Here is a 72,089-nt window from a genome sequence, read left to right on the forward strand (position 1 = left end):
GATGACCTGTGAGATTTATATCAAGCTGTGCAGTTACTGACTAGTTGTTCATGTGACAATGAACAATTAAACGTACATGAGTTATTGTAATGAGTGGAATTTTATCAAATAATAAATTAATTAATGAAATATGCCATCACATTTCTTGTTGGCTTAGATTTGTTTATTTAAAATATAGTTAGGCTCTATTATTGGATTGTAATTATGTCTCTAAAAAGTCTGCAAACACATCTTTTACAAGAACTTTATTAAATTTAGTTCTGATTTGTTATATCTGCTCTGTACAAATCTGAACTGATCTCATCATTTGGTACATATAGCACAGTAAATACAAAAAGAATTGCATTTCTCCAAATAATATTATTCCAAATAATTATTTTAAACACGGTACTAAAAAAAAATGATGCAACCGTTACTGGAACCATTATGGAACTGGAATCGTTTAGAGGAATTGGAACTGTTAAATTCCTTACGATTCCCATCCCTAGTTCCTGGTATATTTCAAAGTTAAAGAGCCTTTTAAAGTTCCACGCTATCAATCAAATCTGTCCCCCCACCAACCATGAAGTGCATCTGGAATTTAATTCCATTTGAACTCCTGTAGCTTCTGTCTGGCCCTCCCCATCACAGGAAGGAAAGACCAGGAACATTTAATATAGGCTACCAATTTAAACAACTATTGGAAGATCAATTGCCTTTCTTTCAACACATTGTCGTAACAGCAAAATCCAATATCGGTTGACCTCTAATTTGTATTTATTTATGTAATGGTACATAAACCAATTTTAATGTGATATATTTATGTGGAAAACATGTCTCGAGTATTTTACATTTGCATGTATCCTGCCCTGTTTTACTGATAAGCAATGTTAAAGGCATGTTCAATGTGTGCCCCTGCCTGTTTAAGTAAGCGTCTGTGATACATTATGTATTTTGAGATTGTAAGGTTTTGTTCTGGAATGGGGATACAGTATTAATTTGATTTGTTCAGGTCTTGGAAAAGGTCTTAAAAAGAAACACTGGTTTAAATGACTGAATCCATGATTGTCTCACCCAAATCTTCTGGTTTGAACTTTAAGAACATTCAATTTAATCGTTTATCTGCGAGCTGAAAGAATGGGTGGAATGTTGGAGCAAAACTTTCAGGGTTTACTGGAATATACAATGTGGGATCAAAACATCACCCTAAACAATGCGACTGTGAAATGGAAGTTCTTTGATTCTGTGGAATTCAAGATCTTGTTTTGGAGACCAAAGGAACAGCTGTGTAATCTGCCCCCATGATCTACAATCTTCCCTTTGAGAAAAATATTTTGGGCAGTGGTGGCTCAGTGGTTGAGGCTCAGGGTTACTGACCAGAAGGTCGGGGGTTCAAGCACCAGCACCACCAAGATGCCACTGTTGGGCCCTTGAGCAAGGCACTAAACTCCAGGTTGCTCTGGGGGGGATTGTCACTTTGGATAAAAGCATCTGCCAAATGCATAAATGTAAATATTAAATTATTAAAAAGTATTATAAGTAGTTGGGTCTTGCTAGAGTTACAGAACTGGTGATATAAGACAAACATGTAATTTTCAAATACAGAAACATTTTAATGATAAAAGGCTGTATATACACAATACAGATATGTACAAAGATAACCTCAAAACATTATTTACAGCTGCACAAATATGTTTGTATAAAATTATGTAATGTAACAATATATAAACTCTGAATACTCCAAAGTGTCAGTAAGATATGAAATACTTCCCTACTCGTCTTTTAAAGATTATAGCTCTTCATCACATTCATTTCTTTGATTGGCATGTAGGAAGAAAAATATATATACATCCCTAATCATCTTTACAGGCTCATCTAAAATGTGAATTTTATACGCCACATACTTGACTGCAACAGATATTTCACAAAGGATAATTTTTCCACACCAAAAATATTTATGCAGTCATATATTTATGTTGAAACTATACGAGAGAATGGCATAAATGCAGTACATTTGTGTGTTTAAATAATTAAGAGCTTTTGGTCTCTGATAGAGATGGATGAATGATACCCCTTTAGAAATAACATTTCTAAATCTAGAAATACATTCTTTCGCTTGGTCAATGTGTTTGGATAAGAACTGATTGTCAATGAGTTCATGTTCAGTCCAAGGTCAAGTAAGTGCAACATTTTTGGCTTTTCATTAAGAGTCTAGAGAGAGGTCTGCTACTGTATCTGAAAACAGATTCATTCAGCTGTCTTTTTCAAAATATCCAGCAGATGTAGCTACATTTTCACATTTCAAAGAAGAATAAAAACATAACACCTTAAAGGGAAAGTTCTCTCATCATTTACTCAAACTCATACCAACCCAGATGTGTATGACTTTCTTCTGCTGAACACAAACAATGATTTTTACAATAATAGCTCAGCTCTGTAGGTCCTCGCAATGCAAGTGAATGGAGACCAAAACACTTAAGCTCCAAAAAGCATATAAAGGAAACATAAAAATAATCCATATGACTTCAGTGTTTTAATCCATGTCTTCTGAAGCTATATTATATGCTTGTGTGAGAAACAGAACAATATTTAATTCCTTTTTACTCTAAACCTCTACTTTCACATTGTAAGTAATAGTGAAGTAAAAGTAAAAGTGAAGATTTATAGTGAAAAGGAAGTAAATATTGATTTTTAATACCCACACCTATCATTTCACTTCTGAAGACATAGATTAAAACACTGGAGTCATATGGATTACTTTTACACTTCCTTTTTTACAATCTGCTTTTAAGAGCTTCAAAATTCTTGTCACCATTCACATGCATTGTGTAGACCTACAGAGCTGTAGGTCACAAATCTTAATTTGTGTTCAGCAGAAGAAAGTAAGTCTTCTACTGAAACAAATGTGGGATGTACTATAGAAAATGAGTGACACTATGACCAATCAAGATGCACTAGTCCAGTCTGATCACTTCATCTGGATATGGAAATTACACTGGGTTCTGTTTAGTGTCGTTTCCCAGATAATGCATGTAACAATGCCAGTTCAGCTGGTCTGTATGAGTGAAATCCTGTGCAGACCCACCTCTACTCTTTTGTGTGGTATGATAATGACCCATATAGGTCATAAAGTTTGTGTGCGTCTCCCTGCCTCTAATTCTCGTGTCTCTTTGGCCCCGTGTCAGGTTTGGTAAACAAACTCACTCCCTCACCTTCTCCTGTCCACACACGGTTGCCAGTGATCTGACATGAATGAATTTGAATGTTTTACAAATTGAAGACAAAAGGTTGCCATAGAATTCTCTTCTTTGTCTTGCGTGCCATTATTTAGCTGCCATAATTTAGTGTACCCTTAATCAAAGGTTAACTGATGGTGAATCTAAAGAGAGCACCTAGACAGGTTCCTTCAGTGAAGGCGACGTAACATGGATAACAATTAATATGGCACAATGTTTTCCCTCACGAATGGCTGACATTTCATAAATCTACACATAGTTAAATAAATAGTTTAGCCTAAAATGGAAATTGTGTCATTATTTACCCTCATATCGTCATTTCTGCGGATTACAAAAGGGGGTATTTCAAAAACGTAACGATCAGCGATTTCTATACAATAGCAGTTGATAGTGACTAACTTTAACGCTTAAAAATGCACCCAGAGGTGTCATAAAAGCAGTTCATATTCCAAGTCCTCTGAAAGCATTTGGTCACTTTGTATGATGAACAGAACAAAATGTAAGTTGTTAGTCACTTTCTAATCAATTCAAATCATTGGTCAACTCATGGATACAGAGCACAAATAAAATATGGCAACATGCAAGTAACATCAAACCTCATGTCACGAGATGCTCAAGAACAAATTAGAGTCAATGTTATTGGCATGAAGTGAAATCTGATTACAAAGTAATTAGTTACTGTAATCTAGTTTTAAATCAAAAGTAGTGTGACGCATTACATTTTAAATTCTTGTAATCAGATTACAGTTACAGAATTTCAATTAAGGTCAATTCTTTTAAGTACGTTATTTGAGTTGCACATATTTCTAATATAATATGTACAATACATTTAAAATATGATTCATATGTACGTCTGTTTGCATTTCTCTGACAGCTGAAGGGTGTGCGACAATGTATAAAGAGGGAATATAACCATCGAAACATTTCTGTGACGTGTTTTAAAAAGCAACTTCAAATAATTAGTAATGCGATTACTTTTCAATTACATAATCATTCATAATGTGATTACAATTTAATAGAAATAATTAGTAATTTGTATAATAACGCAACACTGTATATAACATGTCGCCATATTTGATTTGGGTGCTGCATAGATGACTCGCTCTGTTAAAATCAGCTGCTATTTTACTGAAATCACTGATCGCAACAATCTTTAAACTATCTCCTATTGTGTTCCGCAGAAGACAAAGTCATATGTGTTTGGAGCGACATTAGGAGTAGTAAATAATAAAAGAATCTTCCTTTTTGTGTAAACCGTTCCTTTAAGCAATTCTAAAACTAGTGTGTTTCTGGGCAACATAAACAGTGAAGGCACATTAATGTACAGAATATATAATCCTTCCTTCCCAGGATAATTAAACCAGGATAATTCTATAAAACAACATTCTAACATTTCTAAATAATATAGATAATGTTTTAAAGACTGCTTCATAATATGAAAATCAGAAGGTCAAAACTGCCTAAATACATCGCTGAAAAATGTCCTAGTGTCTCTACATTCTTTTTCTGCCTTGAAAGAGATGTTGGTAATAATATACTGCCGCACACACGCCTGCATTTATAGTCGCACGCGAGAAAAGCTGATGCTAAGCTATCAGTGGTTGCTGTCTGTTTAGATTGTGGTTTGGGCACAGTGGACAGCTCCTGATACAATGATCCTCGTATGTTCACCACAGTCTAACCCAGAAAACACAGAACGTTCCCCTAACTTTAGCATATGGTTCCTGTTTGGCTATTTTTTGTGAACCAGTTCCTATTGTTTTTTTTATAACCAAAAACAAATGTTCCCAGGACATGGCAGGGAGCACAATCAATCAACAAAGCCAGTTTTCAGTGTCTGCGCGCTGTGCCTCGGTGCTAGTGGTCCCTCAAGTTTCACATATATTTTCAGAACATTTTGATGCTCCACAATCTCCTTTCCTTTGTGTCCTCACTCCCAGTGTAACTGTAGATCAGATGAGTCCAAGAAATCGGAGGAGAAGTCTGGAGCTGGAGAGGAGATACCAGCAGGTCCGGGCATCGTCAGGTTTAACCACTCCATGTTGTCCAGGGTTGTGTCTTGCAGATGGATTGCATAGGTTGGCGTGTCAGTGAAGGTCAGGTCTGAAGTGTCCATTGGGGAGTTTGGCTCCAGCATTTGGTTCTTCAGCTCCTCTATTAGTCGTAGGGTTTGTGGCTCAGCATCTTCCAGCAGGGCCTCCAACTGGTTATCTGAGGCCAGGGCCACCATGCTAGGTGGAGGCAGGTGGGATTGGTTGGGCGTGCGGGCAACATGTATCTGTGGGGGAGGACGTGACAGCACTGTGTTGATGGGCAGGGTGGTGACGCTAGCAGTCACTGGAAGATGTCTGTCCGGTAAGTGATCCTGCCTGGTCAGTGGAGAAATTTCTATGCAAGCAGAAGATGGTTTTGTTACAGTTTACATATACAAATACATTGAAGCTGAAAACACAGATGTATTCTGTGGAAAAGGAGAACTCAATATAGCTTCTGTTTACTGTCCTCACCTCCACTCTCGATCAAAACATCAAACAAATCGTCCATGTGCTGACTGGTAGCAGTGGGTACCTTTATGGAGGAAAACAAAGTGTTTAAAAGGATTGTCTTGATTCACTCACCCACTTTCTGTCTGCCATGAAAAGGAAGTAGTACAGATTTGAACAACATCAAAGTGAGTAAATGATGACAGAATTTTCATTTTGGGGTGACTATCCCTTCAAGTTTCAAGAGGATTTGAAGTGTCAATTTATGGTGAAATATTTGCACATGTGAGTTGTAGACCTTGCCGTGCACAACATATGTTTATATTACCTGCATTGTGGCTTGCTGGCTGCGGGCCTGTTTGACGGCTTCCTCATAGCGGGGCGGGTCTTTACTCTTTGGGCTATGGTGATTGGGGAACGTGGATGGCTGGAGGATATAGTTGAGCTGACACGGTGAGGGAGGCTGATCAAAACACATACAATTTACGTATATACATAAATCAATGGTAACACTTTGCAGTAAGGTTCCATTTGTTAACATAGGTTAATGCATTAGGTATCACAAACAAACAATTAACAATATATTGTTTGCAGCATTTATTAAAAGGAACAGTTCACCCAAAAATGAAAATTATCTCATAATTTACTCACTCTCCTGGCATCTCAGATGTATATGACTTTCTTTCTTCTGCATAACACAAATTAAGGTTTTTAGAAAAATATTTCAGCTCTGTAGGTCCATACACTGCAAGTGAATGGTGACCAGACCTTTGAAGCTCCAAAAAGCACATAAAGGGAGCATAAAAGTAATTCATATGACTCCAGTGGTTAAATCTATGTGTTCAGACACAATATGATAGGTGTCGGTGAGAAACAGATCAATATACAAGTCCCTTTTTTACCATAGATTCTTCTCCCTGCCCAGTATGGGGCGATATGCATGAAGAATGTGAATCACCAAAAACACAAGGAGAATGTGAAAGCTAAAGTGGAGACTGACTGAGAATGGAAAATTTTTAGTAAAAAAGGACTTAAAAATGTATCTATTTCTCACTCACACCTATCATATCACTTTGGATTAAATGGATTTAACCTCCAGAGTCATCTGCAGTACTTTTATGTGGATTTTGGAGCTTCAAAATGTTGTCACTTGCATTGTATGGACCTACAGAGCTGAAAAATACTTCAAAAAATCTTCATTTACTTTCAGCAGTAGAAAGAATGTCAATAATTTTCATTTTTAGGTGAACTATTCCTTTAATCTTTGTTAATAATAGTTAATGAAAATACAATTGTTAGTTCATGTTAGTTCATAGTGAATGTTAACAAATACAACTTTTGATAAAAAAAAAAAATAGTAATGTTGAAATTAACATTAAGTAAGGAATAATTGACGATGGCCCGTTGAATTGGGGGTGGTAGTGTGGTGGTTTACACTACAGCTATGTGATCTGATTAGGGCGAAACATATTGAAACATTAAAAGTTATTTCGGAAAATAGAAATTGTTGTATTGATCAAGTCGCGGGGGTGCGGCTCTATTTTTGGGTTGTGACGCGAGTCTCTCTGTGTGCGTGCGCGTGTGTGTATAAGTGCGGGGGAGACAAGGGAGCGCGAGGTGATAGAGTTCCCTTTAATCAATTGATGTCAATTTGTATTGAAAATTCAGTTTGAAGCGATCCGTTTGTGCCGAGTTATGAATTGTGTTCTGACATAATATCGAGCTTGCGTTCCTAAAATGTTTTGCAAAGTATACTCTCGTAGAGAATGTTTTCGGCCATACAGAACAGAGTTTGGCTTATTATGTTACTATGGGCAACGCCTGTACACACATGCAGCATGAGGCAGTATTAGGCCACTTCATAGTGTTTCTAAGAATATGTGTGTGGGGTGCCTGTGTAACTCAGTTAGTATAGATGCTGATTACCACCCCTGGAGTCTCGAGTTCGAATCCAGGACGTACTGAGTGACTCCAGCCAGGTCTCATAAGCAACCAAACTGGCCCGGTTGCTAGAGAGGGTAGAGTCACATCGGGTAACCTCCTTGTGGTTGCTATAATGTGGTTCTCGCTCTCGGTGGGGTGCGTGGATGCTGTGGAGAATACCGTGAAGCCACCACATGCGCGGTCTCCGTGGTAACGCGGTCAACAAGCCATGTGATAAGATGACGGATTGACGGTCTCAAGACGTGGAGGCAACTGAGATTCGTCACCCGGGTTGAGGCGAGTCATTATGCCAACCCAAGGACTTGGAGCGCTTTCCAAATTGGTGGTGGTGGCTTAGTGGGTTAAAGCACAGAACTGGTAAGCAGAAGGTTGACAGTTCGATCCCCACAGCCACCAGCATAAACCTTTTTCCACAGACTGTGATTGCACCCGGATTACAGCTGCCAAGAGACTGACAGTAAATTTGTCATCTTCTCACATTTTACTGTCTTAAACCATCGCTCTCTATTTTTTCCCCTCTTCTGGAAAGTCATTCAAATGTAATAGTGAATTTTTTTCTTTTGGTCTTTGAGCAAATGGGTAAGTGAAAATAATAATTGCTGTGGTTTCCCATTCACTCCCCTTCACCGCAGTTGAAGTTTACCCTGCAATTTTTTACTTCCGCGTTCCACAACCCATAGTGTGAAAAAGTTATATGTGTCCTTGAGTAAGGCACTTAACTCCAGGTTGCTCCAGGGGGATTGTCCCTGTAATAAGTGCACTGTAAGTCACTTTGAAAAAAGCGTCTGCCAAATGAAAAAATTTAAATGTAAAATGTAAACGTATGCGTGTAAACAGCGGTCTCTTGTTCTTGGCCCAGGTTTCTTCCTTATTGATGTGATCTTTCTGTTTGTCTCTCTCCCTCTCTACTTTAGTCACATATTTATTCAGATCTGCGTTTGATGTTGTTAAGGGGGTAATGTATCACCTGAACTCAACTGCTATTGCCTTGGCAACATCAGAGATCAGTACAGAACACACTGCAGGCCTTAGAGAGTTTTTCCATTTCAGCCTACTTGCCAAATCAGAGAAAAATGCATCTGGGCCTTGTCATCACAATAGTAAGCCGAATTAAATTTATTAAGTGCGGGTGGGAACACTGAGAGCGAGAGGAAAGGTTAAGATAAGATCTACTATATAAGCAACCTAGATACCTTACAATAAAGCATAATGCATATCCAAGAGACTTGAAATGTTTACTGTGCAAAATCACATGGAAGATTACCCTTAAAAATCAGTTGAGATTAGTGTTGCTATGCAGTTGTCAAGACATTCTGAGTGGTTGTTACCAATTTGTTGTGCAGTTGCTAAGGTGTTTTTGTGGAACACCTAGCAGTTGCTAGGGTGTTCCTACTGAACCAAAGTCAAAAGAGCCTAGCCACAAATTTCTATGGTATTCTGGTGCCATATGGCTTGAGGCCCTGCTTTAATGTAAGACTAAAAATGTAGAACAGTATAGTTTGGCCTGTGCTTTTAAGGAAGCATTTTGCTCACTTGATTTGCAGACTGTGACTGGTTTGAATGTTGTTCTGATGGATTGTCGGATGTCTGCATTTGCAGCAATGGTGTTTGGATGAGGCTTTGAGTCAGATTGGGAACTGTTGCTTGGAGAATGGTCTGCGCCTAAAAGTATACAGACAAACTCCAAATAAGATTTCTCAAATGTATATTCTGTGTTCAATACAAGTTAAGCTCAATCGACAGCATTTGTGGAATTAATATTGATTACAACAAAAATGTATTTTGACTCGCCCCTCCTTTTCTTTACAAAAAAGCAAATATCTGGGTTACAGTGAGGCACTTACAATGGAAGTAAATGGGGCCAATTTTTGTAATGTTAAAATACTCGCTATTTCAAGACATAATATGTGTGTAAACATGATTTTGGTGTGATAAAATCACTTACAAACCTTTTCTGTGTGAAGATATTTTATAACTTTGCTGCCATAGCAATGCAATATCAGCAAGCCCTAAAACCCTAAAATGACAATTTAAGCAACTTTACAGCTCAAATAATACACAAGCTTTAACAGAAGAATTAATGTAAATGCTTTTTATAAAATTATAAAGCTTTTCATTCCTGCCTTTAAACTCTCCAAAAATTGCCCATTCGCTTCCATTGCAAGTGCTTCCCTGTAACCTCGAAGATTTCTTTTTTTTATTTTTTAAGAAAAGGAGGAACGAGTCGAAATAATGTTTTGTGGTAATCGACATTTTGCCACAAATGGTGTCGATTGAGCTTAACTTGTATTGAACTCATAATATTCCTTTAAGGTGACACTGTAAACAATCTAGATGTATACAGAGACCTGTGTGGTGATGGAGTTGCTGGGCAGGCTGATGTTGGCGGGTAGTGAGATGGGCAGCAGGATCTGTGTGGCAGTTTGGGTGTTGATCAGGTCCGGCTTCTGGGGAACTTGGTGGGTGTTGATATAGAATTGCTGGACCGGGACGTGATGCATCTGAGCATATGGGTTTTCCTGTTTCACACCTGTAGTTTGTGGCAAGGGACTCTGCTCAGAGCCGCAGCTGTGGGCAGCACTGTTCTCCTCTTTGATTTGCACCGGAAATATGGGTTCTGGCTGCTGCCCTCCGCCCTGCTGGCTCCTCTTTTCCACCTCCAACTGCATTTTCAGCTCCTCCACCAGTTGCTGCTCCTGTTCCAGTTTACGCATCAACTCCTCAATCTGACGCTCCTTCTCATGGAGGCGTTGGTCTTTCTCTGACACCTTGATCTCCATGGCCACGTCTTCAGGTTTGGGTTTGATGGGCGAGGAGCCGGTGGGTGGGTGGGTTGGAGATTTAGTGGTTCTGTCCCTGCTTTCCTCCATACTGACACAAGAGACCTCCAGCCTCTCTGGTGACATGGGAGGAGTTATGTTCATGCTGTCAGGTTGCAGAGAAGATTTGGAGATGTTGGTGTCCATGGCTTTAGCATGTTGAAGGCTCTCCTGATAGGCTTTAAGCCTTTCTATGAGGTCTGTTTTTGTGCCCGACACAGGAAGTCCACGCAGCTTCAACTCCATCTTGAGTTCAGCCACCTAGAGGGAAAAGGAACAGCTCTACTTATGCTACTTACTGTAAATATTCCACAAGTCGGATATGAAAGTGAATCTCATGAAACCTGTCAAGAAATGTCCAGGTCACGTTTTATCCCAAAACCAAAAGACAAATATAAGAACTCATATTTTGCATAAATAAAATGTAGTCTATGGGGCGGTTCACAAAGACGATTCAGATTTTTTAATTGTTTTCCAATGTAAAGATATTCTAGACATACGTGTTTAACCTTAGCGCCACATCTAGCTGTTTTTTCAGCATTTTTCACCATGTTTTTTAGATGCCATGTCAGGTTAAAAAGAACTTAAAAAACAACAACAGCAAATGCATTCTGTTGTATTTGTTGTGTTGCATCCTGCTTTTTTTGTAAGAACACGTTCGGTCTGAATAGCTCCTTTTTACATTTTATTTTTTAACATTCTTATCAGGAAAATTAAGCACATTTTATTCCCCTATTCTAATTTCTGTAATGTGTCTAATATTGTCTTTCTCATTATTTTAAAAGGGATCATGACATGAGGAATCAAATTTTCCTTGATCTTTTGACACTAAAGAGGTCGTTGTACAATAAAATCATACTGTTAAGTTTCAAAACTCAAAACCTCCTTCTCACTGCAAAAATAGCATTAATTGAAATCAAGCTGCCACAACGACTCTTTTTTTACTTCCTCAACATTGTGATGTAACACTGTGATAGACATTTGTATCTTACCACCTCCACAACACATCAACACATGCTTTACCTTGTCATTTCTGTAGCCCCGCACAGTAGCGGTGAGCAGTGAGACTGCAAGGAGATAGCAGGTCAGTCAAGAGCAGGAGCCAATCACAACAGTGGGCATTTACTGTCAAGTCTTAAAGGAAAAGCAGCACCAAGTGTTTCTGACAGAAGGTCAGAATAAGGGTGGAAAATGATCATGTTTTACAAATACATGTGTTCTGTTGTTTGTGGAAAAGAAAAAAAAAAACTTCAAGGAGCATATAAAAAAAATAAAAAATGCATGTCATGACCCATTTAATGATGGTTACTGTATTAAAATAAAAAGAAATTATTGCGTTAACAGTTTGAATGAAGTATAATTACATGCGCAGTGCCAGCGCTCAAAGAAAAACAAAATGTTCTCTACAGCACTTTTATGTTGAGTTCAAAGTAAATGCAACTTTGCGATTGATGTAGCAAAGTGGATCGCCATGATTAATATTGTGGAGGATGATGGTTTAAGAGATTTAATGCCCATTGCAATGATTACTCGACTTTTGAGAACTAGTCTTTCAATTTGTCAACATCTTATTGTGGAAAAAGTTTATTGTTACTTAAAGTGGTGCTATTTTAGTGCAATTCTCTCTTTATACTGAGGAATACTATGTTTGGAAAATGTTAATAAAACATTGTTACATATTGTTTTGTTTTCTTTCCTAAGAAGGAACTAATTGGATTTTAAGATCAGGCATTATATATAGAGTAAAATTTCAGCACTTTCAGAATCTGCATTTAATCACAATTACCTATGAAAAATCACGCAATAAATATTTGAATCAGCTGACGGCACTAAAATGAATGTTTAATTAATTCAAGGTGGTACACATTTTTTTACAATGATGTATAAATACTTGTATATACATTTAAATAAATGTTTTAATCTTTTTTCATGTTACAGTAATGAGAATAAAGTTTGATTAAATGTCCTGAAAACACTGAGCTTGTTTACTTGGACACTAAGCCATTTATTGAGAGTAAGTTGCTTAAGACACAAAAGTATCATTTACATGCAGCTCGGATAGTAAGCCGCTTTCTCCACGTCATGCAATTTCCCAAGATGCTTGTGTAAATTACGATCATGGCATCTAATGATGACAACATCACTGTTTTTTGTCACTTTGGTTTATTTCAAATTTTTCCACAGTTGCTGCTGTGCTTTTTCGTCGCACCTACAGCCGCATCGCACTGCAATAGTGGGGTTTCCACCTTGTCATTATTCAGGTTTCCCACAGAACAGTTTAGTGCAAATGCAGATGCGAGGGACAGTAGTTGACATTTTAAACTGGTGTGTTTTAGTTGATTGTGTGTGTGTGTGTATATACATGTGTGGAATTTCACCTTTCCCACTGTACTCCCCAGAATTTGTGCCATCTGACTTGTTGATGTGATGCAGTAAATTTACATGACGCAAGCCGTTAATTTCTTTGGATTTGCTATCTGTGAGCCAATTGGCTCACTCACATGCAATGTGCTAAGCCAATCGCTCGCATGGCGTAAGCTGAAAGATCCCCAGACCTGAAATCTGTTAGCCAATCAACCTGAATTCTCTTATCGTCTAAAATTTTAATTTCTCTGATTTTGTTAATAAGCTGTTTTCACTGCAGCGGGCTCCAAGAGTGTTTACTCTGAAAGCCACCTCCACCCCAGTTCCACATGGTAAAATGTGACCTGGATACCTCTTTGTGAGATTTACACATATATTACACACCTTCATCTCATCTAGGTTAGCAGGTAGAGCTCCTGGTTTACGACTGGTCAAGGTGTGGTTGGGACGTGAAGGGGCTGCGCTGGGCACAGACACCACAATTGAAGTCGGGCTGTTGTTTAGGGTGATGTTAGGGTAGCTGTTCTGACTCTCAGCCACAGGCCTGCACAAGAGAATTTAGGATTTTAAATGCAATGAGAACTTCCTGTTCCCTCATCATTCACAATCAACATCCCTTTCAAACAATAGAAGCAGAGGTATATTTTGCAGCCGCAGGAGCCAAAATGGAAAAGAATTTGAGGAACTGCCATTCTACGACTTGGGTGATGACAGGTCTGTTAGACAAGATTAATAGGTGAAACCATGGTATTGAAAGGCTATCATTCTTAGGCCACAGTGCCTGCATTCCTCTTTGAGTTGCGTACCTATCTTGAAAAGCAATCAGGCTGATAGCAAATACTCCAAATGTCAGTTGACACTGATATATTCAAATCAAATGCAACTACTTCAATAGGTCTGTAAAACACTGAATGACTCTGCTGAAAAGACCCGCATTTCTGTTGTTTTGAATGTCGGTTTCCACATGAGATGCTGGTGTTTTCCCCTGGCCTTTAAACTAGCTTTACCAGCAAGATCAAGCAGGTTGGCCTGCTTTTTTCAGGTGAAAACTTACCAAACCAGCATCTAAATTAATGTTGGTCTGAGCTGGTCTCTTCAGCAGGAGATTCTGAACTAGTTTCTGAACTTAATCTGCTTAAAACCAGCCAGAGCCATCATGGAAATTCATGCTGGTCTAAGTAGTAATATTTCAGCAAGGGATTGTGAACTAGTTGAGGAACCAATCTAATATTATATGAGGCAGGATGTGTTTTGCATGCATCCCTAAATGTAGCAAACTTTATTGGAAACAGGACATACTTGAGGGGTACCGGCAGTATTGTCTGGTAATTGAAGTGCTGTTGACTAAGGATCTGGAGCTGCAGGAACTGCTGCTGTTGTTGAAGCAGCCGGGCATATGAAGAGTCCATTGGGGCTTCATTGGGTTCCTGCTTCTGGTCAGGTGGTACATACTGGTGATATTTCAGCTTCTTAACCCGTGGTTTGGGTTCTTTACTCTTCTTGCTGCGGCTCTTGTCACTGGGCTGTTTGGACTGGCTCTGCTGCATGAAAAGAGGAAACAGGGACAAGAATTGAGCTGTTGAAGATTATTACAGGCATCATCTGGAATCTCACAGCAAGCTTTCTGACCAAAGCCACCCTGTTGGTGCCAATGCTGCATTGTATTAATATATAACCAGTCTGTTTGCTTTGTGATCTCAGGTAGCCCACATTATCTTCCCAATTAGCTTATTCTCTTGGTAAAGGATGTGCAAGCACTCTTACAAAACCACAAGGTGAGAGAATTGTGGGCCAAACTGCAAGTTTTAACTGCTGTGAATAGGTGGGACATGCACAAGGATCGACCTAAAATGACAGGAAGAGGAAACAGGATGCATGGAGGGTACATGACCTTTATTGTTTTAAATTATTAAGTCACAGGATACATGTTGAAAATGGTTTTGCTTCTGTGGAAGGGAGTTGAAAGCCATCAGGATGTAATAACACCATTACAATCCGGCTTATGTGCACAGACTCCCAAAGTTCGTGCTCCTTTGCACAAGCGCCACTGGGAGACAGGGTCAGAAGTGACCCTCTGTCATGAAGTAAATATCTGGAGAATGCATTGAAGGCATGGATTATGATAAATGCACAAGCTATTGCATGATTCTTGTTTCTTTGTCCCCAGCTTTAGTTTTTTCTTCTCCACATTATGAGTGTGAATATTTCATCTGACCCTTCAATTGAAGACAGAAGTCAGCTGTTGGTGCTTCTATCTCTACATCTGCAGCTCTTTTAAAACTTTTGGCCTAAGATACCCGGACAAGTCATTTTAAACAGGCTGTTTACGAAAACAAACCACAGCTTTAGGGCTCTCCTATCTTTGCACTGTGGCATGTAAGCAGTACTATAGAGAGAATGGATCAAAAGCAAAGAGGCTTATGTTTTGGCTTCTGCAATTAATTGGAGGTCGACCGATAGTGGATTTTGCTGATCCTGATAACAAAGGCAGTGGAAAAGGCAGATAACTGATTAATCAGCCAATAGTTTTTTTTGTAATCTATTTACAGTATATACAGTAATAATACAAAATGTCTTTGACTTTTCTTATTGTGAAGGACACAGACACTGAAGCTACAAGAATCTAAAATGAATACAATTCCAAAAGCAGTTTATTGTGCAACCAAAATCACTATAATAACCAGATCTAATGGTGCATAATGCTTTTAACTATATATATATATATATATATATATATATATATATATATATATATATATATATATATATATATATATATATAAAAACTTGAAATACAACAGAGTCTCTTATTTTAAAATGGAGACTTGGCTGTTACAGTGCAAAATAAAAAATCCATATAGTAAATATAAACATATACACATATACACATATATATATATATATATATATATATATATATATATATATATACACACATATATACACACACATATACACACACATACACCACAGTTAGTTCCGGTCCTTGAATCTGATTGGACGAGAGGCATTCCATGAGCACTGCTGGTCTGACACCATCAGCACTCGGACGATTCACTGTGTGTATCACTCAGATTGTGTTCGTCATCCTAAACTAAAGTGTAAGAGCAGTGCATATGTGTTATCATCAATATTTATTGCTATAAAAGCTCCATGATATTGACAATATGCTTTTGAGTAATTTTCGATATTTAGCCTGCGTTCTACATCTAGACATGCGTGTTGCTAAAAACGTTAGCAGTTTGGCTTTCTTATCATATGTTTCCACTGGCGCGTAGTGAGCGAGCACTTTCAATTCCTTCCTATGAAAGCCCATGAGGTGGATTGTAAAATTGACAGCAGGGAGGGGCAAGCGGTTCCCTAGCGGCTTTGTGTGGATTTCTTACGCGTCAGTGGAAATGAAGGCTCAGACTGTATGAAGTTGCTATTGCCCCCGCTACACAGGTCACCGCGTTCCGGATCCCAGATTGATTCCATCTTGACTGCAAGACAACATGACGACTGTTACGCCCTCTCATCGTCGCTAGTAAGCAGCGGGACAAAACAACAAATATGGTTACATAATATCTGATCTTTCTGCGCTGTGTTCTTGAATACTTTTCTCTAGCACTGAAACAGGCTTCACTGATGCCCTGTCCCGGGCCGCACCCGCATCCTCTTTTCCCCACATGTGTGTAAACATGAGGTGCGTGTTTCCAGAGCGCCTTTAGACCATAACGTTTTTTCTTTCTAAATTGAGTTTTACAGGTGAAACTCGAAAAATTAGAATATCGTGCAAAAGTTCATTAATTTCAGTAATTCAACTTAAAAGGTGAAACTAATATATTATATAGACTCATTACAAGCAAAGTAAGATATTTCAAGCCTTTATTTGATATAATTTTGATGATTATGGCTTACAGCTTATGAAAACCCCAAATTCAGAATCTCAGAAAATTAGAATATTGTGAAAAGGTTCAGTATTGTAGGCTCAAAGTGTCACACTCTAATCAGCTAAACACCTGCAAAGGGTTCCTGAGCCTTTAAATGGTCTCTCAGTCTGGTTCAGTTGAATTCACAATCATGGGGAAGACTGCTGACCTGACAGTTGTGCAGAAAACCATCATTGACACCTTCCACAAGGAGGGAAAGCCTCAAAAGGTAATTGCAAAAGAAGTTGGATGTTCTCAAAGTGCTGTATCAAAGCACATTAATAGAAAGTTAAGTGGAAGGGAAAAGTGTGGAAGAAAAAGGTGCACAAGCAGCAGAGATGACCGTAGCCTGGAGAGGATTGTCAGGAAAAGGCCATTCAAATGTGTGGGGGAGCTTCACAAGGAGTGGACTGAGGCTGGAGTTACTGCATCAAGAGCCACCACACACAGACGGGTCCTGGACATGGGCTTCAAATGTCAAACGTCTTACCTGGGTTAAAGAAAAAAAGAACTGGTCTGTTGCTCAGTGGTCCAAAGTCCTCTTTTCTGATGAGAGCAAATTTTGCATCTCATTTGGAAACCAAAGTCCCAGAGTCTGGAGGAAGAATGGAGAGGCACACAATCCAAGATGCTTGAAGTCCAGTGTGAAGTTTCCACAGTCTGTGTTGGTTTGGGGAGCCATGTCATCGGCTGGTGTTGGTCCACTGTGCTTTATTAAGTCCAGAGTCAACGCAGCCGTCTACCGGGACATTTTAGAGCACTTCATGCTTCCTTCAGCAGACAAGCTTTATGGAGATGCTGACTTCATTTTCCAGCAGGACTTGGCACCTGCCCACACTGCCAAAAGTACCAAAACCTGGTTAAATGACCATGGTATTACTGTGCTTGACTGGCCAGCAAACTCGCCTGACCTGAACCCCATAGAGAATCTATGGGGCATTTCCAAGAGAAAGATGAGAGTCATGAGACCAAACAATGCAGAAGAGCTGAAGGCCGCTATTGAAGCATCTTGGTCTTCCATAACACCTCAGCAGTGCCACAGGCTGATAGCATCCATGCCACGCCGCATTGAGGCAGTAATTAATGCAAAAGGGGCCCAAACCAAGTACTGAGTACATATGCATGATTATACTTTTCAGAGGGCCGACATTTCTGTATTTAAAATCCTTTTTGTTTATTGATTTCATGTAATATTCTAATTTTCTGAGATTCTGAATTTGGGGTTTTCATAAGCTGTAAGCCATAATCATCAAAATTATATCAAATAAAGGCTTGAAATATCTTACTTTGCTTGTAATGAGTCTATATAATATATTAGTTTCACCTTTTAAGTTTTAAAAGGTATTAATTTTGTGAAATTATTCAGATGTCATTATCTCTGACAAGGATGAAAGACAAAACAATTTCTCTTTCTCACTTTAATTTAAATAGAAAAATGGTCCATTCAGACTTTTACATTTTCAAAAGTTCAGATCATCTTATAATATTCATATCCAAATGCGCTCAACTGATAAACTCTATAAAATATAGTAATATTTTCATAGAAGATCCCTCAGACACCAATGCATTGGCTGTGTCTGGGCCCCCAACGCAGTTTTGTAAAGACTATTTAGACTTTTTAGGATTTTGTTTTCTCTTCTTTTTTTGGAAATAAAAAAAAAATTGCAATGTGCAAATGTGATTCAATATCGTGATAAATATCGATATCGAATGATATGTTAAAGAATATAGTAATCAAAATTTTTGCCATATCGCCCAGCCCTAACTTCAGTGATGAATGCGACTCTATGCAGGAATGACATCTGCTTCTGTGATATTAAAGGAAAAGGAAGTAATTTCGATCCTCCAGGGTGTCAACCCTCGCCAAAGCTCCAGGGCCAGATGGGCTCAAGGGAAGGGTCCTGAGGGAGAGTGCTACCCAACTTGGACCCATCTTTACCCAGCTATTCCAGATGTTCCTCAACACCAGCTTTGTACCCCAGGCCTGGAAAATGGCAACTATTGTCCCTAGGCCTAAACACCTCTATTAAGCAAATGCATGGAGCATATAGTGAGTAAGAGACTCATGTCCTAAACAGCTAAGCTCATGGATCCCATGCAGTTTGCCTACCGAGCCAGCCAAGGATGCTACTCTTACTCTTCTAGATAAAGTAAATGGTCACCTAGACAAGGCAAATACATATGTCCGTGTAATTTTTATGGATTAAAATACGGTCCAGCCCCATCATCTCCTGAGACTCCTATGTGACATGAACGTAGGTTGCAGCCTTGTCCTGTGGATCAGGGAGTTTCTAAGAGAGAGGCCTCAAAAAGTCTATTAATAACACCTTCTCTGACTGCATTGTACTGAATACTGGCATTCCTCAGGGGTGTGTTTTATCACCCCTTTTATTCTCTATATACATAAATGAGGTCAAATACAATAGTAAAGACCTCACACTTATAAAGTATGCTGATGACATGGCCCTGGTTGCCTGCCTGCAGGAATTCACCAGCCCTTCCCACCTCTAGCATATCGATCACATCGGTTTGACAGCAGCTTCCTTGACATTAATATCAGTAAAACTAGGGAGCTGTGTCTGGGAAGTAGGATGGAAGCAGACAGCATGGTGCCTGTCTTTAAGCCAGTCACTATGAAGGGACAGGAAGTGGAGCAGTTCGTATACTTAAAATATTTGGGAACAATAATTGACAATAAACGTTCCTTTCAGCCTAATGCAGATTATATTTATAAAAAGGCATGGCAGCGGCTTTCTCTCTTCAGGAAACTGAAGAGTTTTAATGCCAGCAAACACACTCCAACTATGGTCTACAGGTCACTCACTGAATGTGTTCTCACCTTTAACATTGTTTCCTGGTATGGGAACCTCTCAGTTAGACACAGGAATAAGCTGACCCAGGTGGTCAACCAGGCCAGTAAGATCAGGAGACAAACAACTGCAACTCCAGAACCTCTATAATTGGTCTCTTACTAAGGCAACCCAGGTCTACAATGACCCTACTCACCCCCTTCATTCATAATTTCAGATGATACCATCGGGCAAGAGACTCAAGGGCCCATTAGTCTGGAAGAATGGGTACAAAAAATTATTTGTGCCCTCTGTGGTGGCTATTTTGAACAATAATATACAAAAAAAAACGTCTCCTTCAGCCCATTAGCACGGTTTCTATTGGATATGTATTTTAATGTATTTTATGTATTTCAGGTTTTTTTTATTGTTGTCCTGTGCAGCCAGAATGCCGAAGGCAAATGTCCATTAAGACAGACAATAAAGTTTTCTAATTCAACAAGCACTCAGTCCAGCCTCTCTCAGCCTCTTGCGGACAGTCTGAGCATTAATGGAGGGATTGTGCGTTCCTGGTGTAATCCTGTACCTGTCCCGCAGGTGTAATATTCGGATGTACCGATCCTGTGCAGGTGCACAGTGTCTGCCACTGTGAGGACGATCAGCTGTCCTTCCTGTCTCCCTGTAGCACTGTCTTAGGCGTCTAACAGTACGGAAATTGCAATGTATTGCCCTGGCCACATCTGCAGTCCTCATGACTCCATGCAGCATGCCTAATGAACGTTCACGTAGATGAGCAGGGACACTGGGCATCTTTCTTTTAGTGTTTTTCAGAGTCAAGGTTTCTTTTTTTGCTCAGTTTATACACACATATACATTATATATATATATCAACATCTATCGGCATAGATTTTGGAAGATAACCGAAAGCTCCAAAAAGCAATTATCGGCACCAATTAATCAGTGAAACAATATATCTTTACAATGAATACCCATGTTTGCATGTTTTATAAAGGTAAAGTGAATCCTTTGACCCCACTAAGTCCACACAACTAAAACGACCAGCATAACAGCAAGGTCACCAGCATATCTTTTGCTTTGGATGCTGTACATGTATGCTGGTGTTCCCACCAGGCATCTTAACTAGCTAAACCAGCAATAATTCCTTGGTCAACCAGCTTGACCAAAACAATTCTGCTGTTCAGCCAACCACAACAGTTAAGGTTATGTGTGGTCCACCAGCTAGACCAACATAAACCAGCTTGGACGAGCATGGAAATTCACACTGATCTAATCTCTTCACAGCCTATCTGTTGATTTCCTGTCTAACTCTCAGCGGATTTTTTGTGAACCACTACAATATATGTTGAGAAATTACAAAGCATTCAATCTCAATACATTATCAAAATGATCAGTTTCTCAGTCTGTGTGATGTACATTATTATCTAGTTTGAGCTGCTATTGAGAAATTAGCTGGTAATGAAGTGAATCACTGACCATTATCTATGACAAGTAAACAGTGTGGTTGGGACATATGGTTTACCTTCACAAGGGTTGGTCCGGGTTTAGTGGGAGTAGCAGCAGTTACTGGCTGAGTGGCAGTCATTACACGACTGTTTGCTTGATCTTCTACTGACGTTCTACTCAGGAAGTCTGTATACTGGGTTGTAGGTGGACAGAACTGAGATAAAATTAGATTAAAAACTATGAGGACAGGAAGATAAATATAAATCTAACCAATGGCACAAGGCTAATTTCTGAATAGCTGCTAGAGGAAAAATAGATACTACTTAGCCCTTCTGGAAAGATGTTTCAGTGATAAATTGCTTCATATGGTTTAATGAAAGCAGTCTTTATATCAAACCTTTTTATCAACAGCTAGCTGTAAATAATAGCACACTGAAGTTTCATTTACAATTATTAGTCACTATACTGGATGTAAATGGAATGGCTTGTTAAGAGGCTGACCTGCAGGTTGGAGCCAGTCAGAGGCGATACAGAGGAAGCATCAGGCATTCTAGCCTCTATAGGGGACGATGCAGAGCCCTGAGACTCCTGACTAGCCGGTTGCTCTGGAGACAAAGCGTCACTACTGTCCTCATCAAAGTTATAAACATCCAGTGTCTTTGGGTAGTTCACTTCTCCAACTACAGTATCAAGAATAAAAAAGAAGAAGAAAAAAACAAAACAAAAAATAGAAACAGAGCAAAACCAAAATAGAACAAAACCAAACATTACACCAGAATATTACAAAAAAACATAAAAAAATCCATGCAGTTACAGATGTAATTTCTCTAATTGCTGTAAATCTGGTAAGCACAAAAATAATTGAACAAGTCTTTATTTACCAATGATGGCCTCTTTGACACTTGAGTCAACAGGAAGTATGTTCTTCTCCACCAGTTCCAGTGGTCCAGGCCTCTGTGCAATCTTCTCATTGAGATCATCGGCTATACGTGCCCTTTTCAGTTTCATCTGAGTGGCCTGCAAAGAAGGCTCCGCCTGGGTTTCTGAAAAACACAAACAATTTCAGAAAATATTATAGCCTCGAATCACATGCTGGTCACTAATAAACAAATGTGCTCTGACAATGCTAAATAAGTTGCTTACCTTGCAGGATGTGCATACGAACCAGTTCAGCACGGTCAGGTCTGCTGTGAATTTTATGCTTCAGGAAATTCTCAGTCTGTATATTGTGAAATTGCAAAAAAAATACAAATAAAACTTGAGTGAACATGTCTCAGCATGCAATTATGGTCCTTACACATTCAGTTATGCAACAATGCATCCAACTAATTAGTGATCCTTCCACAATCTTCCACATTTTAAAACTTGCATAGGACCATTGAAGTATCATTTGTCAGTTAACTAATGAAGAATGTAAAGTGTAAGAAGAATATTTATTATTCTTACCCTTGCCCTCTCCAGACTTCTGACCTGCTCATGAAAAGCTGCAGGAGTCTTCAATGCTGGGAAAGAGCAAAATTATGTCATTTATACAAGACAAGAGAAATTATATCTTTATATAATATTTCATCTTTATCTAATACCTGTTTAGACATGTTTATCCAATACCTCAAAGATCAAGTAAAGCATTTAAAATTGTTGACATGATTCCAACAGCAGCACTCGGAAAACCTCTTTCAAACATTTTGCAGTGGCATCTACAAAACATCTGCTTAAAGGAAACATTAAGCAATAGTGTCCTAAGGGCCTAAGATTATCTTATTTGTTAAATTTAATTTAGAATGTCAGCATTTTGATGGACGTCAGGGAACCAGTGCTTAAAGAGATAGTTAAGCCAAAAATGAAAATTCTCTCATGATTTACTCACCCTCATGCCATCCCAGATGTGTATGATTTTCTTTCTTCTGCAGAACACAAATTAAAATATTTAGAAGAATATTTAAGCTCTATAGGTCCTCGCAATGCAAGTTAATGGGTGCTCCCTGGCCAGTAGGGGGCGATGTGCAAAAAGGACTCGAATCACCAAAAACAGAAGGAGAAAAGTTAAAGTAAAGTGAAGATTGACTGAGCACAGAGAATTTATAGTAAAAAAAAAGGACTTAAATATGAATCATTTTCACCCACACCTATCAAATCACTTCAGAATATATGGATTTAACCACCAGAGTCATCAGGAGTACTTTTATTTGGCAACCATTCACTTGCATTGTATGGACCTACAGAGCTGAGAAATACTTCTAAAAATATTAATTTGTGTTCAGCAGAAGAAAAAATCATACACATCTGGGATGGCATGATGCGGAGTAAATGATGAGAGACTTTTCATTTTTGGGTGAACTTTCCCTTTAAAGGGGTATTTTGCTCAAACATGAAAATGTATCCTCATATTGTTTCAAACTTGTATGGATTTCTTCCATTGAACACAAAAGGACATGATTATCAGAATGTCGGCCTCAGTCACTATTCACATTCATTGCATCTTTGTTCCATAAAATGAAAATGAATTGTGACCAATGACAACAGAATTTTCATTTTTAGGAGAACTATCCCTTTAACGAATAAATACAACGTAGAAATAATTCCGATATGACTATTTCTGTGAGCGTTGAGTTTTCATCTACATAATCAACAGGAAATAAGCACTCTACTCATTCGCATCCAGACAACGGGGCTGTGTTTTGATTAGCCAAGCTATATATTGATTTCTCTTCTTTGATTTGTCATATCACCAACCAAACCTTGCCTCTGAAACAGTCTGCTAACTACATGAAAACTAATATATAATCCTGACATTAATATAATAAAAGTGACAGTTGCACCAAAATTTTAATTATTGACTAAGGCTGTCAGTCCCTAACATTCTGCCTAACATTTACTAAGGAAAGAAATAATGTCATGCAACTTTGGAACAACACAAGAGTACATTTTATTTTTAAGAACAATCCCTTCAAAGAGTTCAATTATTGGTCTTTGTGAAAGAATCCAAGCCATTAGGCATTGACTATAAAGCCCAGGAGGCAACTGCAGATCTTGCTGAAAAAAGTGCAAGCTCAGTCGCTGACTCACTCTTTTTACTGTTGGAGCTTGGACCGTGACGTTAGGGGCCCTCTACAGACAGCAAGCACTGAGAGAGCAGGACATCTCCCGCTGCTCCAGACAGACATAAGTCACACCATTGGTCTATCGCCACTTTCTTATCAGTTCGTACACACAACAGCCGCTTTCTTTTATTAGAACTGCTCTCCTTACCAACACTCATAACTTGGTCCATCACTCCACTGCCATCTACAAAAAACTGTACCTGTTGGTAAATGTGCTCCTCTTGACTCAGAGTAAGCATTTGTGCTCTGCTTAGATGATGGAATTATGAGCAAAAGCAAGAATGTCCCTGCTGAATAAAACATAAACAAGCCAAAGATGGTTTGCTTGTCTTAGCTGGTTTAAACTGGTCTCCCAGCCAGTTTGGGGTTTGCTGGTTTGGGGACCAGTAATTAAAGACCTTTTGGCTGTTTTAGATCTTTTGGCTGTTTTATTTATTCAGCTGGGGTGTGAGACTGTGTGAATGACTGTGGAAAAATTAACAAGGAAATAGAACATTTGACTAAAAATAAAGTCAGGTATGCTAAATTTGTCTAAACATAACAGTTCAGACATTAATCGACAATTAACCATTCCGTATCCATGAAGCATGCATACTCACGTGGCATGATGCCTTGCTGTGCCAGCTGCTCGCGTGTGCGCCTCTGCTGTAGTCTGAGCTGCAGCACTATGGAGGAGACAAGAAACAGAATTTAAGATTACAAATATAACATGTGAGTTTCACACTTCAATTATTGCCCAAGACAGCACGAGATACAGCGTCATGAGTGCATCCCAAAAAACCAAACACAAGCTCCAGACCCAATTACTCATTATCAGGTTCTTCATCCAGGGTTTAATGGCATTAAATTAAATTCCCTCCAGGTCCACTGTTAAATCTAATCAGTTGACCTTACCTAGATTTTTTAAGCCAATCAGTTTGCATGCCTTTACTGGATAAACATACTTATTTGGTTCAAGTAAAGTGAAATTAATTATTTAAAGTACTAATAACTAGCTGCAAATAAACGTAACTCATCTATGATTAAAATATCATTGTTATTTAATTATTTAAATTGAGTTATGGTGCTTCTTATACAGTACAGTATAAAGGGAAATTATGACTGAACTCTAGGTTAGCATTATGGCACATTGAATTCTCCTCAGTAATTCTCAGTGCACTTTACTCTGCACTTTTATAAAGTACAATTGAGTAGAGAAGAATTACTTAAATATAACAGGCTCCAAACTCATCAGAAGTAACACTAAATCACCCTAATGGTGACTTCACACGAATCATAACTATCAAACAGCTACAAAAATAACAACAAAAGTCATAAGAATTAAAACTATATCCATTATTAAATAAAAATTATTATTTTACTACATAAGTTCCCTTGTTTTAACCAAAAATACATAATTTATTCAAGCATAAGGGCTTATGGGTGTTCCACACAGCCACAATTTTGTCCTAGATAATTTTGAGTTAGTCATACTAGAAGACAAAGTTTAAAGAACAAATAAACAAAAGAACACAGTTTTGATTGTGATATAACATTTTAAGTACTGTTTAATTAGGACCACTTAAATGTTCTATTAATGACAACTTTAGGGTTTAGAGAGCAGCGGCAATGTAAAACTAGTAAGAAAAGTAAAAAATAAGTTGAGTAAACTATTTTGACTTTGGGAGCGACCACAGCCAGATTCATTCCCTCCTAAATTCAGATCAGTATTCAATATTAAAAATAAAACTAATGGTCCTTTAATGGCTGAATCTTAAACTATTACCACTTTCCAAAATATGTGGTAACAGCCTAAAATACTAAGTTAATTATCTTTACTCTAAGTCTTAAAGGGGTCGCACTCCAGACAATTGGGCGGATGACATTGTGCATTCTAAAATACGAAACAATTGTTTTCTATGAAGCTACTCACACCGCCGCTGCCGCTCGGCATCTGTCAGTGGCGCCCAGCTAAGTCTACGGAGGCTGCTCAAATTTCTGCCGTGCCACAGAGCGCAACTCGCATATTTTCCATAAAATTCGACCCAAATCATTATCAAAAGGACATAGATTGCTTTGTTCATTCTTAAAGAAGTGATTTTGTGTGTGTGTGTGTGTGTGTGTGTGTGTACTGTTTGCCACCTGAACCGCATCGGCATGCCCTGTGTTTGATACCTGTGCCGTGTCCCAGCTACGACGCGTCGTGGCACTTCTCATCCGGTACACGACCACCTTTACCCAAGAGTGCTACATTATTTCAACCCCATCATAGTAAGTCCAGACTTCAAATAATTAAAAGAAATATAATTCCAACACAATTTGTGCCAACACTGTTATATTCAATATTTTGGGGTTGAATGCTTCAGGGTTACAAGATTTATGTGTTGTAATGTAATAGAAGTATCAGATGGAACAAAAGATCGATAGTACTGACCTTAAACGCAATCATACAACAGACTGCTGTTTATAAAGAGTGATCAACAACAGAAAAGCTTCCAAAGCACATAAGTGGGAAAATAATAAACAGTGCAGTGGTCCTATCAACTTATTACAATGATGTCATCTTAAGTCTTGGCTGAACCGTCTCCCTTGCATGCACTGCCCATAAAAAGCAAGGTGCTTAGAGTTTAGCTTTGGATGAGGAAGCACTGATTCATTAAAACCCAAGAACCTCAAAAAGACTGTGAATGCCTGAGTGAAAGGATGATATGCATTATACACAGCCTATAACACCTTGGCCAGTGCTGAATGTTACTCTAGCATCCCAATAAACTGCAGATGGGGCTCAGTTTATACATTTATAAACAAGCAAGCATGGACATGTTTGTTCAAGAGAATAACACGGCTCCTCTGCAAAATATTTGAAAAGGACGATGACAGTTGATGGTGACAAATGGCACGGTGCAGTGTGGAACATCCATCCCCGCAACCCCCGTCCCAACCCTTCCGCCCATCAGCAGCACTGGGAGCAGAGAGTGATTCTGATTGGGTGCCGAATGAGGCCTAGCATACCCAGTTCTGCCGAGCTCCCAGGAGAGCGACCATTCTGTCTGACTCACCCCTGCTAAAATAAACTGGGCTGTTGTGAGAACAAGGCCTGGGAAACTGAAGATTTAAAAAAATGGCATGTGTGGAACACATCCATTCTCCATCACAGATGGCAGCTGGGTAAAGACCCAGTACAGACTAAAGGGTGAGTGAGTGTATGTTTAATGCCCCCCAAACCCAGAAGCTCAGAACACTCTGTCCCCGTGTTTTAGATTATGAATCTTTGCAAGGAGGTTCTGTAGTGGGTTTCAATATTCAATATATTAAATATATTAAAGCAGTTATTCATTGCATCAAGATCAGTGTGACCAGCAAGTGGGTTTTTCAAAGCAAAGTTGCAAATGAAACCTGATGGAAGAGGGGCATTTTATTGGGAAACAAAATAATACCATAATTTATCTTCAGAACAGAACCTGTGGTACATGACATGCCTGCAGTCATCCTAATGTTTGTTGAGCTGATCTCAACCCTGATGTTCTTTGATAAACCCTGGCTGACCTTGTATTATTCAAGCTGGCTCCAGAGCTCACCCTCAATTTTTTAAATAAACAAAAGGCAGCTTAGATCGCTGGGTTTTACTAAATCTCAAGATTCAATCTCATGTCCCCAGACATTTTGGTAACACACTTTACAATAAAGTTCTATACATGTAAGTTAATGCATTATGTATCATAACAAAAAATAACATATACAGTAGGCTATAAACTGTATATATCATTTATAAATCTTGGTTAAAGCAATTTTATAAATATTTAATCAATGCACTATTGTTCATTGTTATTTCACAATGCATTTAAGGGCTAGATTACCCACAAATATTATTTCTATCACGTTCATTGTATGGAATAAGATGCAATGAAAGTGAAAGGTGACTGAGGCTGAGGCTGTTATTTTGCCAAACATCTCCTTTTGTGTTCCACCGAACAAAGTTTTGTAGGTTTGGAACAACAGAAGGATTAGTAAATGAAGATTTGACCCATGTTAATATACACAACTTTTCATGTTAAAAATGTTGATAACACTTTGCAATAAGGTTTTATTTGATAACATTAGTAAATGCTTAAGGTATCATGAACTAACAAGGACCAATCTATTTTACAGCATTTATTAATCTTGGTTAATGTTAAAGTTAGTTTACAATGCATTAGCTAATGTTAATATACAACTTTTCATTTTAAAAAAGTATTAGTATGTTGAAGTAATTAAGATTAAACAAGATTAATAAGTGCTGTAAATGTATTGTTCATTGTTAGTTCATGTTAAATCTTGTGTTAACATTTGAAATCTTATTGCAAAGTGTTACCAACTTCTTTGATAAGCCATCATAACTGGACACTAGGAACATAAATTAAATGAAGAGGCTTTGTTATGGCTAAAGAGCCCATTAACTCTGACTAAACAGGGACACTAACCTGTGCTTTGTTGACATTACTGTTAAGGAAACATAAAGAAACACATCCAACTCCAACAATGACTGTATCTTCATAGCTGCTAGCAAAACTGTGTATTATGTGAAGAGATTAAAGACTAATGTATGTTACTTCAGGTCTGAGATTTTGATAAACGAATACACCCTTTGGTTTACAGTGATGAGAGATTGGAACTACCCCAACAACCAATAACTCATAGACAAAACTCTCATAACTTAAGCCATACATCAATAGTACTGAAGGCTTCACTGATATATTTTGTGTTCTCAAGTCTTACTAAGTAAACCTGTAAAGAAGAGGTACTCCCATAAAGCAGTAAAAGCAGATTAACATCCTGAAGAGGCATGATAAGAGTGCCAAACGATTAACTGAAGGATGAGGTAATGTTTGGGTGTGAGTTTGAATGAAAACCTGGATGTTATTTAACAAAATGTGATAAAACGGATGTCAAACAGCCAAAAGAGCATCATAACCATCATCATTATTCTTATCTATAAACCCTATAATCATTGCAATACACAAACTTTGGTACCCTGTTGTTCCCTTAAGGAGCTACTTCTACCTGATTTACACAAGATAACGTTTGTAACTACTCAATATGATCTTCTCAACATATGTTCCAGTGATAATTACCAGCAGCACTTCCAGGTATTCTTTCACTCACACATTTGTTTCAACATCACTGTTGTAATGCATACTCACATGCAAGGCACAATTTCTCTATATCCACATTGGAATTTCAAAATGGATTTTAATGAATTAGATTTACCCCTGCAGACATTCAAGGTCTCCACCTCAAGGCAGGCCATGGAGCTGAGAGACGGATCAGACAGTGGCCGTATCTGGAGTCCCATGGATTGTTGTGGGAAATGAGGACGGAGGCAAAACAGCAAGATCTGAAAGGAAAATCCCCAGCCTGAAGTTTGATTCCAGCCCGTTCAGACAAGTTTCTTAACCAGCTCTATCATTAGACCGCTTGTGTGAGTGTTTGTGGGTGTGTAGTTCTCAGAGGAGTGAGCGAATGTGTGATTTCTCTGCAGCGCTTCAGCTCAGGCTCAGTCATTGGGTGAAAGGAGGGGCGGTACTAAAGCTTCTAGCTGTTAACCCTCAACAGCACTGATCATTGTGTAAATACTATACTTCAAAAGCAAACTGCATTCTAGACATTAAAAAGGATTACATAAAAAATATTCACATAAAACCTCAATTCCTTCCTAAATTGACATGCTTTTTTTGTGGACCCTGAATTTGCAATTTTTGTTTTCGAAAAATTAAGATGACGAAAACAAAAAGCCTGCAGCCTGGGCATATCAGTGTTTGTCTTTGTCACTCATGTGGCCATAAACAGATCATATCTAGGGGTTACAGATGAGATTTCACATTTCACTGTTTCCCACTGGAGTTTCAGCAATCTTCCTTTCTGATAGAGCACTGGGTGTCTCAAGGGATTCAGTGCAAAAATACATTAAATTTTCAGTTATTCAGCTTATCTACATTCAGCGCTCTTTCATAGTCACTAAAGATTAATATTGCCAAGTAAAGAAAATATTGAAACAAATTGTATCTCCATTGGTTGAAGTGATATCCGATGGAGACAAGGTCTTAAGCAAAATACTACATGGAGCCCCTCCACATCCATTCTTTATTCTGCTCTCGGCTGCACTACATGATGATGAAAAACTCTGAGTGCGCGTGTGGCTTGCACATCTAGCTACAACTCTCTCCTTGCTTTTCATTCTCCCTTCCCTCTCGTTCCACAAGGGGGCCCCCTATATCTGTCATATTGAGCCATGAGTGCTGCCCGAGTCTTACTGGCAGCTTTTAGTATATTTAAAAAATAAATAAAAATGCCCTTGCGTTGCGGGGCTCCCAGTGGCTCGGGGGCCTGAAGAGGCCACTTATATTGCTTATAGCTAGAATTAATCATAACTGATTGTGATTAGTGAATTTTTACAAATGGCATCATTCACTAAAAACTATTGCATTTGAATGTTGTTGCATCTATGCCCCTAAATGTCAGTATAAGTACAAGATATCATAAACAAACATGTACTGAAATGCACCTTATAATCAGAGTAATTACTAACTACTGTACATGCACAGGGAGGCCCATTAAAGCCAAGAGAACATTACAAGAGTCATCTGCTCACAGGGTCGCTACATTACAAGGTCGCTCTGCGCTGATACACTTTTAAAGGGTTTGTCGTTTGACATTTCTTATATGCAACACAAAAAGACAATGCACAATCAGAGTGTGTTGGCCGACTTTGTAGACGCACCAATGTGATCTCTAAAAAAAAATTATTAAAATGTTCACTTAAAGGTCTACCCATTTTTAAATATGTGGTTACATACTTGCCTTGTACCAGGAATGGGCACAAGTACTCTGAAATAACAGCAAAATCGATCATGAAAATAGTAGCAGCGGGAGCAAATTGTTTTCTCCCAAATTCTTTTATTTTGGATCAAAATCCAAGGACAACTACAGTATACAAAAATATTCCACAAAATACAATATTTTTAAGTTGGTTGTTGTAGTCTGCTGCATCCTCCAAAGCCTACATAACCTCTTAGTGCACAACTTAACTGTGCTGTACAATTTGCAATCAGCACCAATTTCTTGAATGTGCTTGCGCTGTTGCCTTATTTAAATAATTACTTAAGTGAAACGGGCACAAAATCAGAAGTTCCACTACAAATAATCATTTTCCAGACTTGCAGAATCTCTGTCATGGTCCATTTTTATCCATCATGTTATTTTTATTTCCCAAATAAGTATATAGATATATGTCATTCAATTACATTTTATAGTCTTGATTAACTTTTCCATTAAAAAAGACAAATCAAAGGCAAAGACTTTGATACAAAGATTTACCTGGGAGCAACTTACCTAACGTAGTAACTCAGCTAACACATATGGCATGCTATTGATGCTTTAACAGTAATATTTTAGGCCTATATCATATGTCCATCCATATAGGAATCAGATAACCTGTATTTGGCAAAACAATTTTACAAATAATATAATTTAAAAAATAAAATAAATAATACATAAAACATGCAAGTTCTATTTATTATTTTGCAGAGCTGGGGAATGTTACTTTAAATGTCCACACAGCTGCGTATACTTATACTTATGATAATCACTCAATGCCAGGACTAATCAGATAATAATCTATTTTATGAACAGAACTCATATGGATGCTGGGCCTCGATACAAAAAAAAACTGTGAGATGTGACGCAACAGCCAAAGATCCAGATTGACCTCACAGTGAATTTCAGAAACAGCAGGTTGTCTGCTCTTTAGCTAAAATTGGTCGGTGCTTTCCGAAATTCACAACACTGCCCCCAGTGGCCAAAGCAGAAAGTGTTGTTGGGCGTATGGGCCCCTGAAGCTCCATTTTCTTGGTGAAATGTCTACAGAGGGGCACCAAAAGCGAGTTGTGAAGAGTGTTGTTTTCAGCTGTATAAGTAGTAATACAATGAAGAAGAATGCATGTTTTATAAACTTTACTCCTAAATCTAACCATAAATGGAGTAAAAATGTAACGTTAGAGGAAAAAATAGAACCTCAGAATCAACGTGGTGACTCACGATGATTCAATGTGAGATCCAAACCTGGGTCTCCCAAGCTGCTGACATGTGCATCAAGTCATGCCACAAGGGAAGGTAAACACGCTGGTGCCGATGCACTGACAGTGAGTCGGCATAATGTGGCCGATCCTAGGATACAAGGAGTATTGGGAACTACATGCTGAGCTCCCGTGTGATCAAGTTGCTGGATCATCCATTTGATCAGATCAATACAATGCAAAATTATTTATACCGTAATTTCCGGACTATAAGCCGCAACTTTTTTCCCACGCTTTGAACCTCGCGGCTTAAACAACGACGCGGCTAATATATGGATTTTTCCCGCTTTCAAATTGTATTTAAAAAAAAAAAAAAAAAAACATTCTGTGACGTGCTCAGTTTTTTGCCGGCATGAAGCTTTCATTAGACCAATGAAATTGCCAAACGGGTTAAGGTCAAACAACTTTTTTGTTTACTGTTTAGATTAAATCGAGCGCGCTCAAACTTCCCATCATTCTGATTACGGTAGTCATTTTGTCACCCTCAAGACACGGAGAAATGCATATGATGCAGCTTTCAAGTTGAAGGCCATTGATCTGGCTGTTGGAAAAGTAAATAGAGCTGCTGCACGGGAGACGTTGGAAACAGCAGCGTGATGAATTGGCTCAGTGCAAAAAGACAACTAAAGCTGAGGCTATTCAACTCCGACACCGAAGGAGATGACTTCAGTGGTTTCATGTGCACAAGAGGAGGAAGATAGTGACCAATGACTTTCTTGCTAGGCTACTGTTTACTGCTAATTATTATTTTTTTGTTACAAGCCGTGTGTGGCAGCGGGGGCGTGGTCAAGCGCCCGTCCGGGAGAGAAAAGCGGTAAGGGCGCTTACACCTGAGCTAATGTCTATCACCTGTGTCTAATTTCAGTAAGCGTGGGGAGAGCGGCATAAAAAGGCAGCAGAGAGAGTGAGTGAGTGACAGACAGACACAGGTCAGTCTAATGTTGGCGCATAGAAGACCAAGAATTGAGAAACTTTATAAAATTGATTGTAAACATTGCTGTGGCCATTAAAAGCCTTACCTGGAATGTCAAGTGCCCTGCTTCACGTGTCCTTCTTGGGAAAACTGTCACACTGGCACCAGTGTGACAGTTTTCAGCACTTGATGTAAGCGCCCTTACCGCTTTTCTCTCCCGGACGGGCGCTTGACCACGCCCCCGCTGCCACACCGTGTTTCGTTAAAGCCTATTTATTTGTGTTACAAGCCGTGTTTCGTTAAAGCCTGTGTAAAGTTCATTTGTTTCAATGTACCGGTAGGCACCTGCGGCTTATAGACAGGTGCGGCTTATTTATGTTCAAAATAATATCTTTTTTTTTAATTCAGTGGGTGCGGCTTATATTCAGGTGCGCTCAATAGTCCGGAAATTATGGTACTGTTTTAGTATACAGGAATTAAAGGCATTGAATAACGTTTTCTTTTTTTTGGAGGGCAGACAAACTTCTTAACGTGACTAAATATTTAAAGTCATGTTAAATATTGAAGTATCTGAGTGAGTCATAGTTTCAAGTCTATTTCAAGGTAACATGTCGCATATAAATGCTAATTAAAACAAAACGTTATGACGAGAGTCCAGTTGTGGGAGCTGAAATACAAACATGCCTGATGGGGTCTCTCTTCCCTAAATTAACCGGCAGGCCCGAGGACATGGTTACATTCTCATGGGCAGGAATGTGTACAGGGAATGGGACATAAACCTTTTCTGTAGTCAACTCGGTTTGTAGACGGAGAGCTATCGCAGGGTAGTTGGACATGGTTCACTGCCAGACTGTCCACTGGACCAGCCCTTTTGTGCCATCCCATTAGGGCTCATATACAGTAAAACATTTCCAGACAGAAGATTTGGCCACTATTGTGAGAGCCAGACAGAATAGGCAATGAATATGAAGGAAAGATGATAATATCACAGTGAACAGCAAGTCTTTAACCTCATGTTCTGTTGAGACCAACTTAACTGTTTTTATGTTTGAGGTATGTATACAAATAATAACCGAGTATTGAAATGTATTTCTTATTTCCCCTTGAAAATGTTCATCAGACCTAATCGAAAACCAGTAGGATAAAAGAAATCAAAATAAAACACTGACATTTCTGTATCTCTCCAGTGTTTACACAAGTCAGAGAACCTCAGTATGTACAATGATTCATGTTTTATTTCGGAGGCCTCTGAGACCTCAAACAGAACAAATTTTAGATGGATGACTTTTGACGCATGCTATCATATTAAACATTATTTATAATCAGCTCTCATAAGATTACAAAAAGTCATGAAGCATCAACATGATACATAAATGGAATAGTTCACATGAGAAATTGAATTGTTTTTAGCGCAACAAAGCGCAAGTTCTCATGTGTATACGTGAGTCACTGTGAACACGTTTCTCTCATGCATTCATGAACGTGAAACAGATGTTAAGATTTTCACTTAAGAAGGAATTTAATATTGGGTTGTTTCTCACCAACACCTATCGGATGCCTTTAGAAGGTTTGGAATATGATGTACAAGCCTCATAGTGATACCTTTTTAACTTTCTTAATCTTTAAAGCAGGTTTGGAGAGACATAAGGATGAGTAAATTATGACAGAATTTTCATGTTTGGATGAACTATTCCTATAAATGTTAAATATACTTTTCAAGCCTAAATATTGTCATTGCCATTTTTAAACCTCAAACAGAATACGAGGGTCAAGAATTCAACGCAATTTTTCAGAACCGTAAAGTTGAATAGCAGTAACTGTTTTTGACACAAAATCTATCACATTAGTTTACCAGTCGTACACCCTAACATGAGCCAAGAACACTTTGGAAAAGACTTAAAGGGAGCGCTTAAGCTATGATTATATTTTGGCTTTCACTCGCAATTCCTGTGTAATTCCCCACATCTTACCACAAACAAATTACTCAACAGTCTGGCAGGCCTTATTTTCTCAGTGTCAAATCAGGCGGCAGTTTAATGGATGACAAGGAAATAGGAGCCTGGGAGTGGAGTAGTGGCCTGAGAGCACGGCCAAATGGGCCTACTCACCGTTCTTGCGCTCTTTAATGGGTGGAAGGCACTGAGTGGGCAGCAGAGACAGTTCCTCCAAATCATGGGTCACCGCTTCACTCCGTGGGCTCGGCACCAGGACCCCCAGTGTGACAGAGGCTCGCTCCATTCCCAGACTGTTTCGAGGCTCCATATCTCCTCAGGCGTAGGGATAGGCGAGGGTCTCTTTCTGGAAACTACCACGGCTAGTGAGCGGGACTGGTGGAAACCTCTGACGGCAGTCTGCCAAAAAGAAACAAAAGGCTTTCAAGTATTTAACAGTTTTTACAAATATTAGAAAGCTCTAATGGATTTAAGGTTGAAACTCCTGTCATAAAATACTTACCCTCATGTTGTTCCTACTCCTTTCACTTTCTTCCGTGGAACACAAAAAAGAAGGAAAGCTTAGTGTGTTCCATTGGAGAAAGATAGTCATATGGGTTTGGAACAACATGAGAGTAAATGATGACAGAAGTTACTATCTAGTGGGTGCACTATCCATTTTAACAAACCTCAACAAGAACAAGGTCAACAACGTAGCTCAGCTGTTCGTGTATCGCTGACTCACACTGATCCCTAACAAAATATGTAATAAACCCACAAGAAAAGGATGAAAGCAGGAGACAGTAAACCCCAGAACTGCTCTTATTCCACAGAGGTTCCTCTAAATAGCATATGTGAAATGTGACCTGTCAACCTCCTCAAACCTTTTACTATACACTCCCATGTATTTAATCAAATTACTTTGACGGTCTTCCTGGTAAACCCTATAAAAACTCTTAAATCCTTATGGCTGATATACAGTATAAAAGTGTAGGTTCTATAAGTCTTGCTGTTGATCCAATCCAAGACATGGTATATGGGAGTATATGCAGGCAGCAAGTCTGGGCCAGCTGTTTAATGTGTTATTCTAACAGATGCTCCCTGTGCAATGTGATCTACATCATGGTACTTAAGACAAGCTACTTAAGACAAGGATGTCTTTTAAGTCTAATTTAGCAATGTACTGCACTAGAAAAATATATGTTTACATAAATCAAAAGACATGAAGATTTATGAAACAAACATTTTAAATGAACATAGGGCTATATAAAGAACAAGGCAAACAAGTTTAAAAACTTGTCACAGCAGGTTTATGATCAAACATACTGGGAAAATATATGTAGCTATACATTGGATGATTTAGACAAATCAAACATGCCGATTTCTTCCCATATAGCTTAAGCCTCATTCACACTGCCAGCGACTTTGTCGCTAGTAGGTGTTCCTTCTGATGTCACTTTAATGTTATTGGTGGACTGCACAACTGGCCATAGATTTAAAAAATCTGACAACAGATGAGATTTACTGCTGGTATATAAATATGAATGAATAGTTAAATATGCACATGATTGTATTGCCACAATGGAGAGTATTTGGTGCAGTTTTAACTGTTCGTATGGTGAATGGCCTAAGGGAAGAAACTGTTTGTGTCTGATTGTTCTAGTACTCAGTGCTCTGTAGCGGCAGCCATAGAGCAACAGTTCAAAAAGGAGGTGTGCTGGGGGAATGAGGTGCAAAGTGATTTTTCCAGCCCTTTTCCCACTCTGGAGGTGTACAGATCTTGGGAGGGTGGGAATATGAGTACCAATATTCCGCTCAGCAGTCCGGACTATCCTTTGAAGTCGCCTGATGTCTGACTTGGTAGCTGAACCAAATCAGACAGATAATGAAGAGCAGAGGACAGACTCAACGACTGCTGAGTAGAACTGGATCAGCAACACCTGTTGCAGCTTTAATTTCCTCAGATGATGAAGGAAGTACAACCTCTGCTGGTTTTTTCACAATGAGGCAATGTGGGTGAGTAAGTCAGGCCGGATTGCTACCTGGCCTGAGTCGGGCAATGGGGGTATATGTGTGTGTGTGTGTTGGGGTGGGGCATCTGGGGGAGAATGAAAGCAATCAGCCGGGAGAAAATGTAGCCGGAGCTGAGAGAGAGAGAGAGAGAGATGCAGGAAGCCTGTTTGTGCATGTGCGTTTTGTTTATACATAGTTGGCTGAAAAGCAGTGCGTGTTTTTGTTTTTGTTATACACTGAAAAGTGTTTATTAAAGGTCTGACGTGGATTGTTCACATGGTCCCTGCTTCCTCCTTTCCACATTGAAAACCTGATTTGTCACACAGTGATGTTCTTTAGGTGGGCCAACACAGTCTCTCAAATGACTTCATGACCACAGACATCAGGGCAACAGGTCTGTAGTCACTAAGTCATGCAATCTTGGGTTTCTTTTGGGTAGGGATGATGGCGGGAGTTTCAAGCAGAGGAAGCTGTGAAGATGTGTTGAAGATCTGTGTGAAGATGGGGGCCAGCATGTTGGCACATGCTTTTAGACAAGTGGGTGAAACACAGTCTGGGCCCTGCGCTTTTCTTGTCTTTTGTTTCCAGAAGACAAAGCACACATCCTCTTCACAGATCTTAAGTGCAGGTTGAATAGCAGGAGGGGAGGGGAGGATGGTTGCAGGAGGTGTTGCTGTTAGTGTGAAGGTCAAAGCAGGAGTGGGGTTTGAGACTGGGCTTTTCATATTTACAGTAAAACACACTCAAGTCGTCAGCCAGTTGTTGATTCCCTACAGTATTGGGGGTTGGTGCCTTGTAGTTGGAAATGTCTTTCAGGCCACTCCACACTGATGCAGGGTCATTAGCTGAAAACTTGTTTTCCAGCTTTTCAGAGTAGCTACTTTTAGCCACTCTAATCTCCTTTGTCAGTGTGCTTTTGGCCTGATTAAACAAGATGTTTTCCCCCCACTTCTGTAAGCATCCTATTTGGCCTGACAAAGCTGCTGAAGTTTTGCTGTAAACCATGGTTTGTCATTGTTGTATGTTACATAATTCCTTAGTAGGAATGCACATGTCCTCAAAGAAACTGATGTATGTCTCAGTATCTGTCCAGCTTGTCCAGGAATTTTCCCTGCCTCACAAGCTGCTGCCTGTCCAACAGAAAGCTGGTAATCCACTAACAGATAGACATGGGTACAGAGAGTTGGTTTAACTTAGTCCGGAGAATAGCTGGGATGATTGTGTTGAAAGCCGAGCTGAAATCCACAAAAAAGATTTTGCGTAATCAGTGCGGTCAAAACAGGATTGTAGTTCCAGCTCTGCTTCATTTGTCTATCTCTTTACAGCCTTAACTACAGGTTTAGCTGATTTTAGTTTCTGACTGTATGTTGGAAGAAGATGAACCAGACAGTGATCAGAGTCCCAAAGCTGCTCTAGGAACAGAGCGATATGCATCCTTTAATGTAGTGTAACAGTAATCCAGTATATTTCTGTCTCTGGTTGGGCATGTAATGTACTGTTTGTATTTGGGCAGTTCACGTGTGAGGTTTGCTTTGTTAAAATCCCCAAGAATAATAATAAGTCCGGGTGTTGTTGCTCCGAGTCTGTGATCTGATCAGCCAGCAGTTGCAGCAATATGCTCACATAAGCTTGTGGAGGAATGTAAACACTCACCAGAACAAACGAGGAAAACCGGTGATGAGTAGAAAGGCTTACAGTTGAGGAAGAGCACTTCTATGTTAGGGCAGCACATCTTCTTCAACACGGTTACCTCTGTACACCAACTTGCACTGATGTAAAATCATGTTCCACCGGCACTCATTTTCCCCGATAACTCTACGATGCGTTCAACTCTGAATAGCTGAAAGAATGGCAGATATAACATGCTGTCCGGAATTTTTTCACTCAGCCAGGCCTCCATGAAGCACAGAGCAGCAGAGTTAGCATAGTCCTTATTTGTATGGGTTAGAAGAAGTAGTTTGTCTGTTTTATTAGGAAGAGAGCCGAGATTCATTAGATGTATGCTTGGCAGCGCGGTTTGGAAGCCGTGTTGATGCAGAAACTGACTGAAAAGACATTACTAAACACAGGACAAAAATAAAAAATAAAAAAAGCAAAAGAACTGGACAGCTCCACACTGAGGTGGCCATCCACAGTGCCATTGTATGCAACTGAACAGTGAAATCCCTTTTAATCCATATCTTCAGAAGCGATATGACAGGTGTGGGTGAGAAACAGATCAATATTTAAGTAATTGTTTGCTTGAAATTCTTCTCCCTGCCCAGTAGGGGGAGATATGCATGAAGGATGTGAATCCCCAAAAACACAAGAAGAATCTGAAAGTGAAAGTAAAGTGGAAATTGACTGAGCAGGGAGGATAATTTACAGTTAAAAAAGTACTTAAATATTGATCTGTTTCTCCCCCACACCAATCATATCGATTCAGAAGACATGGATTTAACCACTGGAGTCTTATGATTACTTTTATGCTGACTTATGTTATTTTTGGAGCTTCAGAATTTTGGCACCCATTCACTTGCATTGTATGGACGAAAAGAGATGATAAATTCTTCTAAAAATCTTAATTTCAGTTCAGAAGATGAAAAAAGTAATACACATCTGGGATGGCAAAAGGTTAATTAAATAATGAGATTTATTTTTGGGTGAACTATCCCTTTAAGCTGCAGTGCCAGTGTAGTTCTAACAATCACTCTTCTATGACTTTACAATGTTACATTGCTTTAAATAAATTTCATTGGCTGTGGTTTTGGCCATCAGTGGGGGACTTTTATATTTCCATAGTTTCCAAGTAAACAGTTTCAAGGTTAAGAGATCTGTCAGTGGTACAGTGAATGCAAAATATTTGGACAATAATGCCACATATTAAAATGTACAAATGTAATCACATTATGTAAGAAAACAATCATACCAAGTGGCATTTATTTGAAAGAAAGGTAACAAGCACACTTTTCAAGCAAAACATTTCACAAACAGTTGGTTCAGGTCAGAAACTGAGGGCTTGAGGCAAAAATGCACCAGCAAAATGACAAAAAAGCCTCCAAACTACAAAATGTGGGGGCAAAAATTTCCCTGTAGTAATTTATTCTGTTTTTGTTATTTATTTATATACAACAGTTAGTTCTGGTCCTCGAATCTGATTGGACAAGCAACGTTCGATGAGCACTGATGGTCTGACAAAATCAGCACTCGGAAGCTTCACTGTGTGTATCACTCATATTGTATTTGTGCCATTCTAAACTAAGGCGTAAGAGCAGTGCAGATCTGTTAGGAGTTACAGTCTTTATTTTTGAAATGACATATGTTAGCCAGCAGGTGGTGGCAAAAGATTATTTTTGTGTGTAATATGAGCCAGTTGGTGACGTAAAGTGAATCTGTTAGTCATTGTTTACACAAACAGCACTCTGTGATCGCTCGTATTACCGCTACATTACATAAGCTAGGACATTGCTTTAAACGGCTTTAATGAACAATTTCAGGATTAAGGCTCATTGCAGCTGAGAGACACAAAGGACTGTTTGATTAAAGAACTCGAGGCGCTTACAGAGTATCCACATTGGATACACACTGTTTAAAATGGTGGGGGACATCGCTGTTTCTATAGTGAATGACTCTTGCGTGGTTATTAAGAAATAGGGAGAAATACCCCCGCTTGGATGCTATTTTTCCACTGAGAAAGCTGACCTTCAGAACGCTGACAGCATCTCTGCTTGGGTGTGGCAACAGGTGATCGCACACGCTCCGTCTCTCTCTCTCACACACACACACGCGCACACACCCAGCCACCCATCCTTGTTTATCCAATAACTTGTTAGAAACAGCACAAGCCATGATACTATTTCTGAAGGTATCTTTCTGAATTATTAACATTATTAGGATTGGACGCATCATTTGTTTTGAACCAGCACCGGCAGATTCTGATTCATCATGTAATAAAGTAGTCCCATGCACAAATGCGTTTTTATGACCGTACTAATTTTTTTTATATCACACAATCTACTTGCATTTTAAGGACATACTGGGCTGAGATATTTTGTTGTACAACATGTATTACACACTTGAAGTCGGCGGCTTCAAAATTCTGATTTCAGGAATGAAAGTGTGTAATATATGTTGTAGAGCAAAACGGCCACATATCGTCAAGTAATGTTAACCAGACCTTATTTTACTCATAAATCCAAAACTTCCATTATAAAACCCCATAGTAAAATCCAGAGGGAACCCATGGCGAATTAGACTTTTTGTTCACCTACAAATTGCCATCACTGCTGAACAGTTCAATAGTTGTGACTGTTTATGATTTAAATGGTTAGAAAAAAAAAAGTTGCCCTCAGAAACGTAAACAATGCCCCTGAAAATCAAATCCAGGGGGGAAATCAGCAGATGAACAGAACAGATGAAAGAGAGCTTAAATCTAAGTCTAACAAACAATCTACTCCTTCACCTCCTTCATCAGAATAGAATCAAAAGAGGATCCTGATAAACAAAATATAGTCTGTTAAAAAATAATTTGAATATGTTGAGGTTAATTTTGTTTGCTACACCAATGAACTCAACGGACAAAGAAGGTTCTCTTAATTCAGAAGTGTCTAACTAAATTGAGAATGTTTTGTTGCACTATGTCTGTCTTGAAACAGAAGTTTGGTTCTGTGTCCAGAAGGTTGCAATTCAAAGACGCAGTATAACAGTTGACAGATGACTGATAGGAGCTAGGGCTACAGGTTTCCTGGAATGCAAATGCTACTGTCAAAGACAAATCCTACTCTTGGCTACTTCTCCCCTCCATGCCAAGCCAAAGACAAAGTGGATCTGGCTTGGCAAACCCACAGCATCTGCTTATTCTGCCCTGAAAGAGACTTACGTCTGTCTGGAGGCTCACACGCAATCAAAAATGATTTTCTCTTCGTGGAAGGATGGAGCTTTGCCTCTATTAAAAGTGATGGCCTGGACAAGTAAAAAGATTCAAGCTAGTGTGTAATTTTTTTATTCAGCTTTAAAAACTTTTAAATCAACCATTACCCTTTAGAAATGTAATCTATTATCAAATCAACAAACTGTAAGAAACCAAGCTGCCTTACAAAATCGCTGTAACACAGTTAAAGGATAGGCAAGGAGGAGGCGAGAACCGGCTTGTCAACATAAATCATATTTAATTAAACTCAAAACTCAAAGCACAAACATAAACACACATGACGGACATGTCCGTAATTCTCTCTCTCTCTCGAACAATCGTCACCGGCCGCCTTTATCCCTCGCGCGCCTCATCAGGCCGATTGGGGACCGGGCGCGCGCTATTCCGACCCGGCCCTGCCCCCCTCCGCTCCACAATCGCTAAGTATTATAAGTAATCCACTACAAAGCATTGGGAGACAAATAACTGTTTTTGTCTTCAGAGAGAACTCTTGCTTCAATGATTCCTCAAACAACACCCACCATCTTCTCATGGTGATCTTTTCTCTGAAGGCTTGAGTTCTGCCGAGTTTATGGTGAGAACATGCAAAGGCACATCTCTATGGCCCAAGTTTCTCAATGCACCTCAACCACCTACTGTAAGAGACATTATGACATTAACTTGACACAAGTGGATCATCAGCCTACCGTTTTATCTGGAGAAGTCTACGTTCAGAATTACTATCCCTAAATAAGCTCTTATGGCATTCATACAATGATAAAGTGGTATAGAGAACTTCGTGGTGTCGTTTATAAAAGACTCAAATTCAATGCATTAAAACTCTGCATGGCTACTGGGCCATATTTTGATTAGTAGGCCAGAAACCTTGTTAACTAGTTTTTACTTGGAATCCCTCAGTAGATGGTGCTATAGTCCTCATTCAATATAACAATGTACCTGCCTTTAAAACATTGCATGGATTTTTTAATCTTTTCTTGGACAACAGTCTAAAAAAAAAAAAGATTATAAAATAAAAACATAATATAAAAAACTAAATAAATAGAAGTCAAAATAAAAAAAATATAGGCCTAATAATAATAAAAACCAATAATAAAAACTCAAAAAAATTCAGCAATCATGCAATAGGATAAAAATAATACTTCATAAATAGATTCACCACTGCATATTTATCATAACTCACAGTTCAAATAATTAAATACTTCTTAAATGCAAAGGACAGTGGGATTTAGTGGAATCAAACCAAATCAAATTTGAAAAAGTTTACCCAAAAATGAAAAATCTGTCATCACCTTTATGTTAATTCAAACCAGACTTACTTTCTTCTGTTGAACAAAAAAGGCAATGTTAGGCAGAATGTCACCATTAACTTATTAATATTACTGCAATACTAAAAATGTAATGAAAGTGAATGGCGACTGTGACTGAACATTCTACAACAACTCTTTTCGTGTTTCATGGATGAAAGAAGGTCAATGGTTTTGGACCAACATAAGGGTGAGTAAATGATTAATATTTTTGGGTGAACTATCCCTTATAATAAAAACAGCAGTTTAAAGAAAACTGTCCATTAAAGAGCCCGTTTTGCAATGCTATTAATAAAAGGTCAACATCTGAGGGTGAGATTTACCTGTCGGAGGAGAAGAGGGGCAGGAAGGGGAAGGACACTCTGTGCCGCTGTGCTCCTGTAGAAGTTCACTGAAGTTCAAGTCATGGTGTCTCTGAAACACACAGCAATAGGCTCACATTAAACGAAAGAGACATTAAACTAGAAACATTCCTTCCAGCTGGCAAAACAGCATGTGAAGAGAACAAGGAAAGGGAAGGGTGGTTTGCATCTAATCAGTGCAGTTGCTTTGGAAACTGTAATCTGCTTGTGGGCTGATTAACAACTAAACAATAGCTTGACAGATATTTATGGATGTGTGCCACTCCACAGAAGAGCCCATCAAGAGATATGGTAAACAAGCTCATGATAGTCTGCACTCAACACTCAAACACAGCCTCCGCTAAAAAAGGGGAGACATTCATATGAATTAAAGCACACACACACGACAAATATTCAGTCGGCATCTGTCTCTTTTGCACATCTGAAATACTGTGGTTACTTTTTATCTTTATTCACACTATAAGAAGTGTTCTTCAAACAGATTTTAAGCCAAGTGGACTTTAAATACAAAAAGAAACTTAGCATTTGTAAAATGCAAATTAAGTTGCACAATTTTTGAAGATAAAAATGATGTTTGTCTAAACTTCACATAAAAATTTGGTCAATCCATTCGTATAACCCCTTCTATAGTTAATTTGCCTGAACATGCCAGCCACTGTAAAAGAGCTTCTCTAATGTACTCATGAACATGCAAAGGATGTCACGATTTTAAATGAAAAATTATTTACTGTATATTTTGGGTTATTTCTCACCAAAAACTATTGTATGCCCTCAGAAGACTTTGACGGACGAGTTGAATGGATCACTTTCATGACACATGACTAAAGTGAGTCACTATTAACTGCAATTGTATTGACAAGATGGACCGAGATATTCATGAAAACATCTCCTTTTGTGTTCTGCATACAAAAGTCATTCAGACTTGGGACACTTTTGGGTGAACTATCCCTTTAAACTGAAACTCATCTACCCACCCTGAAGTCGGTTACACTTGGGTTCTCTTCCACACTTACATAAAGAATTGCCATGTAGTTAAAAAGTGTTTCTTTTGGGTCATGTCTTCTACTCTGCATATGGCAACAAAGTGAGGAAGGAAATAAATATTCTATATTTTTTTAAATTAAAGTCTTAGGCCAGCTTCACCTTTGCTATTGCTTTTGATTTCAATGACAAATGTATACAAATGTAATCCTAAATACGTGGACTAAAGATCTTCATGCTTTATTGAGATAAACAAAGACACATTCCATGGAAAGCATTGAAGGCAGTTTAAGTGACTCAGTGTGCACTGTGGTCTTGTTATCTTTCACAAATTAAAAACAACAGGCTGGTGAATGTCTTAACAGCAGCACACATACATGTCTTAACCCCCCCGGCAGACTTTATGCTCAAATTCTCTACTTTCAATCTTACTTAACCTGTTAACCTGCACCCCCACTCAGGGGCTCACAGCTGAAAATGACATACCTGAATTAAAATAAATATAGCTCCTGAGAACAGTGTACCACAGGCACAATTAAGGTCTCTTTGGAAAGAAGACACTTGGCACTCTACTAACAATAAATCAGAGTTGATAATGCTCAAACAAATAAAAAGTTATAAAAGTTGAAGTGCATCATAAATAATGTGAACTTCAAAAATTTTTTTTATTATTTCATGTACAAATATATAAAAATAGACCTGGAGGAATCCAATTAGGTAAAGGATTGAAAGCCACAAGTCTCATCAGTTTATATTTCAAATTTGATGAAGATATAATGAAAAATGGGGTTCCTGCAAGCTTTTTTCCAAGACTATGTCGGTTCCCTTTCTCCCTTCCCCTGCGCGAGGCACATCCCCAGAAATGACATCCCCAAACTAAAATAATTGTAGTTACTGAACAATTTGCTCTACATGCACAATTTAGACATATTTAAAAAGAAGACACTTTGGAGTTTATTACCCAAATGTAAAAGTTGAAAAAACTTACACAGACAAACATTTATAGAATTTAAAGTGTCTTGAAGATAATTTGTACTGCAAGTAACATTGCATTATTTTATGAAAAAATAAATGAAAACAAACCTGGAGGAATCCAGTTAGGTAATCGATTGAAAGCCACAAGTCTCATCAGTTTATATTTCACATTTGAGGAAGATATTATGAAAAATGAGATTTCTGCAATATTTTTCCAAGACTATGTCCAGGTACCAAGAAGCCTCCTTGGATACCTCAAAAAGCAACCTAATGACCAAATGTTATGAAGGGTACTGCAAGCTATTTTAGTCATCATATACACTGTTCCATGCTTTTTCAATTATAAAATAATCCACACAGCTGTTTCATGGGAAAGAATGGAAAGATAATTAGCACCGCATGTCAAGTAAATAATTCTGTATAGTTTTTATGTGGCTGGCCATTCAATCAACAATCAAACTGATGGGCAGTCGTTTAGACAGCATTCATAAATCAACAATCAAACTGATGGGCAGTCGTTTAGACAGCATTCATAAATCAACAATCAAACTGATGGGCAGTCGTTTAGACACGTATAATGTGTGCATGTTACATAGCAACTCACCGATGTAAAATTGGACCATCTTTTCCGTCCTCAAGCATATCACCCTCAATCGCTGCTTCGAGTGATCGCAAATAAAACATCTTCAGCAGAAAAAAACTTCTTTTGACGATCCATTTGATGAGATAATCCGTCCAGTAAGTAAGACGCGAAAACAGATGTTGACTGGGGAACCGTCTTTTTACTATGGCTTGTTTGTTGTCAAATGACGGGGGTGTGGTCACAGCCTACGTCGCAGGTTAGCTCCTCAATAGAGAGTGGCTGATTCAAATAAATATAAAAACATCTTGTTCACGAGGAATTTAGACTTCCCGGGTATCGTTGGAATCGTGCACTGCTTGGCTACATTTTCTATCAGTCATATAATTTCAATTCTTTCATTGGCTTTCGTTGTAAAGACAAAATAATAGGATCAGCATATCATGACGCCAAAAAACTGACCGCAGTGTTTGGATATTTTGACCTATATATTGCCTATCTTTGTATTTGTGTGTGTGTGTGCGGTCTTAATTTGTTCATTACACTCTAAGCAACACACCCATATAACGCTCGGCTACCGGAGTCTGTTTTTATGGATAATTTTATTGCATAACCGACAAGTATGATACTTCACCCTGAAGAAACTCGATGTAAACAAAGGAATAACCATCGATGTTATAACGTTATTGTTTCTTTGGACTAAAAATGCTCTATGGGATGTTATTCAGTGGACCCTCACCTTTCCATTCAATCTGGAACTTTTAGCAGTGGATGCGTGTGTGGCTCGTTATTACGACACTACTGGTATGTACTCCGCTTTTGATTACGTGTGTTTTGATCTGTACTGCTTACATAAATGCAAGAAATACATTCGTTATAAGCTTTTCATCGAAAAACAGAGCTCTATCATCGATGCTTGAGGCTTACACCTTTAAAATGATATATAGTTTGCCAAGATTAATGATGTTCTTTCACGTTAAATCTACTCATAAACATTAAACTTGTGGGGGAAAAAAACTCTTCCGTGCGCTGGCGCTCTGGCAAAGGTTAACAGGTTAACAGAGTTTAAAATCTTTCTGCTGTTTTCTCGCAAAGGATCACCAAGTAGTCCATCTCAGTGACACTCAAGCAATTAATCTTAATCACACGCGATTTCTAAACCTCGAAGATAATTATGTTTTAGATTTTGAAGAGGAAACTTGGGACATGTGAGGACATTGTTGTACTGCCAGCTGCCAGTAAACTTGACTTGGTTTGAATGGTCAGTGCTAGTTCTGCCACACCTCATCTGCTGTGGATGCATTGCATTGGGATGCATTTACACATCACCTAGAACAGGAAGTGGAAACCTGCATGATGGAGCACTCAGTGCAAACAATTGACCTTTCCCATGGGAGGCCGACTGCAGCTGTAGTGTGGGGATTTAAACACAAATCACATATTGTGATGGAATAATGGACTTTCAATTGTAACTGAAACAGAAATTGGCTAAACTGAAATTAAAGTGAATAGTGACTGAGGCTGTCAGTTCCATGGAAGAAAGAAAGTCATATAGATTTGGAACAATAAGGGTGAATAAATGAAGAAAGTTTTTTATTTTTGGGTGAACCATCCCTTTAAGTCTCTAAACTGAGTTTGCCATGTTAAATGGGAAATTTCCTTTGGGTCGATTTTTCAATTGTGTTTATTTGAATAGTTAAAAGTTGTTCCATAAAGTCCAAACATGAATCCAAATGTATTTGGCTGACTATATAATGGCAGTATTACAGCATTACTACACAATGAGAACTTCAACCCACACAAACACTGCATGACTCATCCACAATAAACCAGAAGGGGTCAGCTGTGTTACTAAATATAGTTGTGAGACCAGCCAGAATAAGCATCTGGAATAAAACAGAAACCCCTCCAATGCTTTTCCATGTGTGTGCAGAGAACAGAGGCATCAGTAGTCAGCACCAAAACAAACACTGTGTGACCTGCTTGAGTGAGGAAAGGAAAGAGAGGGGAAAAATTCCTTTACCATTCCCAAAAATGATCCCACATTGCAAACAACTTTCCCAGTAAGCCAGCTAATTCCCAAGTGGCCATTCCTGAGCAGAGTGCACATGGCCTTTACCACTCCCACTTGCCCTCAAACCATTGGCCCAGAGCAAGGAGTCCGCAGAGACGTCATCGTTAAACCATAAACCAAAATAGCCTGCTGTCAGCCAATTGGCATGCTGATGGGGAGAGATGAACATGGCTATACTGCATGTGTCTGTGTTTTATCATTAAACATTGTTTATTGTTCAATCGGTTCCCGCCTACTCCTTGCCCATCCTTTACCTGTTACAGTTTTTAATAGCTATTTTCCGAACTACGGATGTCTATGATTCACTATAGTGGGCCATTTTCATCAAGCCACAATGTGGGAAAACAATGACCTAAACCTGTTGATCATTTCAAATAATGGCCAATGAGATTAAATAAGCACTTTCATAGTGTTCTCCTTTATAACTGGGTAAACAGAAACATACCAGCATCAGACACTAGTGCCACACAGTTTCTATTCAGAGCCAACTTGACAATGACTTCTACTAGAATAATAACAACCAGTTAGTAATTGCGTTCTCATAAAAAATGACGACCGTGATTTGGACATTGCAATTTCATCCGAAGATAAACGTTTGCTCCACTGACGCTTAGGTTTAGTGTTGGGGTTTGAGTCAGGGCATATGGTTAACTCTCTGGGGTCGACGGACACGCCGGCACGTCCTGCTGGATATTTTTGTGATTACAGCCGAAACAATTTTAAATACTCCGTCATTTTTTGGGTATACAGATAAGTGTAAGACATCATTAGAGACTCATCACAATAACAACAAAATCTTGTGCTTTTGTAAAATAAAGAAAATAAAAAGGGTGCGCTTTCAGCAGTCTCTGTGTTCACGAGCATATTTCAGGAACATCACTAAAATGAACTTAAACTCCGCAAATACTTATCACACAAACATGAAACATATGCCTAAAGAAAGCTTAAAATATCTACTTTTAAATAAAATAATTCCAATTTAAAACAAATATTCTCCTGCAATGTAATCTGTATGAAACAAAGCAATGTACATGTTTCAGCTGGCAGAGCTCATTATAGCTAATGTGATCACACCCACCAGCAGAGTGCGCCATTCATACGCTAATGTGCTGAGACAATCAATGCAAATGGTGCACGCCCCCGATGGTGAGGTTTGATGTAAACACAACACAACTCAACTTTTCTGCGTGTTTGTAACGATACACATGTGATGAAACTCCAGGATATTAAGGAAGAGTTAACATTTTCCTCATAAGAACAGCGGGACGCCGATGAACGTTTGTATTTTGAAGAGAGACTTGATCCAGCCGAGGATACAATTTCGGACGAGTAAGTAATTTAGTTTTCTTTAGTTGACATGTTATTTTATATAAACATGTACATATTTTACTAGTGAGACTGTTTCCAGACTTGGATTCAGAGTATTGACATTTGAAATATGTCCTAATAAGCAAGTTGTAGTTACATTTAAATGCTGTTTCAGCTAAAGCAGGTATTTAAATTGTATGCTGTATAATATAAATATGGTATGTAATATGATATGATATATTTATATTCCATTTATGCATTTGGCAGACGCTTTTATCCAAAGCTACTTACAGTGCACTTATTACAATAACTCCCAATCTGGAGTTAAGTGCCTTGCTCAAGGACACAATGGTGGTGGCTGTGGGGATCGAACCAGTGTCCTTCTGATATACAGTTATGTGCTTTAGCCCACTACACCACCACCACTCATATACACGATATAAAAATAATATGTTTAGATTATATTTGATATAAATCTAGTAGTCATCAACAAAGCTTGTGCTTGCAAATATGTGTTCAGGTTAAATGAGTAAAATGCACTTTAAATATGCCCATATAAGAAAATCAGCATATTATAATGAATTCTGAAGGATCATGTGACACTGAAGACTGCAGTAATGATGCTGAAAATTCAGCTTTGATCACAAATTGCCTTTTACAATATATTTAAATAGAAAACAGTTCTTTTAAATTGTAAAAAGAGTTCAGAATATCAATGTTGTTTCTGTATTTTGGATAAAATAAATCCAGTCTTGGTGAGCAGAAGAGACTTCTTTTATATGGTAGTGTAGGTCTAAAATTAAGTAAAGTCTTTATGTAAAGAAAATGTATAGTCATATTTCTTCTAAAAACTTAATTTTGATCATTAAGTCTCCTCACATTCATTCTCAATCCCTCATTGATAGGCCCAGGGGAAGGGTCTTTTGTCTCTCAGGTGTGAATTGCAATCCATATTCATGATCATTCACGCCTCCTCGCATATTACCTTTCTAACACTAAAAGTGTCTTACAAAAGTTCAATTACTATATTGTTTTGTATGAATGAGTGATCAGGATGGTTTTCACATAATTTTATAGCAAAAACTCTAGGCTACAAGATCCAGTTCTCAAAAGGCTTGTGGACAAATAATTATTATGTGTTATATGGCCTTATTTCAATGACTTAAAATTTTAGTTTTTTCAAAAACCATGCATAAAAGTTATTTTCTAAAAATACAAACATGTACACACATGTTGCTCGCATATTATTGTAGCCCAGTTTGTGCTTAATACAGTGTTCTCAGACTTTAGCCATTAATATGTTTTTAAGCAACTGAAAAAAGCACAAATGTCTTCAGACCCAAGAGGGTTAATAGAATATGAATTCCTGTTGACTGTTTAACATCATTTACAACTAAAAACACAACTCGCTTTTGGTGCCACTCGGTGACCATTTCACCCACTCACACATGCCTATACGTTCAACAACACTTCCAGTTTCGGCCACTGGAGGCAGCAGATAAATTTTCAAAAAGCACAGACGATTTTAGCAGCACAAATTTCAACCTACTATGGCTGAATTCACAGTGTAATCAGTCTGGTTGTTTACTAGTTAGTTACTAGAATTATTGACATGAGATATTTATCCCATCCTTCATCCCAAACTTCATCTTAAACAGCATAATTTTGTATGCAGCGTTTGTGACCTTAAATTAATTGAGGGATTACATCGAATATTTGTCCTTAAAAAAAAAAATCATAGGTCACCCTGAAGAACCATTTTTTATGAGACACACAAAAAGGTCATTAAAAATGGCGAAATACTTAAAGGGATAGTTCACCCAATATTGTAACTTTCATTATTTTCATTTCACATTTTGTCTCTCCATGGAACACCAAAGGAATTGTTAGGCAGAATCACAGCCTCACTTTCATTTTGTGGAAAAAATATGCAATGAAAGTGAATGGTGACTGAAACAGAGCATTCTGTCTAACATCTCCTTTTGTGTTCCATGGAAGAATGAAAGTCATATGGGTTTGGAACAACATGAAGGTAAATAAATGATAACAGAATATACATTTTTGTACAACTAAAATTCAATTGTGACCAGTTACAGGATGTAAGATGTACACTTTCTCTGATACGTGCATATTGATTTTAACCATGGACATGTTATGTGTCACCTATTGTGTCATCTTTACACTTTTATATACTGACCAAAGGCATCCTTTATGTAACATTGTCGGAGAACGACAACACACGCAAATTTGTAAATCATTTGAAAAGCTTATATTTTTGTTTGGCGGTGCTGACTTACTAATTATGTTAACTTCCTGTGATCAAAGTCACACTGGAATGTTATTGTGCAGAAATAAATAACTGTTACTGTATTTGTCCTAATTCTATTTTTACCAGACATCCATTTAAAATCAATAAAAAAAATTATATAAAAAAATTTACCTGAATGATGTTTACTTTAACAGCAATTAGCTCATTCTTGTTTGTGAACTTGGAACTTTTCAAACTACAGTTTAAATGCTCAAAATAACATTTGCCCGTTGATTACAGGTAACGATAACAATGTTGAAGCCTCAAACTTTCAGTCAAACAGGCAATGCAGCAGAATAGGAAAACAATATCCAGACCACCAGGGACACACCATGCTTACAATCATTATAAATACCAGGACCTCCAACACTCCAAGTCCTGCTTGAGCACAGATGTGGTCCAAAGGTCCACACACACACACACACACACACACACACACACACACACACACTAGACATATGGATATGGACTGTTGGATGGAAGGCGATTTAAAAACACAGGCAGTTCTTTTCAACATGGTCAGAATTCCTTTGATTTTGATTCACCAATAGGAACACTCCTTGCCATTCATTTTTCAGCACGTACTGATCGAGGAAGGACTCATATATGTGAAATATACTGTGGTGAACTGACACCTGTGGTGGTTAAGATTTAGTCAGTCATCAGAGAAGGATGCTTTATTTTAAGGGGGGAAACCTGTGAACTTATGTTGGCAATTGATTCTTTGCAGGCAAACTGGCACAGATATACAGAGTTAAAACACATGGCCCTGCCCTTTAAAAGCTGCATTCAAATATTATACTTAACTTTAACACACATGCACTAACTTGGACAACTCTGTCTGGTTTGCCTGGCACATTATAGTGAAGTTAATTAATATGAAAATCTGCCAAAATAATATCAAGAATAATCTGGTTCTTCCAGTCTTAGGTGCTTGTCAGTCTACTTAGAGATAACTTATTTGGGAATTCAAATGCATTACAGTGTGCTGCAAATTGTTAAAAACAAAGTAACACACGTATAGTGGCATTATAGGTCATACCACACCCCTTTGTGATTTACCATGTCCTTCGCTGAGCTCTTTGAAAAAAATATAAAAATAATAATATTTTTTTTTTTACTATTCTATATTACAAGGAAAATGTACCTACGGTCCAGAAAATATTAAAGTAATAAAGCTACCAGTTTGAGGATTCCCTACCTGTGTCTTTGACTGCTGCATTGTAGAATAATTCCTCTGTCTCTCTTACAGTAAACACTGGGAGTGTTTCAGCCACCATGCCTCCACACAAAAGCCAAAGGTCACTGTGTGACAGCATTCAACAATGCTGCTTTGCAGACACACCCATTATGCCATGAATGTGTGCATAGTTAAATAAATTTTAATGAACTAAATAACAAACATTTAGCAACAAATAGCTTCAGACTACTTAAATCTACACTCAATGCCCTCATAGCTGATGAGTTGAAGTGAAGCACAGAATATAGTTTAATTACATTTTGTATTATCCAATGTCAACTACATCCATCCATCCATCCATCATCTATCCATCATCTATCCATCATCTATATAGGTAAAATTGTCACATTCAGCACATAACTCCTGGCTAATAAAAAAAAGAAGAAGAAGAAAAAAAAAGAGCATTTCATTGTGCATAAAATAAACAAATAAAAAGTTTTAGTCGGTCCATATTCTCAAATGTTAATTCAAAGTAAAATGAGGGGGGAAACATTGCAATAGGCAGTTCACATGGTGTTCACTTGCACTGATTCCTACTACTCTAGACTCAAGCTTCATTATAACAGCGAAATACAAATATTTTTATTCAGTACAGTTATATGTAGAGTAGCAATATTCACAGACAGCAGTGGTATTCGGTGGTGAAGTGGCTCAGACTATGAGCACAAGCCAGTTGCTGTTCAATAAGATGGAACACAACAGACTGGAACCAATGAGAGTATCTCGAGATGCACATTTCCAAGTTGAAAATCTTTCCTGAAAAAGCATTTAAACAACTCACTGCTTAATCTGAGAAACGCTTATAAGAGAGCAAGATGCAACGGCCAAAGACCTCCACCAACTGTAAGGGACTGTTCACACTGAACCCTTTTGCAACCATGCATTTGTTTTTTCTATGCAAACATGTGCTAGATGAACGTCTTTGTTTCTCTGTTTTTATTTATTCAGCATCTCGTGCAGGAGCGCTGTTTTTTTAGATGATTTGTCTAATTAAAAATAACTTTAAAAGCATATTGCGACACCTGCTTTCTGTTAAACTGTATTTGTTGCGCTGTGTCTAGCCTTTTTGAGCGCAAGAATGTGAACAATCTAAAATCATCGTATTAGAGTGAGGATAACTTCTTTATTGAAATCAGATGCGTTTCTGATTTTTTTATACATTTAATTCAGCTGTATGAAGATATTAATTTGCTTTCTCATGTCACTAGCTTTAAATATGCAACTTAGCTGGCTAATGAATGCATAAATGTGACCAGCTGGATATAAACTAATGCAAATAAATGGTAAAAATCATGACATTTAACATTTGTTTGACTTGCGTGTATTTTTGTCACATTGTTCTAACTGCTTGAGGTTAGCTTTAATATTAGTGTCCCCCCAGCCTTGTCAGCAAACATACTGCTGTTCTCTACTAATGCAGCATCTATTCAACAAATGAATTACTTTATAATGATTTGATGTACATTAGTGTACTGTATACATACATTTTCGTTGTTGATGTTTTAAATCCGCATCTGATGTGTTTCTCTCCATGCAGAGTGTAGTCTCACGTGTCAAAACAAACACCTCACAGCATCAGTGAAGTGATTTTATCTCACCTTTAGAGGGCACTTTAATACTGTATAACGACAGCGGACTCTTCCCAGCTGCTCCACCACTGGGTGCAATCAGTGTGATAATTTTTTGTGATAAACGATAGTTCCAGAAATGTTATATCGGTGCCGATCAATTGGCAAAACTATACCGGTCGACCTCTAAAATTTACTATGAGAAATACTTTGAAACATTTACGGTGTCTTATGCTAAAAATTGTGTAAAGCTGCCAGTCTTCAATCCAAAGAACAATTACAGACTTTATAAGCTATTATTTATAAATCATTTACATTATTTACTTATTTAAATTAATGCATAATTATTTAACTTCATAAACCCTTAACTACCTTCAAGAAAGTGTGATCAAGACATAATTTTTGGACTTCAGAGAACAATTAGAAATCATTACTATATTTAAACTACTAATGCACAATTCGTAAATGTGATAAATGATTAAATACCCCAAACATAAAGTGTTTTGATTAAAATTCTGTTTAAAAAAAAAAAAAAAAAAAAAGAAGTGGTGATGTTGGCAGTGGTCCTCAAATGTATTTGGTCACGACCCCCTTTTAAACAACAAAAACTTTTTAACACACTACCCTAGGGGGTTTAAAGTGACATTGTGTAGATACCGGGCCAGTAGTTATAGGGCACAAACAGTCAACTAATTCAAATTTGAGACACCAAAATGTTTTATTCAGTAACAAATGAAGATGATATTTACTCAAAATAACCACTACAGAAAAAGTAAACCATTTCCTGTTCATTTCAAACATATTTGGCATTTAATTACATCTAAAATATTCTATAAACAAACTAATCTCTATTATGATCGGATGAGTCAATGTGAGCCCACTTTGAACATTTTTCATAACAAATGTGTGTGTGTGTGTGGGGGGGTATTTACCCCAAATGCCATTCTTTTCATTATTGGACAGTTATTGAAAACTGTTTGATTTGAAAAAACTGAAAATTATAAATAAATATTTTGTCTCTGTGTGTTAATTTCAGCTATTATTGCAACATAATTTTTTTTTTTTATTAAATATATCAAATTGCCTCAAAATCAACCTTTAGAGACCACACGCAAAGATCTCATGGATCAGGAAATGTTCCAGTGTATAGTGACAAACGTGTTTAGGAAGGTTCTGTGGTTGTTTTTGATACTATTTAGTGTTTTGGGAGAAAATCAAATCCATGGAACTTTTTACCCCGTGGAGCCTTCAGCCCTGTTGTATCCCTAGTATTGGTGTCACTCATCAGGTACAACCCCAAAAATTTCTAAAGTGTTCTGAGACTCAGAGGACAATGATTAAGAAGGTAAAATGTACAAATAAACCTGTTAGGTAAGAATGCAGTTTATGACTCATTCTTCTGAATTAGCCTATTGAGCAGGTATCCAATTCATAAACTGTCAAAGCACTTCTAATGTACTAGACAGTACTAGACACTAGATGTACTAGACAGACGACTGTGTTTCATTCAATCAATTGTCTGACAGTTGCATCTTATAGTCAATACACAGGCACCAGGACATAACAGTCGGGACCGAGAGGAGGAAATCTTACCGTGGTTTTTGGCTTCCAAATCAGGTGAATTCACATAAAGGTCACATCTAGAATAAAATAAACTTCCGACAGGACATTTATTTTCTTTCTTCGCTGGAATAGCAGTTGGTGTTGGAGAAAAATGGCCGCTCCTGTTTGGCTGGATGATGTAATGAAGTTGTGTTAACCCTTCACAACACACTTCCCAGCTGACACACTGCGAAACTGTGAAGTCCATTATTCCTTTACAATGACAAACGATTATTTTGAATAATCCTCAACATACTTTAGTCTAAATTACGAAAACACAAAAATGTGGAAAAAAAGAGGAATGAACATAATGGATATAATATGGTGCTCCTGAAAGATTCATTTGTCACATACTTTCATAACAGTGTAAGATCATGAGGTGAACCCTACAGTTACATGTTTATGATCATTCCAAGAAGGCTATAAGCAAAAATGTAGGCGAAATACATAGACATTTTTAGAAAACAACAATAAGAAAAAACTGCTTATATGAGCATGAATAATGTCAATCATTATAACAATTTATGAAGATAATGGGCTTTCATAAACTTTTTCATGTGTATGACACTGCCATCTGGTGTGCTCTCAAAGGAAGTTTATTATTTTAATGCCAGTGTTTATGGTGGCACTCCTCAATTTAAAAAACACAAGGACAATAGAACTTAGCTGGCATTTTTTTATCGAACTTTGCTTAAAATGAGAGATAAAGAACAGCCCTTGATAAAGCCAAAAAGATTCAGTGACAGTAACAGACTACTGGCTTTATGGGTGACCTTTTGTTTCAATAGTCATTTAGAAAGTTGGAGATCAAACATTATGCAAAACAAATGAGAACCAACATAACAGTTTGCTAAGTAGTCATTTAGAAAGTTGGAGATCACACAATATGCAAAACAAACGAGAACCAACATAACAGTACGCTAAATTGAGATAGTGTGAGTCATGGGAAAGGGTGCACTTTTCCCCCTTTATCTTCTCTCTCTCTCTCTCTCTCTCTCTCTGGCTTCTGTTTCACTTGTCTACTCCTACATAGTTGGATCTCAATGATCATATCCCACATTTCCCACACTTCCCTGCAGATGGAGGTGTGAGGCTTAATCATGGCCCAGTATAGTGTGTGGTTTGTGGCTGGGGGGGTGTGCCGTGGGAGGTAGGCTGGAGGCTGGATGCCAGTCGTATCTCTGAGAGTGCTGGCGTGAGATGTGACTCATTGTAGAGCTGTGTGTCTTTACAATCTGCGTCACACAAAGCCAGAGATGATGGCAGGATGGAGCCCCAGCTGCCTGAGAGGCTTTGGGGCCCCAATGGCTGATTGGCTATTAATTTAGGGCAGAATCTGACTGTGCAACCACAAAGCAATCTGACTATGTATTAAAAATAAATCAACTTGACTATATACTGTATTTTATGGTATGAAAATATGTGAAGTGTTTCTCTCTCTCTCTCTCTCTCTCTCTCTCTCTCTCTCTCTCTCTCTAATTCTCCTGAAAATGTGTTGATATTAGCATTTTGTGCAGGAGCAATGGCATGGTGGTATATATATATATATATATATATATATATATATATATATATATATATATATATATATACATATATATATATATATATAAAGTTTTGTCATCATTTGCTCATTCTCATTTTGTTCCAAACATATATGACTTTGTATCCTCCATGGAACACAAAATGTTAATCAGAATGCTAGTCTCAGTCACCATTCACTTTCATTGCATTTTATCTTTCAAAGAAAGTGAATGGAGACCAAAATTCTGATTATCATCTCCTTTTGTGTGCCACAAATTAAGTTCATCATACAGGTTTGGTACAACATGAGGGTGAACTATTCCTTTTAATGCTGTATGTGAAAAGAGTTACAGGTGCACTTATTTTTTCAACATTAAAACAAAGTTCATCATTTACTCGCCCTCATGGCATACCAGATGTGTATTACATTTTTACTTCTGCAGAACACAAATGAAGATTTTTAGGAGAATATTTCAGCTCTGTAGGTCCATACAATGCAAGTGAATGGTGACCAGAACTTTGAAGCTCCAAAAAGCACATACTGTTAAGGCATCATAAAAGTAATCTATAAGACTTTAGTGGTTTAATCCACGTCTTCTGAAGTGATATGACAGGTGTGGATGAGAAATGAATCAATATTTAAGTAATTTTTTACTATAAATCTACACTTTTACTTTAATATTTTCACCCCCTTACAAATAGAGAACTTTTGTTAATTCCAAGGCACACAGAGGTCTATCAGTCGATTACTTATTAACAACAATTACACACAATTATAAGAAATAAGAAATGTCACCTACAAATACGTTGTTATTTTAGCGTGAATTTACTTCAGTAGCAGTGGTGTAGTGGTGTCTGAAGAGGTGGGCATACTGTGAATTTATGAAAGACCCCCCTTAAAAAAACAAAACACATGCACCCAATCTCTAAAATTCATTTATAGTACATTTATATACAGTACATATGTAAAATGTGTAAGATTTCTTTTTCTCCATTAAAAAAAATAAACAAATAAATTACTGCTGTAATTATAGAAATATATATCTTGATATTTATACTTGATAAATATGTATTTAAATAATAGGTGTCATTATTGTTCCTTTTATTAGGCTACTATGAAAATTATAAATACTTTATTATTATTCTAACTAATAAGCAAATTAATAATACACAATAAATTGTTAAGTTAATTTGAGTGTAGTAATGCTCACATTAACATGTTATCTTGTATTAACACATATAGCCTACATAAACATTTATGGTTATTTGTTTTATTTGTGTACTTGTGTATTATGGTGAAATAGTTTTCCTACTTGGAAATATAAATTAAAATGGTTTTACATTTTAAATATTACATAAGTGTTAGTCTGACACCCAGATATTCGTTAAGGTCTTTATACCCTCTTGAGTCTGTGCCAGCAGTTTAAAAATGGTTATGACTTATAGAAGTGTGAAAATTGCTTTATGAGTGGAAAGACTTTACCCCACTCATACATTTATTTATGCAAACGACTCGTAAATGTATCTATCTCAGTGAAATACGAGGACAGGTTTTTTGAAACATATCCTGTTGTGTACTAGGTCTATGTCTGTACTATATCTGCACGATTCTTAGAACAATAGCAGACATAAACTATACTCTCTTGTTCCAAATCTGAAGCCTCATGAGGTCAAAAGGACAACCAACAGGTCAAAAGGGTAACAAACTCATATATTATGTATACAAATGTATACATTTTGTCTCAGGCATGTATTTAGTTATCATGGGAACATTGGATACGTCAGGCATCAAGCATGAATATAATGATAGTTATACAGTGAAGATATAAATGAATATAAAACTGTGTACATAAATGTGAGTTTATGAATATTATTGCATAGCTTCTGATTATAGTATTATAGATATGCATAAGATTTGGTATGAGGTTAGCTTGGAAAAGTGCGGGGGACAAAAATTACCTTTTTAAAGAGTCCCGGCTGCTATGCCCTTGTGTATATATATATATATAGCTTGTGAATCAGATGCTGGAAATCCCTTACTGAAACAGAAAATATGATTGGTTAGCAAATATCCAATCTCGTCTAAAATGAACATTCTGATTGGTGGATCAGATTAGTATGGCTGTCTTGCCAGTGCCATCAGTTGTGCTCCCGCAGCTTCTTGCGTGTTTAGAGAGAATCTCTGTACACTTAAAAATATATATAAATATGTACAGTTCACGCAACGGTGCTGTGGCATTGCGTTAGTAGATTGAAAGCTCAAGGTCAAAAGACTACTCTGTGTTCTGGCGGCATACATATTATCACTTATTTTAGGTGGGTGTACCCAAAATCCTAAAAAAGGTAGGTGGGCATACAATGTATGCCTGTGTATCCCCTAGATTACACTACTGTCCAGAAACTGTTTCTCTGATTTTCTTTCATTCCCTCTACAAGGCACCGATCCCTCTTGTTTGAACGAGCCTTGTGACGGCTCAAGCGCTTGTCCGCTTGTATCTTTCAGCATGCATGTTAAGATGAGCGGAGGAAGAACTAGTTCCCATCCTGCACAAGTTTGAAGTTCATGGTAAGAAATAATAATATCCCTAGTTTAAAAAAAAACAAAAACAAAATCAGTATCGGAAGTATTGATACTTTAGGATCGATCTGCCCATTCCTAACACACAGAACACTCACCTTCACAAGAACTGTTTGCTCATAGCCTACATAAAATGCTCACACATACAATGCTTTTAACTTGCTCGTACATATAGCCTAACACATACTTTCACAGATTTTATCTCTCACACAAACATATTTTGAAATCATGATTTCAAGCTCTATTACACTTCCTAGTGCTTGACACATGCACAGAGTACTAGATGGCACTATAGGAAGTGTAATCAAGCTTAAATTCATGATTGCCAAGGAGACTGCTGTCAAGATTTACAGTGATAAAGGAGTTACATTTTGATCTGTTCTCACCCAAAACCAATTGGAACGCTTTAGATGACATTGATTAAGCCACGGGAGTCATACAGATGACTTTAATGCTGCATTTATTTGCTTTTTGGAGCTTTAAAGGTTTGGTCACCATTCACTTGCATTGTATGGACCAACAGAGCTGAAATATTTTTCAAAAAATGTTAATTTGTGTTCATCAGAAAAAAGAAAGTCATGCACATCTGAGAGTAAATGATGAGAGAATTGTACTTTTTTGGTGAACTATCCCTTTAACTTTGCTACAGTCATTTTGGCATTCCTACATCTTAACCACTATATTGAAAACCTGCCATACAAGCTTCAGCACTATTTTAACTGTGCTTTGTCAAGAACTTAGAGGTAAACTCACATATGTGACAGTGGGATGTGATTCGAGCTAAATGTTGTGATTGTGTTTTGTCAAAGTTTAAACCCTTGTGCGCTATTTGGGTCTTTTTGGGCACGTTTTGATTGATTTTCTTTGTATTAAAAATGGTAATCTTTATCTGAGTGGTACAAGACTTGGTGACTTTTCCTACACTAGCTATACGAACACACACACACACACACACACACACACACACACACACACACACACACACACACACACACACACACACACACACACTCATGTTGTGTTTCCATGTTTTATGGGGACTTTCCATAGACATAATGGTTTTTATACTGTACAAACTTTATATTCTATCCCCTAAACCTAACCCTACCCCTAAACCTAACCCTCACAGAAAACATTCTGCATTTTTACATTTTCAAAAAACATAATTTAGTATGATTTATAAGCTGTTTTCCTCATGGGGACCGACAAAATGTCCCCACAAGGTCAAACATTTCGGGTTTTACTATCCTTATGGGGACATTTGGTACCCACAAAGTGATAAATACACGCTCACACACACACACACACATACACACACACACACACACACACACAAATCTGGACTTGATTCGATAAGTGTAAAATGCAGAGATTTTTTTGGTCAAATAAAAATCTGTCAATCAGACCCACACCCACATACAGGTTTGTTTGACTATATTAGGGATCTCTCGTTAAATTCTATTGATTTCATATCAGGCTAACAATGTTTTCTATTTCTAAACCCTAAACATAACCATCACACAAACATGTGGACATTACTAGATTTGAAGATCAACCAATTTTTTTGTTTACTTCTGAGGACATTTGGCCGTCAAAGATTTAGACAAACCTGTCTATATACACCAAACATACCACACAGGTCTGAATCTGAGTCTGACACCTGTGTGACAAAGTTTATGCAAGAATTTTGATGTTTGAAATAATTGACAGAAACATCAAAACAATAATAACTCTTGTCTTTTCTTTGTAGCACAATCAGATTTGACTGTGGAGCATTGTCATCTTTGACAGTATTTTGGTGCATCATTGCAAAATCTGACAATATAATACTTTTTTTAATATAATGTCTAAAAAGATATAAAATACATAACTTGTGTTAATATCTATAAATTACATTTGTTAGAGCATGAGCTTATAGAGATCAGCCAATGCATGGAGCACTGAAGTCATCTACTGGACATAGTTGTTATTTCATGTCATTATTATAATATTTTTATTCCAGCAGATATCACCAATGCATGAAAGGAAAGGATGTTTTTTTGAAAGGATGTTTTTTTTTTTTTATTGAAGGAAAGATAACATAAAATGTGCTTGTTTTATATGAAAATTAGTGTAATTTGGTAATTTATTAATTTAGAGCTAAAAAAAGGTCTAAAGGCCATAAAATCCATAAAAAGTGTTTTACTTTAGTAAAATGAGAGTTATTACATATCTTTAAAAAGATGTGATTTACAAATAATCAGTGCACAAGGGTTAATAATGTTTCAAAGGTTTAGCATTTATTTCCTGATTGAAAAGAAACACAATACATCGAGCACACGTTAGATATGGGACATGCTGTCTTGCTGGATAGAGTTACCATCAGAATTACAAGTTAGATTGTCATAGTCAAAGTTTTTTCTTGAACATTCAGGCTGAATTGGAGAAAGTTGTATGATAAACACAAATGTTTTTATATTTATTTATTACATTTGCTTAAATTATAAATTATCAAATGAATATTTCTACATTTAAAGATTTATGAATACCATTTAATTTCTACTATTATTCTTTCCTCAAAATATCAAGGTTAGGAAAGAGTATATATATATATATTTATTTTAACTGTGACTGGTTCAGCTTTGTTATGAATGAATAGAGCATACCAAAAGACCATTTAATAACTGTCTGTATAAGCATGACTGCACTATTGAGATTTCCTCCACCAGAAGAGGGCAGTATTGCAATTACGTTTATGTATGTCAAGAGCCATGCTGCCTTTTTTATGACATTACAAAATTAGACATTCTGTTTTGATCCATTAAACCAAAACAAAATGATTTCTCAAGAAAAAATGCACATCTCACCATGTCAGAAGGGGGTTGTGGAGGACCCGTGTCTTTGTATTTAAACCCTCATGCTTGCCATGGTCCTTGGTCAGGTATTGTGTTTATGTAATGTTGTTTGGAAGTCCAAGTCCATATTTACATTCACGGTTTTTGGATTTCATGTTTATGAATAAACTGCACTTGAGTTCATCACATCACCATCGTCTTCATATCTGTAATTGCCTGCAGGCTTCATTACATGCATACACTTCACTCAGTTGTAAAATGTTTACTAATTGAAACTGTAGTACAGCTTGCAAAAAGTGGGCCTGATGTATGTTTGGGGAGCTTTATTTGGTGTGAAATTAAACCCTTTTTAATTGATAGATGCTGTAAGCTGAACATCTGCATCTAATTAAGTTCCCCTCCCATAATGACGTGTGTACAACACCATTTATAGCCGAATGGATTGTGGCACCCATGCATTCTTACAGTGCAATAGTGCTACCAGGCTCCAGAAATCATGCCACATCCTGTAATGACCCATACTGACATCTCATGGTGGAGTAAAATGTTGCATTGACAAATGACATGTAGAAGGGTGTGTCACTTAGGCCAACCAAACTGGAGGGTCCGTGGCCTGGTAGACCTTGCAAAGTAAGTGCAGATATATGACCCAGCTTTTTTGTAGTGAATTAATAAGCATAGATAATTTTGGCTTTATTAGCCTTGATTTCAAGTTTACAGTTTCATTTGGACTACAATGCCAAACCATGAAATCCTTCAAAGGGCAACCTGGCAAAATTGTGTAAGATTAGTTCACATGCACAACTGACCAGCTTGGATTGACAGAAAAGTGTAAGTGAGGTGTGGTGTTGTCAACTAAAAAAATGTAGATTGATATTTGTAATTTTCTACTTCTTGAACTTGAATATATTCTTGAAGTGGCATTATTGTGAATAAAAAGACAATTGTTATTTTATTATTTTTATTATTATTATGTAACAGCTGAAAAACAACCTCTCACATAATTTTCTCTCTCTGATCCATGAAGTGGATATGCGGAGGGCCCCAGATGGGGACTGCATTGATCTCTGTGATCTAACTGGGCTCTGCATGGTGTTCACCACAGTAGCAGAGCTGTGAAAGAGAATACAGAATCAAACCGCATACCAGCTATGTCTCTTCATTCTCATGCATTTTATGCATGAACTGTTTTATTTACAGATGCTGTTATTATAACCACTGGTTATTTACAAACTAACTGACTTTATGCAATATAAAAACAAGAAATCATGCTGCCTCAAATAATTATACAGTAGGTTACATCAGCATGGCCTTAAGCTATTATTAATTTTTCAAAGCAAGAGGGCTTGAAGTCATGTTTTCTTGTTATATCATGTGTCAAATATTAAAATCTAAAATCTAAATGTCACAAGAGAACAAGTGTATTTTCTGACTTACCTTGAGGAGATGAAAAAAACACAATTGGTCAGTCTTCTTTATTACATTTCACAACTGAAGGCCATAGAATGTTCATCACTGTTTAAATGTTCCGTATAATTACACAGTATGTTATGTACCAAGTCACACCCATAGAAGAACTATTTTCAGTATTTTATTTTATTATTATATATATATATATATATATATATATATATTTTTTTTTTTCAAAGCTCTTGTGTATCAACAGGTAATCCCAACAAGTAATACGATTAATTGTATTATTCAACATTTTCAATTCAGGTTTATCAAATATTTTTCACAAGTATCAAATGTTATTTTACCTTCTTATATAAATATCAGTTTTAATTAGATATCTTCTCTCACAAGAATATCATAATGACAAATCAAACCAATGACAAATGAATTGCTCATAATAAATGAACATGCCCACCCTGTCGCACGACAAGTCATAATAATAATGTGAGAGAGTGAAATCGTATTCACACGGGAAGGCAGCATGTTGTCTACGAGAGTTCCAGGGATCGGCCACATTATCCTGACTCATTCATTATAATATCATTTTTGCATCGGCTCCAGTTCACCTTCCCCTGTGATCCAATTGGTAGCATTTTGCGTCACCCCCAGTTCCGTTTCCCGTGTTGGAACTAGGTAGTAATAACATTTGCATAATCAGTGACAAGCATGATTCAGAGTATTGCATTTTTCCCTCTAACATAACATTTTTTACTCCACTGATGATTAGGTTTGTGGTTTGGGAGTACAGTTTATAAAATATGCATTCCTCCTGTACAGCTGAAAACTTGTTTCACAACTTGTTTTGGCACTTCTGTGGACTTCTGTGGAGCTCAATACTGCCCAACACTTACTGCTTTGGCCACTGGGGGACCAAGTTCAGCTAAAGAAATATCAACCTACATTTTCCAATTTCACCATGAAATCAGTCTGGAAATTGTTCAGGTTGAATCATACCAAATCGTATAACTTTTACATCCAATGAGAAAAATACATAAACCAACGAACAATGTTGTTATTATTTTCCGTAAGTCTTACCTAGAGTGACAAGACTTCCTGTTTCCTGGGGACAGTCTCGGTTTTTGCTGGTCTGTCCCCAACTGGAGATATCCCGATTTTTCCCGAGCATGCAAAACAGCCGCAAAGTGAATTATATTAAATGTCAAGATACTTAGCCAGAGCAGCAAAGCCTACTGTGTGCTTTTTATTTTGACCAACAGAGGGGGCTGCTCGCTAGAGCAGCTTCAATTTTATTCATCTCCTTTCACTGATTATTTAGTCGGGCCAGTTTGCCTTTAAGAACTGAACCAGGCAATTCAAGTGAATTATCATCATTGTTATAAACTTCAAGGTAAGGCACATATTAGCTATTTATGTTATAAAGTTATATTGTTATGCATTTTTTAACAGGTTCTGAATTCGGAGAGGAATTGCATTGAAAGTTTGTCCTTCATAATGTTTGAATTCCTGCACAGACAAACTATAACATGGAGTTGAAAAGTAGTCATCAATTTTATATTGTATTGAACTGTAAAACCAATCAGTGTGATAATCTCTCAGTGTGATCACTGTAATATTCACACACAAAAGGAAGCACCTTCTCACATAATTGCTCATTTGTTGTTTTAAAATACACCAGAAAAATAAATTTAAAAGAAGAATATTACATAGAAAAATAAATACAAATATATAATAAAATATCTGCATAGAAATGTACGGTAATTCAATACATTACAGAATAGATTACATAATTTCTTGCAAGGAAACAAGTGACTGAAATGGAGCACTATAATTCATAAGGTAGTAATTAAGATAAACAAGTCCTCATGAGATTCGCAAACAGTTATGTAAAATAAGTATTATAATAATTATTATTGTCATTATTATGCAATATTGAATATTGCCATACACGTGACGTGAATTGGGGACCACGGTACGACACAATGTCATCTGGTAGACCATAGATCCTGAACATGTGGTGAAACAAGGACGTAGCAGTTTCCATGGCTGTGGGGAGACCCTTAAGGGGAATCAGACAACAGGTTTTAGAGAATCTGTCTATAATAACCAGAATAGTGGTGTAACTGTTTGAGCTTGGGAGATCGGTGATGAAATCCATGGAGAGATGAGACCAGGGTCATTGTGGAATGGGGAGTGGTTCAGCTGTGCAGTTTGGCATGGCAGTATGTCCTCAGGAAGCAGACAATTTCCTTGATTTTCCTCTCCGCCTGCCCATTTGTCTACGGATGGTAACCAGATGAAAGACTCTCAGTCACACTTAGGAGAGATAGGATGTTGCGTCATACCTGCAAGATTAATTGCGGGCCCCTATCAGACACTATATCCTCTGGCAGTCCACAATTTCTGAATACGTGATTAAATAATTGTTCTGCAGTCTCAATGGCAGTTGGCAGTTGTTTCAGTGGGATTAACCAGCAAGCCTTGGAGAATCTATCCACAGCAACTAAGACACAGGTATTACCCTCTGATTCAGGTAGTTTGGTGATTAAATCAACTCCCAGGTGTGACCATGGACGTTGAGGTATGGGCAGCGGGAGGAGTTTTCTGGCTGGCGAGGAGATTTAGCAATGGCACATTCAGGACATCCTTGGACGAAACAACGCACATCTTGGGACATATGAAGCCACCAGTGTTTGGACCGGAGGAGCGAGAAGGTCTGATGTATACCAGGGTGACCAGAGCCCAGGGAGGAATGAACAGATTCGAGGAGGGTGGCTCAAAGAGTGGCAGAAATGTAGCGTCTGCCCTCTGGACATTTAGCCGGAGCAGGATCTGAAACAGAGGCTTGGGTGATCTGGTCATCTAAAGCCTATTGTATGGGGCACATGAAAATCTCAGAGGGCAGAATGGTTTCTGCATCCACAGGGTTGTTGTTGGGAGATTGCCTGTGAGACAAGATACCAGCCTTAGTATTTTTGTACCCAGGGCAATAGGAGATCAAGAACTGGAAGCGGGTGAAAAACAGGGCCCACCGGGCTTGACGTGGATTCGGTCTGTGTGCCTTCTTGTGGTATTCTAGATTTTGGTGACCAGTGATGACCAAGAAAGGGTGATGGGAACCCTCGAGCCCATTCTTCCAGCGCCAGCTTTATGGCGAGCTTGTTCTCTGTTTCCTATATCATAGTTCTGCTCCAGCTGAGATACATTTCTGGAGTAGAAGGCTTAAGGATGCAGCTTAGATGGGTTACCCAGCCACTGAGAAAGCACCACCCCCACGCCAATGGTGGATGCCTCAACCTCAACTACAAAGGGAGCTCGGGATCTAGCCCTGGAGAATTGGTGAAGGTTTCCTTCAGTTTGGCAAAGATGTGGGAGGCTTCTGGGGTCCAGGATAGACTCTTGGGTCCCTTCTCGAGCAAGTAGGTCAGAGAGGTGTCTATGGAACTATAATCCTGGATGAATCTTCTATCAAAATTAGCAAACCCCAGGAAATGGTGAAGGTCTTTGACGGTCTTCAGGACTGGCCATGACTTGACTGCCTCCACCTTCCCCTCATCCATTTGGATCCCTTGAGGACTGATGTTATTGCCAAGGAACTGGATGTGACTGATGGAACGAGCACTTCTCTGCTTTAAGGAACAACTAGAATTTCCAAAGATGCTCTAGCACCAGGGCCACATGCCCTGAAAAAAGGAGGGAGCATTGACAAGGCCGTACAGCATGACCCGGTACTCATAGCACCCTGTTGGTATTACAAAGGCTGTCTTCCACTCATCTCCCTTCCGTGTGCGAACAAGGTTATAAGTGCTAAGCAGGTCAAGCTTTGTGAAGACTGTTGCTCCTCTTAGCAGCTCCAAGGCAGCTGGGTTCCGTCAAGGAAGGCTGCATACGATGAGCCACTCGTATGGATAGCTGGGTAAATCATTCTAATCTGATGGTGTCATCATAAGTGGTAAATTGCAGTATCAGCTGAGGATCTAATCCCTGGCAGTACATGGTCATCAGGGCAGGTTTGTTTCATAAACTTCATACAGGGCTTAAGAGTCGTAACTTCCATAAACAGAGGAGCAGGTCAGTATTTCTAGGCATACGGTATAGTTCTCAAAATAACTTATCTTGCACATACAGAGCAGAACGTTGATTTAACAGGTGAGATACACACAGGACAGTAGGTATACTATGAACTCAGAGTTCTCAAGGTCACTTATCTTGCAAATCCTGAGCAGATCATTGACAAACAGGTAATTTACATGCTGATAAGTAATTTTCTACTGCAGCAGAGTGAAAGGTGAGTCCAAGGAACCTTCAACAAGTCTAGAAGCTGACTGAGTGTGAGGTTTAAGTGCAAGTCCAAACAAGGTGATGATGAGCTGCAGGTGTGCGTGATTAAAACTCAGGCTAGTGAGAGCGGGTGACTGACAGAGGAAGAGAGCAGTGTGCTCATGACAACTATAATATGAAACTGCTACCACTACTTTGAAGTGTGACAAAACAGGAATAGCAGTAAGGAATTTATACCAGGCCTCAGTTATGCCTTTGTCCTTAGATTAGTGCTTTTAAATTTAAATTCTTCATCCTGAAACTTTTTTAATAATTTATGTTTATATAAACAAACCTAGCACGAGCAATATGTTATAAAGGCCCAGGGGGGTATTCCAGAAACCACACCAGTCACGGAAGATTACGCAATGTTTGCTTTCTTTATTACAGACAAAGTGGAATTCAGAATTTTACACAAAATAATCAGAAACATTATTTATTTGAAAGGTTTATGTGCTCTTAATACAGTGCCTGCTGTGTGCATAAGAAGAAAGTACAATAAATCCTGTATTATTTTAATACCAATAAAGGAGTCAATATTTGTAATCATTTTGAAAGTTTTTAATGAATAAACATAATATTACTATGACATACTTAATATAACATGATGTATTGTTATATAAACACGGATGTGTGAGAGTTTTCACAGAACTGGTCAGAATAAACACCTTGGTAATGGCATACTAAAATACAACTCATATTTCTGCCATAGACTGAAAGCAGAAGTAGTAAGAGTGAAGTATGCAACTGCGAACGCAGCCCATTAAACACGTGTAATGGTTGTCGCGTTGTGAGTATGGCCAATCGCAAATAAGCTGTGTCGTCATTCAGAGCTAGTGCAGCTGCTTTTTGGAAACTGCGCCGGCAGAGCCAGATGGCTGCCCTCGAATCACTCTCGCGGTACTCTGATGGTGTACGTCATGGTGACGCGGTGATGGCACGGTTTCAATTTGGACAAAAATTCTAACCGACATGCACTGCTTCAAGTCTAGCACTGATCAGTCTGAGCATGCTCAGATAGTAAGTTGCTAAGGTTACTAACATACCCTGAAAGTTACCTACATTTTTGGAACTGAAAGCTGAGGTAATCTACTTAATCTGAATAAACATAATCGCTTAACGCTTAATGCTTCCTGGAATACCCCCCTGGCCATCAAAAATCTTTTGGAATGCTGTTGGTGCTGCAAGTGTAACAAACTTGTTAACTTAGATTCTGCTCAATAGATTACGGCAATAAAATCTGAGAAGTATTGTTTGCAGGCTGGATCAGGGAGATATACGACTGGAAAAAGTAAATTTACACAGAGAGGAAAATGAGAGCCAAACAAACAGACATCCTCCTTGCTGAGATGAAATAGTGCGTTCAGTGTTTCAGTAGAGAAGAGAGTGAGAGAAAAAAAAACTGTTGGAAAAATAAATCGCAAGGTCTGCCAGCATTGAGACAGATGGGGAATGTTTGAGGGTGCTGACAAACAGTGACAGTAGCAGTGCTTTGAAATGTAGTGCTGGTGTCACTGTCTCATTAATACAACCCCAAGAAATCTAGTGTGATAAAATGTCTGCAAGTTCTACAGAATGTTAAAATAAAAATAAAAAGCTGTGACTGATGTTCTCTGGGAATTAAAAATAAATGAATAAATAAATACTCTCAGCATGCAGTTACAGTAAAAACTGTCACAATTTACTCCCCCTCATGATTTTCTAATCCTGTATGATTTAATTCATCTGTGGAACACAAAAGATACAATGAAAGTAAATGGGAACAGTGGTTGTCAGTTCCTCAAATCTTCCTTGAAATCTCCTGTTGTGTTCCAAGGGTAAAACCAGTCAGAAGGGTTTGGATGGATATGATGACACAATTTTCATTTTTGGGTGAACTATTTATTTTAGATCAATTTAAGGTGATATAAATGATATTTTTAAGGCAGATGCTATTTGCACCCTGGTGCAAATAATGGTATATGCTATTTACGCCCATATTTAAATACAAACATACAGTATATGGGCATCAATGCAGTGTGTATATTGTGCTAGTCCCACAGACAAACTACATTAACCCCTACCCCTAAACCTAACCTTAGCCTTACTTTAGAAAAAATAACCTTGGTTTGATGCAATCTACACAGAAGTGAATCTGAGCCATGGGATTAAGAGGAAGGGAACGGGTGCGATCAAGAGACCCCGCCTCCAGATCAAACACTTCTCTGCACTCCTCAGCATTCACTGTGAGCAAATCACTATGATAAAATAAATATTCATATTCATTTTTATTTATTATTTTAAGCAGTAAAGTAAATATTAAGAGTGGAAACAGGAAATCAGATTGGTGCGGATGGCTGTTTTGCAAGGGTTAGAAGCAAAAAGTTACGGTGCTTGAAGTGTGTGCCGAGGCAGAGTTAAAGCGAACAGGATCTGCATCTGCTAAGACTCCGGTTATTTCGGAGATCCCCAGTAATTTGCACTGTGCATTTACTTACCTTGAATTTGAAAGGGAATGTTAAGATTAGTTCTGTGTGTTAGAACCTCCATCAGGGGCGGTTCTAGACCATTTTGACGGGGGCAGTGTGGGGCCAAGAGTGCTTGTAGGGGACAACTGTATTATACCATAAATGTCCCCTGACACATGTTTTGTTGTTTTCAAATTTGCAGACATGTAATTTGTTTTAAAGACAACCAAAATTACATCAAATTAATATTATATACTAAATATTTATAAATGTTCATTTTAAACAAATGTTTTAATTAGTCAATTCACGCTAACATTCTAGTTTACCAACAAACTTAACCTTAAGCTATGTTGCCATTCTGTTCTTTAGAATGACTAATGCAATAAAATTCTTGGGTAAAATTAAGACTGCATCAAGATTTAAGGTTAGACATGAATCAGTAGGATATAATCAGCATGTACAGGTCATGAAAAAGACCTCTATTTACTTTAAGAATTTTTAAGTACATTTTTAAATTCACTAGTTCATTTGAAATGGTCCAGTGTAACAAGTGAATCTCAATTACTATGAGTTAAAAAAGTTGCATGTATCATAATTATAAGTGAACAATAAGATGCCTCTAATGTGTTTTTTAAATCCTTGTTATATTTGTCAGTGTCTATGTGCCTTCCTTATTGAGCATGCTTGGTGTGTGCCTCTTATTAGAGAATGCTGTTGCTAATATT

The 72,089-nt window shown here is 37.9% G+C and overlaps 1 protein-coding gene across 3 annotated transcripts; it reads right to left on the bottom strand.

Annotated features, from left to right (window-relative positions):
- Positions 1-5,145: 5,145 nt before the first annotated feature.
- LOC127648028 (myocardin-related transcription factor B-like) lies at positions 5,146-56,364 on the bottom strand. 3 transcript variants are annotated; one of them, XM_052132593.1, is made up of 16 exons: positions 56,240-56,364; positions 43,574-43,664; positions 35,202-35,444; positions 24,690-24,755; positions 22,436-22,491; positions 22,133-22,208; positions 21,871-22,032; positions 21,491-21,669; positions 21,066-21,203; positions 14,125-14,366; positions 13,210-13,369; positions 9,991-10,722; positions 9,176-9,304; positions 6,027-6,161; positions 5,723-5,783; positions 5,146-5,603 (listed from the first exon to the last, which is right to left on the bottom strand). In XM_052132593.1, the coding sequence occupies exons 3-16, from the start codon at positions 35,353-35,355 to the stop codon at positions 5,146-5,148; spliced, it is 2,748 nt and encodes a 915-aa protein (XP_051988553.1). In that variant the 5' UTR covers positions 35,356-35,444; positions 43,574-43,664; positions 56,240-56,364. The 3 variants fall into 3 exon arrangements, with proteins under 3 accessions (XP_051988553.1, XP_051988552.1, XP_051988554.1); XM_052132592.1 differs by lacking the exons at positions 43,574-43,664; positions 56,240-56,364 and adding an exon at positions 29,317-29,443 and having other exon boundaries at positions 35,202-35,390; XM_052132594.1 differs by lacking the exons at positions 35,202-35,444; positions 43,574-43,664; positions 56,240-56,364 and adding an exon at positions 29,317-29,542.
- Between the last annotated feature and the right edge of the window lie 15,725 nt (positions 56,365-72,089).

The sequence above is a fragment of the Xyrauchen texanus genome, chromosome 8 (genome assembly GCF_025860055.1).
Source record: "Xyrauchen texanus isolate HMW12.3.18 chromosome 8, RBS_HiC_50CHRs, whole genome shotgun sequence".
NCBI lineage: Eukaryota > Metazoa > Chordata > Actinopteri > Cypriniformes > Catostomidae > Xyrauchen > Xyrauchen texanus.

Bases quoted from the DNA above. Each gene is read 5' to 3' on its own strand.
- LOC127648028 (XM_052132592.1), bottom strand. From the start codon at position 35,267: ATGATTTGGAGGAACTGTCTCTGCTGCCCACTCAGTGCCTTCCACCCA. The intron at 22,492-24,689 runs GTGAGTATGCAT...GCTCTTTCCCAG, and splicing joins ACAGCAAGGCATCATGCCAC to CATTGAAGACTCCTGCAGCT. The intron at 9,305-9,990 runs GTCTCTGTATAC...GTATACTTTTAG, and splicing joins GCAACTCCATCACCACACAG to GCGCAGACCATTCTCCAAGC.